The 60,948-nt window shown below is 38.9% G+C and overlaps 2 protein-coding genes across 2 annotated transcripts; both read right to left on the bottom strand.

Annotated features, from left to right (window-relative positions):
* Positions 1-217: 217 nt before the first annotated feature.
* On the bottom strand, positions 218-7,035 carry LOC104121032 (fumarylacetoacetase). The gene is made up of 14 exons (XM_009632928.4): positions 6,730-7,035; positions 5,012-5,090; positions 4,587-4,645; positions 4,378-4,502; positions 4,084-4,158; positions 3,477-3,552; positions 3,222-3,321; positions 3,078-3,137; positions 2,836-2,906; positions 2,693-2,755; positions 2,292-2,356; positions 1,752-1,848; positions 1,477-1,602; positions 218-508 (listed from the first exon to the last, which is right to left on the bottom strand). Exons 1-14 carry the CDS (start codon positions 6,931-6,933, stop codon positions 446-448), a joined length of 1,263 nt encoding a protein of 420 aa, XP_009631223.1. The 5' UTR covers positions 6,934-7,035; the 3' UTR covers positions 218-445.
* A 14,277-nt stretch (positions 7,036-21,312) lies between these two features.
* Positions 21,313-22,194, bottom strand: LOC138893218 (uncharacterized). Its single transcript, XM_070176995.1, has one exon. The coding sequence runs from the start codon at positions 22,192-22,194 to the stop codon at positions 21,313-21,315; it is 882 nt and encodes a 293-aa protein (XP_070033096.1).
* Between the last annotated feature and the right edge of the window lie 38,754 nt (positions 22,195-60,948).

Here is a 60,948-nt window from a genome sequence, read left to right as displayed (position 1 = left end):
CAGATTAGGCGCCGATGCAAAAATTTACTATTGGATCAAACCATTGGCATATTGCTGCATCATATAATGATTAATGAAAACACTGCTTTAGCTCTAATATATTTGTCAAAATTTGGCATTTCCTTATGGCTTACCTTAGTATAAAATACGGTAACTGATAGAGATACGATTTTAAATGAACAACTAAAGCAACTACGAAAGAAAAAGATGATAGATCTGCGACACGATTATGCTACATTAAAGCACACTGGCTATGAATTGGTATTTGTTTGCAGTAAAATAATGTAGAATACATAATGATCTCACACTCGTCCCAGCCAAGAGTTTGCCATAATTTCTTTCGATTCTACTCCTAATTTTGATCAGAAACCAAGCCTGGAATTATTGTATACAAAAGGCAACATTTCCCAATTGCTCATGGGCAGGGCAATGTAGTAATTCATCCTCATTGTGGAGCCGGGACAATCTTCCCCGAGCATCTTCCAAAACCAACTTTGTAACCATTGCCCTGATAATAAATTGCAAATCGACTAGTATCAGACTAACAATCTCTGCATAATGTGAGATCACAGATACGGATAACAAAATAACGCCACTTCGGCATGGAAGGAGGAATTCAACACAAGGTCCAAGGACTCTTATCAAGAATCAGTTAAGCCACAATAGCATCTCTAAGAAATTTCAATAGGGTACATTTGCCATATTCACTAGATTTTGGAAGCGTCTTTCAGATAACAACAACATACCCACAACATACCCAGTGAAATCCTACAAGTGCGGTTTGGCGACGCTAGTGTGTACGCATCCTTAGCCCTACGTTTGTGAAGGTAGAGAGAGGCTATTTCCAACGTCTTTCAAATAGCATTTATATATAAAACACAAGTACAGAGGATAGGTAACATGGAAAGAGACCACGGACAACTGAATCTCCCAAAAGCAACAAATGATAACACTGCCATAAAATTCACTCTTCAAGTATAAATTGGAAAAAAATAATAATAATAAAATAAAATAAAATTGAGAGGTTCTCTCAGAAATGAGAATGAGAAAACAGCAGGGTGGTCAATAACAGTTGACGACATCAACCTAGAGATAAGGGAAATTTTGAAAAACCATAATATAATGCAAGTGCTCATCCCATAACGGGAAACCAACATTGCACTAAGCAGATTTTCAAATTTCTACTCTAAATCAGAATTAGTATGGAGCATAGATCCTAAAAGAAGATTGATAAATACACAAATAAAGAACCACCACTTAATGTGGCAGTTTCCTGCTCTACTCTTTTTATTTTTTCCTTCTCTACTCTGTTTAGGTGAAAAACTAACATCCAATGTTTTTTTTAGACCCTGGAAAAGAATCTCTAACATCTTATCTTTCCAAAGCGCTTGTAATTGAGTGTATACATCATCAGCTACGGCCAACAAGGTACAAGCACGAAAATGGGCAAAAGAAAAGGAGCATCCAGAAGCAAACCTGACAATAACCAAAGAAAGTTACTTCATCTCCATCTTCTAAGAATGTACGGGTAGTTCCACCTAAAGACAGAGGTTTTTGTCCATTCCATGTCAATTCAAGCAAGCATCCATAGGATTCTGGTTCCTGGAGACGAATGGACAAATAATAACATCAGTAAATAGTAAATACGAGCAAAATTATTCAGTAAAATAGCAAGATGATAAGTCAATAAAACAAGGAAAGTTGGAGCGAGGAGTTGTAGAGGCATCATGCTGCTGAGTAGTAAATCTTACTGGTCCACTGATAGTCCCAGTTCCAAACAGGTCCCCAGGCCTTAGGTTGCAACCATTGATAGTATGGTGTGCTAGTTGTTGAGTAATTGTCCAATATCTGTATCACAGGAAAATCATTCAGCATTACCATGGAGAAAAAAGAAATTCATGAAGTAAAATTTCCTTTAGACTTGATGTGCGTGTGTTTGTTACATCTCCTTCTACACTTGATTACCCTTGAACTATTTAGCATTTGAAGAACCAGAATCCTCAAAAACTAGATGCTAAACGTTCTTGGACAAATTTGCTTCTTTTTTTGGGGGGTGGGGGTGGGGGTCAGCTTGGTCGAGGGACAGGGCGGAGTATTAGGTACAGGTGATTAATTTAGCTGTTACATGAATCATTATCTTCACCATCAACCTAATTGAAGCCACTATCCTGCTGAAAGCTTTAACAGCAATAGACATCATGATTCTGGTGAAAAACGAAATAGATTCCAAATGTTTTGGCTTGATAACTGAAGAACCATGAAATTGTAAGTGCAAGCTGCAAAATACTTACAAGTGGTTGAAGTTGCTTCTTGTCACAACACATGAATCAGCTTGTCCAGAAGGTTTAATGAGAACCTTGCACAAAAAATCCACACTCATTATCCAGATGATCCATGAAATTTGACTAAGCACAACAACAAACTATTATCTCCTGTTCTTTTTTGCCTTTGTTTGATAAATCAACACTAGGTAGGAGGATTCCTTCTACTCCACCAACCTTTTCAATTCAAAAAAAAAAGGGCAGCTCGATGCACTAAGCTCCCGCTATGCACGGGATCCAGGAAGGGCCGGACCACATTGGGTCAGGTGTACGCAGCCTTAGCTAGTTACCTTAGTATTGAAAATAAATCATTGTCAACTAAGTACTAGACATATCAAATCCTATCATGGGAAGCATAGAACAGAAGATACCTCCAAAGAAATGTCATAGTTTCTTGATGTCTTCTCCACAAGATATGTTAATGGAGAAGGGTTCTGCAACAGAAAAAGTTCTGATCAATATGAATTTCACTGGTGAGGAACACGGGGTTTTAAGAGTTGAGAAGTAAGACTACCTGCTTTGGGGCCTCACATGCAAAGGGTTCTAAGGCATCTAATGTCACAATCCAAGGAGATATGGTTGTGCCTGCAAGACCAAGTTGGAAAAGGATATTATCCTTAAGGTTATATTTCTAGAATATTTGCAGAGAAGGACATGACAAATTTTAAGATAGCAAGCAGTTATTTTTTTTTATTTTGTTTGATAAGAAGATAGAAGCAGTTATATGCATGCAATAAAGTCAATTGGATTTCTTACCAAAGCTCTTTCCAAGAAAGGGACCAAGAGGCACGTACTCCCATGCCTGGATATCTCTTGCTGTTTAAAATAGTCGCTTATCAGTTATCAGCACAGAATCATGCCACAAGAACTTCAAAAAGTCAAGTATTTTATTAAGCATACCACTCCAATCATTCATCAAGACAAGTCCAAATATATGATCTGCAGCCTCATTGACATCCACTGTTGTTCCTAGTTCATTACCAGGGCCAACTATAGCAGCCTTAAAGCAAAAAGAAGTACAGTGTAAAAAATGGAATTAACAAACAACTCAGCAAGGAAAAGGAAGATAAATCAAAGTTGGACCAACAATAGAAAGGACACTGGCATTTTATATAAGATTATGTATTTTCCAAGCTATGAGCCATAAACTCTTACCATTTCTAACTCAAAATCCAATTTTCTAGAAGGTCCAAAATACGGCGCAGAATTGCCAGTTGGATGACCTTGTCCTCTGGAGGACACATTCAAATCATAATTAGGAAAAAAATGCCAACATTTATTTGTTATGAATGGAATAGTTGGAGAAATCAGGTCACACATAATCTATTCACATCAAACACCAAATCATGAATTGGTATGAACATAATATGCACTATTAGTGCAAAACTTGGAATTTAATTTTATAAAGTACCAAACTTTATATTCATTTAATAAAAAAGAAGCATCATGTGCCATGTCTCACGCTGCAGTGGAAATGCTTCACTACCAAGAATCAAATTAGAAGATTCCAATAAATTAAATGCCACAGAGCGGGCCGGTTAAAGATCATTGATGTAGCTATTCACTTAGGTTCTGCGACATTGAGACCCTGCCAAAGGAGTGATTAAAGCACAAATATCCGTCACGACCTAAATGATTAATGCAAACAATTTCCCATCAAATATGTCTTAAGCACTCCACAATTATCTTCCTAATTTCTCTCCACATAAATAAACTGATACAGATTGCTAGAAAGGACTGGAAAAACTACTTTTCTGTTCACCTGGGTCTCATAATATCAGTTCCAGAAATGACAATTGACGATGCTCTCCCATGGTAAGCAATAGGAAGATGAAACCTGAAAATGGGAATCAGATTCCATGAGCAAGCATATAGATACAAAAGTACAAGGACATGGAAGTCCCCTCCCTCCCTCCCCCCCCCCCCTCTCTCTCTCTCTCTCTCTCTCTCTCTCTCTCTCTCTCTCTCTCTCTCTCTCATAAAAGAAAATGGCTGGCAAATATCGTCCAAGGTAATTTATACGATATTTGTACAGGTGGCTGTGTTGTCGGCATACCAATTAAGGTTGATAGGATTTTCGGGGCCACGAAAGATAGTCCCACAATTCTTGGCATGGTGCATTGATGAGAAGAAGTCCGTGTAGTCTCCAATGGCGACAGGTAGAAGCATTTGAACTTTGTCCTGAAGTATTGATCAACACAACACAAGAATTAAGACAACACCAGTCCGCTAACAGACATGAAAAATCCAATTACCATGTCGTACCATAGGCAGAAGAGCTATCTGCCTTAAAGCAGCATTGTCACGCAGAGTTGGTTCCGTGGCTGCACAAGGACAAAACAGAATAACCCAACTTCAACATTTATGAAACCCCCTCTATTCTCAAACTCAATGGGCCTCAGGATATCCAATATCAGATATTGCTATGTAAGGTTGGACGGAGAACTTTAAATTTACAAGAGGTCTAAAATTTAACAAATTTATAATCTTTAAGAGTTTAATAAGTAACATTTTTCGAGTTTCATTTGAATCCAAAATGAGACTAAAAAGATTGTGGTTTAAGTTTATATTCCAATCAAAATTTTCTTATGTATATCCAAACAAATGCGAAGGATTTAAGCTTATGACTTTGTCATACATACTATACACCTCCATCCAAACAGGCCCTTACATGAAAGTGAAGCGCATACCTGATAACAGCTTTTGCAATGTCGCCCGAGCTTCCTTCCATGCAGGTCGTCCCAATCCCACAAATTTGTTCAAGTTAGGCTACAAATGCAAAGAAGTTAGCTTATGACTTCACAGTCCCTCAACCTTGCCATTAACACAGAATATCTACAGTACCAAGTGTCTCAATTACACAAGGCTTAGTGGCTCGCCAAAAATTATGAGTTTAAGTTCTATGCAAGGGAATTATAAAAAATGTTTATACGATTAGGCCAGTTAAAAGGTAATTGCAGATAACTTCATTTAACACTAGCATTGATTGATAACCTAAAATAAATGGTAAGTAACCGGCTTTAACATGTTAAATTACATAGATGTTGTAAAAAATTCATTCAATTGTCAGTATATATAACTTAATCCTACAATTATGTTGTTAGGAAATTTCCTATTGCATTGGCAATAGTAGCTAACATATAATTTGATCAAATCCAACTAGTGGAATGCTATCACTATGTACCCAGATTTTTTGTCTTCTTCTTCATTCATTCTTCCTTTTTTAGGACATAACTCCAGAAAAGAGCAAGGGAAACTTTACACATTGCACGGTATAACACTCCAAGAAAATTAAACAAAATATATCACTTTAGTAAAACTAAGACAGGACTTAACAGTTGAAAATAACAAAAAAGGAGCTCATAAATCAATGAAAACTATCTAAAACTGAACTTAGTAGTCAAAAAGGAGTTCAAGTTATATGCACTAAAGGTGTAAATAATAAATCATTTAAAAGGTAACTATAGTTGTTTACCCGAAAAATGGATATAGTTGAATTTATACGCAGTTCCGAAGATATGTGGTACAACTTAACACAGAATGCTAGGATAAATAAAAGGATGAATATGGGCCAGAGAAAACATAATCCAGGCGAATCAATTATGAACAGTGAATTTAGGATTTAACAAAATAGAATCAATCTAAGAAACTAGAAAGATCACTTTTCCTTATATAGGAAATAATACAGTTTTTGATAGTCTAAATTTCCAAAAAGATGTCTCCTCAGAATGATAAACAAGCCCTTTTATGGTGAAGGGGTTTGGCTCCAAGTATAATAAAATAAACATTCAGTGGGAGACCCATGATAAATCAACTTTTCCATAATTTCTGCCAAGATTCTCTCTAGTGGGATTACAACGGCTTTTGTGTGCGAGCTCGATCTTGCTTAGAATCCTCGATTTTGGTTCGAGCTTGACTTCGGCTCGAACTCGTGATCTTGGCTTCAAACCCGCGCCATGGTTCGATTCTTGTTCGAGTTTGATTATGATATCGATCTCAACACGGACCGGCCTCCCCGGGCCCTAGGTTAGTTCGTTCCCCCTTCGGGATCTTACTTCGATACACCACCCTTCGAACCGTACCGGACATGCCAAGGCTGAGATTCATTTCGACCGTATACAATAGCTAACTTTATTTAATAGCATTGATCGATAAGTAAACTATTATAATTAAACTATACTGATCGTGTGAATATTCAGTACACTATCAATGGATACAACTGAAATCCGTCAGGAAATTATACAATTCCGTCCGAACAATAGGAGAAAACAGAGCACAAAAATCGAAGAAGATTACCAAAAAACTGAACTTAACGGTAGGAAATTTCTAAACATGCAATCAAACAGAGGACAAATAGAACCCCTACTAATAATCTTCAGAAATCAATGAAAATGAAAATAAAACCGACCTGATTGAAACAGTCGGAGTTTTTGAGTAAAGGACCGTCAAATAATCCGGCGGAACTAAGAGCCGATAAATCCAAGACGTAATCTCCTATAGCTACGCCCGGTCGAGGTACTGAACCCGGTTCAGGCTTGAATACACCGTAAGGTAAGTTCTCGAGGGGGAAGTGAGATTCCGGTTCAACTTCAACAAACGACTTCAGCACCATGATTGATGAGGAGAAGGAAGATGAAAACGACGACGTTTGGAACTGGAGTTCAGAGCTCTCAGTGATTGACGTGAGATACTGAAAATGAAGTGATGACGAAAGCTTAAGAAGAATAAGAAGAAACTTTATAGTTAACTACGTATATTAAATCGAACGGTGGAGATTGCGAGTTGAGAAGCGGGTAGACGAGATCAGCGGTTGTTTGTCACCTATCATTCAAAGGAGCAGTCCTCCTTTTTCGTCGCTCTACACAATTCCACGTGGGTAAAAGGCTTATGCATAAAATTAGGGGACAATGAATATTTAAAAATCGATTAAATCGATCGTACCGTATTGTATCGAATCGATTTTTAGGTTTCTTTTTAAGAAATCGAAGATTTTTATGTAAATCTATAACTACACCGATACTTAGGGTAGGTTTTTTAATTTATAAAAATAAATCGAAAAAATACTGAACCGTACCGAATAATTTTTACATGAGAAAAATATATTTATCCAGTAAGTTTAAAAATAATAATGAATTAAATTTTTCTTTGGGCCTTGGAATTATGAAAACTATTACAAGCCAACAAGTAATTAAACTCAAAATACTAATTCCTAAAACATAGTATGCTACATCTACTTAAACTAAGTTATTTCAAGTATCTTTATTAGCAAGACACAAAGTATTCTAGCGATAATGAGCAGCAAATTACAATGTATTGAATATGTTTCCTTTCATATAATTTAGATTTATCTTTTTGAATATTTAATCTTCTATAGATTTCATTCATGAGTCCCAGTTTGGTTAATATCTTTCCACTCGTGTGATTTATATTTTCTCTGCCTTTGCTTGATTTCTTTTACATTGTTCTAGAATAGTTGATGGATCTATACTCAAGCCATCTTTCATTTTTTTTAATTCATCACCCTTTAAACAGTTAAAATGTCTAGAGAGTTTTGCTAAGTCTTATAAAAGAACGTATGTTATTGCATTCTACTTTTACTAGTGAATTTTACATGATATTTAAAAAATACCGAAAATTAACCGAACCGTACCGATACCAAAGAGAAACCGACATGATTGGGACGGTTTCGAAAAGTCAAATTTTGGTTATACATAATAGAATATCCGAAAAATTGGTATGGTACAAATTTTATAAAATAACCGACTGAACCGAACCATTGACACCCCTACGTAAAATGTACGGGATTTATAGGTCGCACTTAGCAATTGTTATTTATATATAAGTCGCATTCTGTAAATGACGCATTCAATTATTGTGATATATAAGCCGGAGTTCGTTCAGACTTTTACTATGTCTTTTAATGTAAAATTACAATCTTGTGTTTATTACGAATCAAATAATTTTATATTAGTAATTAAAAATTGAGGTGATACGTATATCATTTAATCTTGATTAAGTAATAAATATGTGTAAATATCTTGTATTTGTTGATTAAGTGATGAATGTTGTAAAACTAAAAGTGACCTAGTTATTTCATCACCCAAGAAGTCTCGAATTTAATCTATAAAAATAAAAATAAAAATACTAATAGGAAATATTTAAGCATATCATATATGAGTTAAACGAGTTAGTGAGTATTAAATAGCAAGTGAATAAATAAACAAAACATAAACGTATTAAAAGTATGAATTGGTGTTTAGGGACATAAAAGCTAATGAAATTGGAGCCATATAAACTATTAATTAAGTAAAATATTCTTTTATTGTTAGAGATTAAAGATTCACTTTGTAGGATCATTTTAATTATGAAAAACATAAATTATTCTAGATTTTTTCATAAAAGTTTATACCTCGCATATGTAAGTGACGTTTGTCATTTTACTCCTTTGAAATAATTTTCAGTAAATTGACAAATACGATATGATAAAATTGCCAGCCTGAATAAAAATATATAAAGATTTACTATAACAGGATGAAATTAGATATTAAATAAATTCCAGAAATCACTTTAAACACTATTATACAAATGCATTATCGTAGTTCTAAAGCAAATTACTTAATATCCTTCTAAGATGGGAAAACATAAACAAACATTATTATAGTTCATGAAAAAAAATGAATTAAGACAAAGGGTGTGATTGGTATGTGAGAAAATATATTTCGGAAAATATTATTCAATTTTTCATGTTTCGTTGACTCAAATTTTAATGTTATTTTTGAGTGAAAAAATAAAGCAGTACATTAGTCCTTTTTGAATTTGTGTAATTTTTAAAAGAATAATTAAATTCTTGAAGAAAATAGAGTTTTGAAAACGTTGGGTATTTAGAGTTTTGGGGGAGGGAGGGAGGGAGGGGAGAGGGGAGCAGAGAAAACATGAGGATTTGGAGGAAGGGGTAAGGAAAGTAGTATAAAAATTAATTTTTTAAAGAATATTTTCTACTCTCTAAACAAACACTAAAAGATATTTTCCAAATATTTTTTTTACTCACTAATCAAACATGAAAAAATAAGTGATAAAACAATTCATTTTCCATGAAAATATTTTTTCGGAAAACATTTTCCTTTTTACCAAACCCACCTAGAGGAGTTTTGCATTAGCTCAACTCTAGAGGAAAAGGACCGATTTTCTCTATTCATTGGAATGATCTCATTCTGTCTTAAATCTTAATGGCTTCATGAGTCTCCACTTCTTTTAGTTTTTTTTATAATCGTGATGCCGGACGAGTTTGTGAACACTTTAATTATTCCACCAAAGAGGAACCGGATAATTATGTCCGCTAAGATTTAAACAAATAAAAAAAATTACCTAATATTCTTACCTCACATGTAATTTAAACTTCAAACTTTATGATTTTCAACCTGTTTATGTCACGTCCAACTCAGTTAACGAAATTAATTGTAACATCATCCAAAACCGGATGCATGCCTCTTATCTCTCCTCAACACAAGTACAAGAGGTACATTATTTGATTTGATTGATCTTTTAATTATCGTGGCTTACAGACCAATTTGTGCACACTTTAACTGTTCTATCAAAGAGGTGCCGGATAATTCTGTCCATCAAAATCTAATCTAGACAAATAAGAAAAAATTACCGGATATTTGTTTACCTTCGTTGGAATTTGAACTATCACCTTATGGTTTTCAATCCATATATATTTCACACTGCCCAGTTAACAAAATTAATGAGCACTTCATCCAAAACCGGATGCATCATGCATGTCTCTTAATCTCTCCTCAACATCTCTTATTTACAATAGACTTAATATACATTGCAAGAGTGTTCATGGTTCTATTTGGGTCGGTTTTTCCCTAAAAAGAAATCAAATCAAGTAAGTCAGTTTTTCAAATATTGGAACCAAACCAAACCAATTAAGTTGGTTTTTTATCGATTCGGTTTTTGTCGGTTTTTGTTGATTTTTTGGGTTTTTCAGTTTTTATCGGGGTTTTTCTTAAATATGAGATATACTACCAAACGCATATTCTGGCGACTACATTTTCAACGTAACACTATCAAATCAATTGCTCTTTGAGAAATCTATTATTTATCAAGATATATTGACGATAATTGAATCAAATAGTGATGAATAATTTAAGTACTCAATTAAAAATCAATTATTTTTAACATAAAATAAATTATTGTACTTAACAAAAGAAAACTACCAATCAAACTAGAATGTAAAGGCAAAGAATTAGATTAATATAATAGCAAAGAACTAGACTAAAAATACACATGACTAATATGTACAATAAAAGTTTAGAAACATTATATAAAAATACACACACACACACATACACACACACACACACACACACACACACACACACACACATATATATATATATATATATATATATATATATATATATATATATATATATATATAGGGGTAATAATAAATTTAAATAGCTAATTTTATAGTCGGTTTGGTTCGGTTCTTTTTAGTTAAAACCAAAACCAAACCAAATTTGATCGGTTTTTAAAATTCAAAACCAAAACCAAACCAAACCTAAAAAGTATCGGTTTTTTGGTCGGTTTGGTTCGATTTTCGGTTTGGTTCAGTTTTTCGGATTTTTATGAACACCCCTAGTTGCAGGTATAAGAGATAAATTCTTTGATGCGATTGATCTTTTATTCTAGTTCAATTCGCACAATTGAATTTATACGTGGTTTTTAGACAAGTGAACTAATTCGATCCTGAAATAATAGAATTGAATATATATGTAATACTTAACCTTGAAATGAAAATGAAATAGCAGAAACAGTAGTTCCGGGAGTAGGGCTTCCGGATACAACAACAATGAGATCAAAAGCAAGAAGATAAAATTATATAAAACTTTGAATAGATTATAGTAGTTTGCCATAAAGTCCGTCTTCCCACAATGATAGTAGAGCTTACTATTTATAGCTGCATTTAGGGAACAAGGTCCTAGGATCATGCCATTCTTTAATGTCAATTATGAGGGTCATTGAAGAAGGTGTAACGACGGGCATAAATGACAATTATTTTATAACGGGCAGTGTACTGATTGCTGTAGAATATTCTCCATTAAATTCTATCGAGTGGTGGGCATTTATTTTATCTTGAGCATCATTCTTTCCGGTAACAGATGGAATATTTTTCTTTGATTTTAGCTATCCTTTGTCTTCGGTTCCACGTGTCACTTTCTTATGTGATCATTTAATACACCATATTTTACCCTATACATACAGTTGATTAGATAGTCTCTTTGCTCTCCGGTGGCATAACTTTGTGTCACCGAAAAGTTGGTAGAAATATTCTTTTTGGCGGAAATTTTACTGACCTCCTCTGAAAAGCTTCTATCGGTTGATTAGACGCACATGTCTCAGCATTTAATGCCCCGACACGTGTCACCCCACGATTTAGCATAACTTTCGCCAACTATCGAGGTAATCATGGCCACGAGTTTAGCCGCATAAACCTTTACTTACTTGTATCGGTCTCCTTTGTTCATACCTCATAATTCTCCAAACTCTCATCATTTAACTCGTACCCTGTTCTTTAATCTTCCTTTAATTTTCTTCATTAGAGAAAAACTTTTCCTTCTTCTCTAACATAGAATAATTTCTTCTTCTAAAAACCTTAGTTCCTCAAAGAGCAAAAGCAAAGACGATGAAGCTACTCCCCCTTCAGTGAGCACCATCATCCCCATAAGTCTTGTCACAACTAAATACTTTGAAGAGAAATTTTCTTCTGCTAACCCTCGTACGTGGGCCGTTGGCAGATATCCTTCTTCTATCCGTCCTTCCAATATTAGGTAAGATTGTCATTGCTAGGATTTGAACATTATCGCTCCTGATCTGGCGTAGCAGGTAACCTTACCCAATAAGGGTTTTATGTACTTCTATACGTATCCCTTCACTTTGGGGACGTTCTCTCTGAGCGGAGATCTTGACTCTATCATTGTGGAGTTCTGCCTCTAATACCAGGTATGTTTGGCACAAGTGAGTCCCTCTGTGTGGAGGACGATTGCTTGCCTGCGCTTGTGCCAAGAAACAGGGGAAGAATTATCCCTAGCTCATGTGATGAACCTTTATTCCCCCAAGATCTTCTGTGGGGGGGAGGAGGTGATTAATTTCAGCAAGCGGGGTCACTATGCATTGTTATCCAGCATGAAAGATGATAATGACCGTGGGTGGATGAAACGGTTCATTTCAGTTGCTACGAGTGACATCATCCCGGCCTCGGCTCCGTCTTTCCCGGAATTGTGGAACCGCACTCGTAAGTATATCATTTGCTTCTTCTTCTGTTAGAGACCAATTTTCATCATTACTGACTTTTCTTCCTTTTCCTGTCTTAGTGGCTCGGTGGGTTCCCCCTAGGGTTGAGGGCTTGGACTAGTGGGTTTAGAAAATTTTGTACGCTACTACACCCGAAACCCGCACGTGAAAACAATTGTCCCTGAAATACGGGTGGAAGGCCAAAAATCATGGTAAGCTGAACTCATCTTGTCCTTATCCTTTCTTATGAGAAAGTTGTCTGATTCTTATCTCCTGCTGAATATAGGTCTACCCCTGGGTTCAGTTGTCATCCCCGAGGAGGACGTTTTGGCTGATCCTGCTGATGCAGTGAGGCTACGACATAAAGCTTTTTCATAGACAGGCATCTACGAACCTGCTTCTAGTGCAAGTGCTTCTTCCCAGAGTCTCCATCCAGAGAACAAGCAACCAAAAAGAAGGCGTTCATCCGTGACCATGGGAAAGAATAAGAGGGTGAAGAATGCTGCCCCTGAGTCGTCTCCGAGAGTCGACGAGACCTCTGTCCGGGCCGGCCATAGATACCGTGATGATTGACGATGATGAAGAAGCTAGCGAGGAAGGAGCTTCTCTACATAGAAGACGTCGACCATCCTCAACTCAACACACCGCTCAATCTGTTGAGTTAGTTACACCAATCGAGGACGATGCCTCGGCGCTCTGGGGGGAGTTTGAAATAGTGGAAAATGCCAAATCTTATTTTCGGAGACCAGTCGCTGCGCCCGGTACTACGGGGTTGAGTACCGGGTCCCTGCCATCTTCGGTTGATGAGCAACCAACAACCAACACTGTGTTTGTCACAGCTGCTTCTCACCATTCAACACCATTAGCTTTATCTTCTTCTTCACCAGCTCTTCCACCAACAACTGCTTATATCATCTCCACTGGCCACATCTGTCCGAGAAGAATATGTTCCTCTCCCCTTAGTCCCTAGTTCATGGGAATTTGGGACAAAATTATGCTGCCCCCTCAGAAGATCCGCAAAGGAGGATGAGCGTTTTCCTTTTGTTCCTTCAATGCTTGAAGTATTTCCCATGTTAAGTCGTTTTCGTGCTCACCTTTAAAAGAACCTACAAAAGATTCCAAACAACTAAAGAAAGAAAAGTAAGTAAGGTTAGAGTTAGAGTAAGATACACTCTCACTCACACTCACTCTCTTGTTTTTCTCCCATCTCTTCTTGTGATGTGATTCGTGTTTTCGATGTTGTTTGATATGATTTGAGGGTTCAACTAAGTTTGTGTCGTGTTATTCACTTCAACTCCTGAATAATTAGTTTCACCCTCTATAGCTTCAGTTTCAATGGTAGTACATATTTCTTCAGCATCACTATTAGTAGTATTAGGCACAACATTCCTTTGTTGCTTAATAGAGTCGTTCCCGTTGTCATCTAATTTATCAACAGTTCCAAGTTGATTAGAAACACCTTCCACTGACTGAATATTTGTAGGCTAACATTCTTCGCTAACATCTACTCCAGGTTGTTTAGAAATAACTTTCACTAACTCATTAGTTTTAGCTAAGCATTTCCAATTGAGACAATTTCATCTTCCACCAAATGCTGTTGAATCTCTATTTTTTGAGTCTTTTTCTTGCTAATGATTCTCTCTCCATCATTTTTTTTCTTTTTCCTGTCAACTCTCTCTCGAACAGAACGATCATTTTGTTTAGGAGATTCCTTATTCTTATTCATAATGTTCTTTCCTTGTTCTGTGCGTACACTATTTTGCTTGCTAGACTCAACTTGATCAGATGGGATGTAGTTGTGATTTTTTTGTTCTCATCATATTTTTGTGAATCTGTAGACATATTCTTTTGAGTTTCTTGAGGTTTCTCTTTAGCGACATTTTCATGACTCTAAATCCCAACCGTGGGGTTGTGATGACACTTAACATCTGCTTGCTAGGCAAGCCAACATTAGCAAATTATTTATCCATATTTAGCAATTTTAAAACAGAACTTTAATAATACAAAACTGAAATAAACTGAATTAGATGTGATAAATACAACGTAGCGTAGTCTATACATATCCCATAAACCTGGAGTAACGAATACATGAGCATACTAGAGTTCTACAAATAAAGTCTGAATAAAATATAATTGTTTGAAATAAGGTAAACAGTAATGACAGAATAGAAGGGGACTTCAGGGACTGTGAATGCCATCAGTTCTACCTCAAGTCTCCCGCTGTAAGTCGATCCGGGCAAGACCTCATTTACTAGCCACTGGTACGAATACCGGTATCTGCACAAGAAGTGCAAAAGTATAACATGAGTACAACCGACCCCATGTACTCTGCAAGTGCCGAACCTAATCTTGACGAAATAGTGACGAGGCTATGACATAACACTCACAATAAACATGTACGAATAATAATAACGAAATACATAAATATAGATAAAACAAAAAACACATATAAACGGCCCCGAAGGTCCACTACCAGAGGGCCGCATAATAACATAATCTCAAATCTCATATCACAATACCGAGAATAAACTCTATAGTCACAAACAACTACAATACCTCAAATCTGTTGCGGCGTGGCGTGAAACATGATCCCAATAGCATATCATATCATCATGTTACGATGTGAAACCCGATACCTCATTATCAATTCATTTCAATACCGTTGCGGCGCGCAACCCGTTCCCCACATTAATTCATTAATATAAACAACTCAATACCACTCCGCGAAATATCAACACAAAAAGGGAAATGAAACGTGTGAAACAATAAGGAACTACCAACACAAACAGAGAATAACCAATACTTCTTAATCCCAAACCTTGGAAAAACATTAATATCGAAATAGCAATTTGGCTCAGATAAACGGAATGACATAAGAAAGTGCTTCAAGTAATATAAGGACAATAAAAGCAAGTAAAACATAAGACATCGAAAATATACAATTAGTTCAATTAAAAGCATGTAACATGTAAGCAGATATTGGGTAAGAAATGTACAAATTGAAACAAGTAATAATTAAATAACAAATAACAAATAAATCATGGATAACAAGTAAGAACATATAGCAACTAAAACATGTAACTAGATATAACATGGAATAAATGAAGACATGAAAGTAAATATCCCAATCCTGCATGTTTTAACCCCATGACGACGCATATACACCCGCCACCTCACATATACGTCGTTTCCCACATAATTTACCTAACAAATAGACCAATAAGTCATGTTTCTCTCAAGTCAAAGTTAGGCATGACACTTACCTCACTCTCCAACCAAATCAATCAACCAACCATGGCCTTGCCTTTCTAACAAGCCTCCAAACCAACCGAATCTAGCCAATTATCGATCAAACAATTCAAAATAAGCTTTATAAATTATCCACGAATAAAAAAGGTTCAATCTTTAATGAAATTAAAAAAGTCAACAAAAGCCAACCCTGGGCCCGCTTGGTCAAAATTCAAGACTAAGGACCAAAATCCGATTAACCATTCACCCTCGAGCCCATTTTATATCTTTTGTTTCGAAATCCGACCTCAATTTGAGGTCTAAATCTCAATTTTGTAAAATCCCTAAATTCTATCTAAACTTTAATTTCTACCATGAAAATCCTAGATTTGATGTTAAAAGTAAAACCTCATGAAAAGTAATGGAAAAATGAAAAAAGTGGATTAGAGTTGCTTACCAATGAATTTGGAAAGAAAAGATTCTTCAAAAATCGCCTCTAGAGTATTTAGGGTTGAGAAATGGTGTAAAATGAGTTAAGTCCCGTTTTCTCCTCTTTTATCCAATTACACCATTTCTCAACCCTAAATATTCTAGATGCGATTTTTTAAGAACATTCTCTTCCCAAATTCATTGGTAAGCAACTCTAATCCACTTTGTTTCAATTCCCCATTACTTTTGATGAGTTTTTAACATCAAATCTAGGATTTTCATGGTAGAAATTAGAGATTTGGGTAGAATTTAGGGATTTTACAAAATTGAGATTTAGACCTCAAATTGAGGTCGAATTTCATAATAAAATATATAAATGGGCTCGGGGGTGAATGGGTAATCGAATTTTAGTCCTTCATCTCGAATTTTGACCAAGCGAGCCCGGGGTTGACCATTTCAATTTCATTAAATTTTGAACATTTTCATTTTCATTTTCATTCACTTGGTTTGGAGGCTTGTTCGTAAGGCAATGCCATGGTTGGTTGATTGATTTGGTTTTGGAGTGAGGTAAGTATCGTGCCTAATTTTGCCTTGAGAGAAACACGACTTATTGGTCTATTTGTTAGGTGAATTATATGGGAAATGACGTATATACGAGGTGTCGAGTGTATATGCGCCGTCATGGGGTTAAAGCATGCGGGATTGGGATATTTACTTCCATGTCTTCATTTATTCCATGTTATCTCTAGTTACATCCTTTAGTTGCTATATGTTCTTACTTCTTATCCATGATTTACTTGTTATTTATTATTTAATTATTACTTATTTCAATTTGTACATTTCTCACCCAATATTTGCTTACCTGTTACATGCTTTTAATTGCACTAATTGTACATTTCCGGTGTATCATGTTTTACTTGCTTTTATTGTCCTTATATTGCTCGAAGCACTTTCTTATGTCATTATGTTTATGTGATCTATTTAACTAATTCAATATAAATGTTTTGTGAGACCTCACATTTGCGAGATCTGTACCAGACACCATCAACAAGAGATGCACCAGCAATCTTCAAACCATCCAAACTCATCTGTAAAGCATCCGAAACTCACCCGAGCCCCTGAAGCTCCAAACCAAACATCCTCACAAGTGGTATAACATCATATAAACTTGCTCTCTACCTCAAATTATAAAAATAACACCAACTAGCAAGAATCAATCATCAAAACTCACGATTTTCAACTTGAAAACTCATTTTTACAATTTTTTCACATAACGTATCGATATGCGCTTGGGTCAACCCGGTGATAAGTGGGAATTTTGACTACTTATTAGCGCCTTTTATTTTTTGTTTTAGTCCAAAAGTATTTAATTGTGTTCCCGAAAATTGATGAAATGTACTTAATTGCAGGAATATTGGAAGATGAACTCCCGAGATGAAATCCAACTCAAGAAGGAGTAATCTGAACTCAAGGACATAAAAGGCACAATAGCTTAGAAGTGCGGACTGCAGAATATCATCTTCGCCCGGAGGTTATGAAGGAAAATCCATCAGAGTCTGGTGCAAAGTGCGGCCGCATAAGCTGGGTCAGGAGCAAAGTTCAGAGAATGTTCATTCCAAATCCATCAAAAGTGCGGACCGCACAAGAATTGTGCGGCCGCATAAGAAGAGCTATGCGGGCACAATAACAATTGTGCGGACTGCAAAAGAGCAAGATGCAAATGCAGTTACAATTGTGCGGACCACAGAAAGAGTGCATTGTGGCCGCAGATCAGAATTATGCCGCCGCAGATCTTCCAATCTTGACAAGTTGAAGAAAAGTGCGGACCGCACATGGAATTGTGTAGACCGCACATGGAATTGTGCGGCCGCAGAACCTCCCGAAGGGCATTTTTTGTTTGAAATTTATAGCCATGTATAAATAGATGAGTTCCACATTTTTAGGTCAATGTTTGACATCAACTGCTACAGTAGACATTTCCTTTTACTCTTTTTAGCATTTTTTTCATATTTTGAGCTATTTGAACATAAATTTTATCATTTTAATTAGCAATATGAGTTTAATTATCATTTCTTCTTCCATTTCAAGCATGAGTAGCTAGATTTTTACCAGGGTTGTGACCCAACCCTAGTGTGTAAACTTAATGAGTGTTTAATTTAATGCTTGTTTATGGTTGGGTGTTTATTATTTTGCCTTGTTCTTGCTTTTATTTGTGGAATTAATGGTTGCAAATATTAGTTCATGCCTATTTGACTTGGTCTCTACTTGAGAAAGAGAGACTTAGTCTAGAAAAACTTGGTTAACTAGAAATTGGGTCAATCGAGAGATTGATAAGCCCAATTAAAGTGTTGAACCTAGAGATAGTAATAACCCGACTTGAGCTTTTATCAACCGGTTTGTTCGATCCCGATTTGGACTTGAGAAAGCCAAATTAGACAAAAATCATTCTCTGACCGATAGGTATTGAGTGTGTAATTGAGTGTTGATAGCTATAATACACCCCAACCAGTAAAACAAGCTTTAAAGTTTATATCCCATTAGGCAAACACCTAGGTGAAGGTTATAGCCCTAGACGTTTTACAACATTTGAAAAACAACAAAAACAATTTCCTAGTTCTATTTCTTATATTGCAATCGTAGTTTAAATTAGACTTTAAAACAATCCAATTTTGAGGAAGTGCAAATTTAGATATACAAACTCACATGCTACGATATATGCTACTAATTCCCACTCATATAGCTCCCTGCGAAATTCGACCCTGACTCTTGTTGGGTATTATTATTGCATCGACCGTTTTCATAACCTCGAATTGAGGAGTGAAATTGGACGAGATCACCAGGACCCCAACCAAAAGTACGTACAAGTCCAAAAACATCATACGAACCCACTAGAATCGTCAAAATACCGATCAGAGGTCGTTTACCAAGAATATTGACCGTGGTCAACGCAAGTCTCATTTTAAGCCTAAAATTACTTTTTCTTCAAATTTTTACGTAAACCTTTTCTGAAAAATGATATGTACCACGAACGCAAATCGAAAAACATCAAATAAAGTTAATAGAGGTCTCGAAATACGAAAATAAAGGTTAGTACACAAAATGACCTATTAGGTCATCACATTCTCCGCCTCTAAAAGAAAATTTATCCTCGAACGAACATAGAAAAGTACCTGAACTAGTAAAAAGGTGGGGGTAACTACTCCGCATATTGGACTCAAACTCCCACATATCCATCTCATTCGGATGGCCCTTCTATTGCACTTTCACAGAAGGAAAAATCTTGGATCTTAAATTACGAACCTACTGGGCTAGAATGGCTACAGACTCTTCCTCATAGGTCAGATTTTCATCAAGATGCACTGTTCTGAAGTTCAAAACATGTGAGTTGTCCTCATGGTACTTCCGAAGCATGAAAATATAAAATACCAAATTTACCCCTGCTAGGCTAGAGGGTAATCCAAGCCTATAAGCAACTCCCCAACTCTCTCCAAGATCTCAAATTGACCAATAAACCCCGGGCTCAACTTTCCCTTCTTCCCAAACCGCATCACGCCCTTCGTAGGCGACACTTAGAGAAGAACCTTCTCACCCACCATATAAGCTACATCTCGAACCTTCCGGTCCACATAACTCTTCTACTTGGACTAAGCTGTACAAAGTCATTCCTGAATCACCTTGACCTTTTCCATAACATCACAGACCAAATCGGTGCCCAACAACCTAGCCTCCCTGGGCTCAAACCAACCAATCGGCGAACGACATTGTTTCCCATATAATGCCTCGTATAACACCATCTGAATACTCAATTGGTAAATGTTGTTGTAGGAGAACTTTGCAAGAGGTAAGAACTGGTCCCATGAACCTCTGAAATTCATAACATAGGCGCGTAACAAGTCCTCCAAAAGTTAAATAGTGCGTTCGGACTGTCCGTCTGTATGAGGATGAAATGTTGTACTTAGCTCGACCTGCGTGCCCAATTCACGCTGCACGACTCTCTAAAAATGCGATGTGAACTGCGTGCCTCGATCAGAAATGATGAACATGGGCATGCCATACATGTGGATAATATCCTTGATGTAAATCTAAGCCAATCACTCTAAAGAATAGGAAGTCCCCACCGGTATGAAGTGTGTAGACTTAGTCAACCGGTCCATAATAACCGAGACTGCGTCATACTTCCTCAAGTTCCGTGTTAAGCCTACCACAAAATCCATACTGATGTGCTCCCACTTCCACTCCGATATCTCCAATCTCTGAGTCAATCCACCCGGTTTCTGATGTTAATACTTCACATGTTAACAATTCAAACACCGAGATACATAAAGAACATTGTATTTCTTCATCCTTCGCTACCAATAGTGTTGTTTCAAGTAACGGTACATCTTTGTGACACCTGAGTGAAAGGAATAACATGAACTGTGAGCCTCTTCAAGGATCAACTCTCTCAACCCATCAACATTTGGAACAAAAATTCGGCCCTGAAGCCGCATAACACCATCATTACCAATCACAACCTCCTTAGCACCTCCCCGTTGTACCGTATCCTTCAACACCAACAAGTGAGGGTCATCAAACTGGCGAGCCTTGATATGCTCCAACAACGAAGACTATTCCACAAAACACATGCAAGAACCTGGCTAGGCTCCGAAACATCCAATCTCACAAACCGATTGGCCACAGCCTGAACATCCACGACTAGTGGCCTCTCTGCTACCGATAAATATACCAAACTAATCATTCTCTTCGCCTTCCTACTCAATCCATCGACCACTACATTGGCCTTCCCCAGATTATATAATATGGTGACATCATGGTCTTTCAACAACTCTAAATATCTTCGCTGCCACAAATTAAGGTCTTTCTACTTGAACAAGTACTGGAGACTCTGATGGTTGGTATAGACCTCACATGGAATGCCGTATAGATAGTGCCTCCAAATATTTAGTGCGTGAACAATGACTTCCAACTCTAAGTCATGCACTGGGTAATTTTTCTCATGAACCTTTAACTGCCGTAGGCAATCGCCCTACCATCATACATCAACACCGTGCCAAGGTGATACACTCAATCTAATAAATCCCTTATCAAAATAATCTTGCAACTGCTCCTTCAATTTCTTCAACTCAACTGGGGCCATACGATATGGTGCAGTAGAATTGGTCTGAGTGCCCGAAACGAAGTCAATATCTCTATCGAGTGGCATCCCCGACAAATCTGAAGGAAACACGTTTGGGAACTTGTACACAACTAGTACTAAATCCATGTAAGGAACCTCCGCACCAGGATCGCGGATATAAGCCAAATATACTAAACACTCCTTCTCGACCACACTAGGGGAATGATCATGAGTCCCTCTCCACTCTAATAGAGGCAACCCCGACATGGCTAATGTTACAATTTTGGCGTGACTGTCCAAAATAGTGTGATAAGGTGACAACCAATCCATGCTTAAGATCACGTCAAAATCTACCATATCAAGAAGTAGAAGGTCTACCCTAGTCTCATTGCTCCTGATAGTGACTAAACAAGCATGATATACCCGGTCTACCACAATAAAATCCCAGACAGGTGTAGACACATAAATAGTAGCACTCAAAGAATCACGAGACATATTCAAATATAAAGCAAAATAGGATGACACATATGAATAAGTGGAACCCGGTTCAAATAGAACTGATGCATATCTATGGTAAACCAAAATAATACATGTGATGACCGCATTTGACGACTCTACCTCAGGTCTAGCCGGGAATGCATAAAAAAGGGGTTGAGCCTCACCACTCTGACCCCCGTCTCTTGGACGGCCTCTAATTGGCTGATCTCCACCTCTAATGGCTTTATCACCACCTCTAGCTGCCTGACCCCCACCTCTAGATGGTTGTGCGGGCGGTGGAGCAACCCGTGCCGAAATCATGGCATGAGTACCCTGTTATGGTATGCTGCTCCTTAATCTAGGACAGTACCTCCTGATATGACATGCGTCGCTGCACTCAAAGCAACCTCACAGTTGGCCTAACTGCTGAGACTAAGATGATCCCTGATGACCCGAATGAGCACTGTCGTAACTCAATAGCGGTAGTGCACCGATAGGAGCTAAAGGTGTACTAAATACTGGTTGCTCCGAACGAGACCCATAAGAACCACGACTGCTCGAAGCACGTGTGCTACCTGAAGCGCTGACCGAATCGGCCTGTGAGGATGACCTCTACCAAATAGACCCCTGCCTCAAGATGAGGCACTGCTGAAATTACCAAAATGATGAGACCTCTTCTCATATACCGCCTCTCTACCCTGACCACGAATCCTCCCGATCCGTCTAACAATCACTACAACCGGCTGGAAAAAAATATCATCCCAAGTGTCCTTGGCTATCTGTAGCCTGATACCAAAAGTAAGGCCATCTATGAATCTCATCACGCTCTCCATCTTAATAGGGATCAAGATAGCTACATGGAAAGATAGGTCCATAAATTAGGTCTCGTACTGGGTAACAGTTATGCCACCGTGTTGTAGACACACAAAATGGTTGCGATACACCTTTCTCTGGGAAAAAATGAACTTCTCCAAAAATAGTTGTGAGAACTGATCCTAGTGAGTGGAGGTGAACTTGTTGGTTGCCTCCAACATAGTCCTGCCACCATCTTTTGGCAGATCCGGTCATCTGAAACACTGCTAAGTCAACTCCATTAGACTCCACAATACCCATGTTGTGCAACACCTCATGGTAATGGTCCAAATAGTACTGTGGGTCCTCAAAAGGTGTACCACCAAAATGAATAGAAAAGAGCTTGGTGAACTTATCCGATACCTTCAATCCCTCAGAAGACATCGCGGGCCTTTCCCTTGGCTGTGTGGCAATAAAGAGATGAACCACTCCAACTGTTGGAACTGCCGGAGTCTGATATATGGGAGCCATATGCTCTGAAGTGTGAGTAGTGGGAGTTTGGGCTCCTCCCCCAGCCTGAAAGACAGCTGGTGCTATAGGAAATGCTCTGGCCTGGGCCACACTGTCCATAAGGTCCACTAAGTAGACTAGTACGTCCTGAAGTACACGAGTAACAATGAATCCCTCCGAGACCTGAGCGGGTCCGACTGGTATGGTCTGAACAAGGATCTCCTCCTCATGCTCGATTTGAGGCTCTGCAACGAGTGTTGTTGCACGTGCTCTAGGCTAAGCTCTACCTTTGCCTCGGCCCTTACCCTTGGTAGTGGCTGCAACATGGGGCTCTCACTCTTGCACGGCTGTGGATGATGTGCGTGTCCTCACCATATGCGATAGAACAAGAATAGAATAGTTCAAACTTCAGTGATAGAATAAAGTCGCACGATAGAGAAAGAAAGAAGTGAATTTTTCCTAAAGCCTATAGCCTCTAGAAGATAAGTACAGACGTCTCCGTACTAATCCTCTAGACTTTACTAAGCTTGCTCATGACTCGTAAGACTTAGGCAACCTAGTTCTCTAATACCAACTTGTTACAGACCCGAAATCCAAAATGTGGGGCCGTGATGATGCCTAACATCCGCTTGCTAGAAAAGCCAACATTAGCAAATTATTTATCCATTTTTAGCAATTCAAGTTTGTCACACCCCAAACATGGGGAGGTGAGACCGGCACCACATGCCATACTCGGCCCGAGTGTACCAATCTGTAACTATGAACTCTGGAGAGATAACCCTCGACTTAGGCCGACAAGGCCTACCTGCAAACTAACAATACCAATCAAGACTGATGAGGTCATACTCTTATGTTGTCCATTATATTATCGCTGGAATGCGATCTCTGAAATTGTCACGATGCCGACTATTATCAAATCCTTCGGTCTCTAATCCTTCACTTGACTTTAGGTAACCTTTTTGTACCAAGAATAACTTTTAAAAATCATTCAGGATGACGCTTCCCTAAAGGAAGAACTGTGAGCAGAGTTAAGCTCAAGAGACTAAGTGAGCCAATTACACTAGGTGTCTAAAGCATACCCTTAATAAAACGAAATTGAAATAAACTGAATTAGATGTGATAAATACAATATAGCACAGTCTATACATATCCTAGAAATCGGGAATCATGAATACATGAGCATACTAGAATTCTACAAATAAAGTCTGAACGAAATACAACTGTTTGAAACAAGGTAAACATTAAGGACATAATAGAAGGAGACTTCAGGGACTGCGAACGTCAGCAACTCTACCTCAAGTCTCCTGCTGTAAGTCGATTCGGGCAAGAACTTCTCTACACGTCGTTGGGACCAACATCGGTATCTGCATAAAAAGTGCAGAAGTGTAGCATAAGTACCGACCCCATGTACTCCATAAGGGCAGAGCCTAACCTCGACGAAGTAGTGACGAGGCTATAAAAAGATACTCACAATAAACCTATATGAATAATAATAATGGAATACATAAATATAGATAAAACGAAAAAATCATATAAAACGGACACGAAAGTCAATTACGATAGGGACCCAGAATAACATAATCTCAAATCTCATATCACAATACCGATAATAAACTCTATAGTCACAAACAACTACAACATCTCAAATCCGTTGCGGCATGCAACCCGATCCCAACATCATATCATTTCATTTCCTGTTGAGGTGTGCAACCCGATCTCCCAATGTCAATTCATTTCAATATCGCTTCCACGTGCAACCCGTTCCTCATATCAATTCATTAACATAAACAACTCAACACCACTATCCACGAAATATCAACATAAAAACGGAAATGAAACGTGCGAAACAATAAGAAATTACCAACACAAACATAGAAGAGCCAATACTTCATAATCTCAAACCTTGGCAAAATATTAATATTGAAATAGCTAAATGGCTCACATAAACGAAATGACGTAATAAAGTTTTTCAAGTAATATAAGGACAATAAAAGCAAGTAAAACATAAGACATCAAAAATATACAATTAGTGCAATTAAAAGCATGTAGCAGGTAAGCATATATTGGGTGATAAATGTACAAATCGAAATAAGTAAAAATTTGTCACGACCCCAAATTAACCCTCCGTAAGGTGTCGTGATAGCACCTAGTTTTTACGACTAGGTAAGCCTACTATTGCGAAAAATATAAAGGAAACACAACATTTTTAAGGATAAACATCATATTATAAATAGCCAAGAGTAGTACCACTCGGCATATACAAAATAATTTTCTAAGACCCGGAATATCACTAAGTCACAAGCTGCTATAATCTATGTAGCTCTATACAAAAGTCTGAAAATATTAAGGAAAATCTCTAGACGAGGGAGTAGAAGGGGACTCCGAAGATCTGCGGACGCAAGCAGAGGTATCTTGAAGTCTCCTAGAATCAGCAGCACGTACTAACCCCGAGGCTGATAACTCGCACCTGGAATTGCACACGAAAACATGTGCAGGGAAGGGCATGAGTAAACCACAATGGTACCCAGTAAGTTCCAAGCCTAACCTCGGTCGAGTAGTGTAGAGGTCAGGTCAAGGCCCTACCGGAGTAAATATAATAAATTAAACAGTAAAAGATATAAGTAGAATTTACGGTAACACAGTTAAAGAAATTTTCGAAAATTTAACAGTTAAGGGAGCCCTCGGCTCAAAACAAGGTATAAACACAGTAGAAAATCTCTCGGGATACCGTCCCGTAGTTTCAAATGAATATGCAGTACAGGGGGATCTCCCGGAATACGTCCGTAGTCCCAAAGTAAATATGCAGTGCTGGGGGATCTCCCGGAATACGTCTGTAGTCCCAAAGTAAATATGCAGTACAGGGGGATCTCTCGGAATATGTCCGTAGTCCCAATTTAAATATGCAACGCAAGATGAAATGACAGGTATGACATCGAGTTATACAGTTTATACTGGACACAGATAAGGCAAATAAGGACTTAACTGAACATGATGCACATAATATCAATTAGGCAGTTAAAACACGTAAGCATGCTTTTCTAGTCTAAACTACACAATTAAACATTTTAGTACAATTAATAAGAGAAGCAATTTATGATTTAAAAAGGTTAAACATGATTTTTGCATAATAGCCCATGTACGTACTCGTCACCTCACATACACGGTGCCCACACACCGAATAATATCAAGATATCCTAATGGAAAAGTCCCCAACACAAGGTTAGACAAGCCACTTACCTCGAACCGCTCAAATCAACCTGATATTACGTTCTTGCCATGAGTATCCGACTCCAAATGGACCGAATCTATTCAAAATAGTACAATACCATCAATACATGCTAATGGAATGAATTCCACAATAAAAGTTACAAAATTAGGCCAAAACCCGAAATTGGCTCAAACCCGGCCCCCGGGGCCCATGTCTTGAAACCCGACAAAATTCATGAAACTAGAAAGCTCATTCACTCACGAGTCTAACCATACAAAATTTACTAATATCCGACACCAAATGGTCCTCCAATCCGCAATTCAAACTCCCAAATCCCTAGTCTCCAACTTCCAATTTCCACCTTAAATACACATTAACTAGGTGGAAAAATACATGGCAAGGCAAGATTATTGAACAAAAATAAGCATAAGGAACTTACCTCAAGAAATTCTTCGAAAATGCTCTCAAATATTGCCCCAACCCGAGTTTGCAAAGCCAAAAATAATAAAAATCGCGAAACCCTTCAGTTTTAATCACTGCCTAGGTATTTCCGCACCTGCGGGTGCGCTTATGCGGAAAAACGTGCACATCTGTGCAACTCACTTACCCATTCTGCCTTCGCATCTACGACGAAAAGGCCTCATCTGCGCATTTGCGCCTGCGGAGTCCCTTCCGCTTCTGCGTATCTTGCGTATGTGCGAACATCCTTGCGCATTTGCGGGCATCGCAGATGCGGAAACTTCCTCGCACCTGCGACCCTAGGCCAACTCTCGATTTATCGTATCTATGCTTCCATCTCCGCATGTGCGGTTCGCGCACCTGCGGTCCTTTTTTCGTAGGTGCAAAAACACCAGAACTAGAAAAATTCAGAAATTCCTCTAAGTCCAAGTTTTCACCCGTTAAGCATCTGAAACACACCCGAGACCCCCAGGACCTCGATCAAACATACCAACCAAATCCTAAAATACCATACGAACTTAGTCGAGCTCTCAAATCCCATCAAGCAATGCTAAAATCACGAATCACCCTCCAATTCAAACTTAAAGAACTTGAAACTTCAAAATTCTACAACCGATGTCGAAACCTATCAAATCACGTCCGATTGACCTCAAATTTTGCGCACAAGTTGTAATCAACATTACGGACCTACTCCAACTTCCGGAATCGGAAAAAAACCTCGATATCAAAATTTCAACTATCGGCCCAAAACTCTAAAAATTCGACTTTCGCCATTTCAAGCCTAAATGAGCTACGAACCTCCAAAACACAATCCGGACACGCTCCTAAACCCAAAATCACCTAACGGAGCTAACGGAACTGCCAGAATTTCATTCCGGAGTCGTCTTCACATAGTTCCGACTACCGTCCAAATCCTAGGGCTTAAGCTCTCATTTAGGGACTAAGTGTCCCAAAATACTCCCAAACTCAAAACCAATCATCCCGGTAAGTCACAATAGCAGAAAAAGATTTGGGGAAAGCAGTTAATAAGGGATCAGGGCTATTACTATCAACATGACCGGCCGGTTCGTTACATCCTCCCCCCTTAAAACAATCGTTCATCCTCGAATGAGTATAAAGACATACACAAAACTGTGAAAAGATGAGGGTACTGGCTGCGCATATCCTGCTCGGTCTCCCAAGTCGCCTCCTCGACCGGCTGACCCCTCCACTGGACCTTTACTAAAGCAATATTCTTTGGCCTGAGCTTTCTGATCTGCCTGTCCAAAATGGCTAACTAGCTCCTCAACATAAGATAGATCTTTGTCCAACTGGACTGAGGTGAAATCCAATATATGAGTCGGATCACCGTGATACTTCCAGAGCATGGACACATGGAATACCGGGTGAACTCCTGCTAGGCTGGGAGGCAAGGCAAGCTCATAAGCAACCTTCCCAACTCGCCGCAATATCTCAAAAGGACCAATGAACCTCGGGCTCAGCTTGCCCATTTTTCCGAACCTCATGGCACCCTTCATAGGCAATACCCGAAGCAAGACCCGCTCACCAACCATAAATGCCAAATCACGAACATTACGGTCTGCATAACTCTTCTGCCAGGACTGGGCTGTGCGAAGTCTCTCATGAATCACCTTCACCTTATCCAGGGCATCCTGGACCAACTCTGTACCCAACAATCGGGCCTCGCTCGGCTCAGACCATCCCACTGGGGACCGGCACCGCCTACCATACAAAGCCTCATACGGTGCCATCTGAATGCTGGACTGATAACTGTTGTTGTAAGCGAACTCTGCAAGTGGCAACTATTGGTCCCATGACCCTCCAAACTCCATCACACAGGCACAGAGCATATCCTCAAGAATCTGAATTGTGCGCTCGGACTGCCCGTCCGTCTGAGGGTGAAAGTCCGTGCTCAACTCCACCCTAGTACCAAACTCCTGCTGTACAGCTCTCCAAAATTATGATGTGAACTGTGTACCTCTGTCTGAAATGATGGATACTGGAATACCATGAAGGCGGACAATCTCTCTGATATAAATCTCAGCCAACCTCTCCGAAGAGTATGTAGTCAGCACCAGAATGAAATGGGCTAACTTGGTCAGCCGATCCACGATCACCCAAATAGCATCGAACTTCCTCAAAGTCCGAGGAAGTCCAACCACAAAGTCCATGGTGATCCGCTCCCACTTCCACTCTGGGATCTCCAACCTCTGAAGTAATGCACCCGGTCTCTGATGCTCATATTTAACCTGCTGACAGTTGAGACACTTGGCCACAAACCCAACTATGTCCTTTTTCATTCTTCTCCACCAATAGTGCTGCCTCAAGTCCTGGTACATCTTCGCGGCACCCGGATGAATGGAGTACCGCGAGCTATGGGCCTCCTCAAGAATCAACTCCCGAAGCCCATCTACATTGGGCACACAGATCCGGCCCTGCATCCTCATCACACCGTCATCACCAATAGTCACATCTCTGGCATAACCTCGCCGAACCCTGTCCTAAAGAACTAGAAGATGAGGATCATCATACTGGTGCTCCCTGATACGGTCATAAAGAGAAGACCGAGCAACCACACAAGCTAGTACCCGGCTAGGCTCTGAAATATCCAATCTCACGAACTGGTTGGCTAAGGCCTGAACATCCAAGGCTAAGGGCCCCTTAGCTGCCGGAAGATATGCCAAACTCCCCAAACTCTCTGCCCGGCGACTCAAAGCGTTGGCCACTACATTGGCCTTCCCCGGGTGGTATAATATAGTGATATCATAGTCTTTAAGTTGCTCCAACCACCTCTACTGACACAAATTAAGGTCCTTCTTCCTTGATAAGTACTGCAAACTCCGGTGATCAGTGTAAATCTCACAGGGAACACCGTACAAATAATGACGCCATGTCTTCAGGGCGTGAGCAATTGCTGCTAACTCGAGATCATGAAATGGATAGTTCTTCTCATGCACCTTCAACTGTCTAGACACGTAGGCAATCACCCTACCATCCTACATCAATACCGCTCCAAGGCCAATCCTCGAGGCATCACATTAGACAGTGTATGACCTTGAACCTGTAGGCAATACTAATACTGGGGTTGTAGTCAAAGCTGTCTTGAGCTTCTGAAAGCTCTGCTCACACTCCTCGATCCACCTGAACGGAGCACCCTTCTGGGTCAGCCTAGTCATAGGTGCTGCAATGGATGAAAATCTCTCCATAAAGCGACGATAATACCCCGCCAAACCAAGGAAACTGCGGATCTCCGTAGTTGATGACGGTCTAGGCCAACTCTGCACTGCCTCCACCTTCTTCAGATCTACCTTGATCCCATCACAAGACACTATGTGGCCCAAGAATGCCACTAAATCAAGCCAGAATTCACACTTAGAAAATTTTGCATACAATCTCTTCTCACTCAAAGTCTGAAGCACGATCCTCAGATGCTGCTCATGATCCTCCCGAGACCGGGAATATACCAGGATGTCGTCAATAAACACAATGATGAAGGAATCAAGATAAGGCTGGAATACACTGTGCATCAAATGCATAAAGGTTGCTGGGGCATTGGTCAGCCCAAATGACATGACAAGAAACTCATAGTGACCATATCTGGTCTTAAAAGCAGTCTTCGGGATATCCGGCTCCCGAATCTTCAACTGATGATAGCCAGAACGCAAGTCAATCTTGGAAAACACCCTGGAACTCTGTAACCGATCAAATAAATCATCAATGCGAGGCAAAGGATACCTGTTCTTCACTGTAACCTTGTTCAACTGCCGATAGTCAATACACATACACATAGAATCATCCTTCTTCTTCACAAATAAGACCGGAGCACCCCCAAGGTGATACATTGGGCATGATGAAGCCCTTATCAAGCAACTCTTGCAACTGCTCCTTCAACTCCTTTAATTTTGGAGGAGTCATACGATATGGAGGAATAGAGATGGGCTGAGTGCCCGGCAACAAATCAATGCCAAAATCAATATCTCTATCGGGCGGCATACCCGGAAGATCAGCTGGAAACACATCTGGGAAGTCCCTCACTATTGGAACTAACTCAACTATAGGAATATCAATACTGACATCTCTCACATATGCCAAATACGCATCACACCTCTTCTCAACCATTCGCTGAGCTTTAAGAAATGAAATGACCCTGCGGGGGGTATACTGTAAGGTACCTCTCCACTCTAATCTCGGCAAACCTGGCATAGCCAGCGTCACGGTCTTAGCGTGACAATCAAGAATAGCATAATAGGGCGACAACCAGTCCATGCCCAAGATAACATCAAAATCTACTATACTGAGAAATAACAAATCGACTCTGGTCTCAAAACCACTAAGGTCAATCAAGCACGACCGATATACGCGGTCCACAACGAGAGAATCTCCCATGGGAGTAGATATATAAATAGGGGAACTCAATGAATCCCGAGATATCCCTAAATGTGGGGCAAAATAAGAAAACACATATGAATACGTAGAGCCTGGGTCAAATAATACTGATGCATCCCTATGACAGATGGGGACGATACCTGTAATAACTGAATCTGAAGCAACAACCTCTGAACGGGCTGGAAGGGCATAGTACCTTGCCTGGCCTCCCCCTCTAGGGCGACCTCGACCTCCCCGACCTCCACCTCGAGCTGGCTGAGGAGGTGGGGTAGCAGCTGGTGCTGGAAGAATGGCCGGAGAACCCGGTGGAGCACGTAGAGGCTGATAAGTCTGTGGAGGTGCACCCCTCCTGGCTCTAGGAAAATCTCTAACCAGGTGACGAGTGTCACCATACTCAAAACAACCTCTCAGAGGACGCGGCAGCTGAGACTGACTCGGACCTGGCCTGCTGGACTAGCCGGTAATAGAACCTCGAGTAGGAGGCATACTGGATACTGGCGATGCATAATAGGGCTCCTGAGGCCTAGGAGGAGCTGGGACACCGCTGGCTGCTGGAAGAGCTGAATGAACAGGGCGACTCACAAAACCCCTACCTTAGCGTGCTGCTGGAGCACGAGCTCCTGAATAATGACCAGTCTCTCGAGACCTCTTGGCCTCTCTCTCCTCTCGGTCACAGGCGAACATGCCCTCCACTCTCCTGGCAATGCTCACTGCCTGCTGATGAGTGATGTCCATCTCCAACTACCTAGCCATACTGGTCCGAATACTTGGGTGGAGTCCCTCAATGAAGCGACGAACCCTCTCTCTGACTATAGCAACAAGAGCAGGTGCATGGCGAGCTAACCCACTGAAACGGACTGCATACTCCGACACAGTCATAGAACCCTGACGCAATTGCTCGAACTCTGCGCGCCAAGCATCCATGAGGCTCTGAGGAATATACTCACGCAAGAACATCTCTGAAAAGTGAGTCCAAGTGAGTGAGGCTGCCTCGTTCGGACTACTCAGCTCATAGGCACGCCACTACTGATATATTGCTCCCCTCAGCTGGAAAGCGGTGAAAGAAACCCCACTCGTCTCCACAATACCCATAGTGCGGAGAATACGATGACACTCCTCAAGAAAACCCAGAGCATCATCTGAAGCTAGTCCGCTGAAAGTAGGTGGGTGGTACTTCTGGTACATCTCAAGTCTGAGCTGCTCTGCCTCAGAAGCAGCTACCCTGGTCTCGTGCTGAACCGGAGCCACTGGGGGCATAGGAATATACTCTAGGGCCTGATCAACCTGGACTCTCTGCTCAGGGGTGCGGGCTGCGGGAGTCTGTGCCCCTCCCCTGACTTGAGATGTAGCGGGAGCTATCGGAAATAGTCCAGCCTGAGCCAGAGTGCTAAACATGCTCAAGAACTGAGCTAAAGTCTCCTGGAGGGCTGGAGTAGCAATGGGGATCTCTGGCGCTGGCCCTCCAGCTGAAGCTGCCGGGGGCTGCTCTGACGCAGCTCTCGTAGGTGCTCGAGCTGCACCGCGTGGTCGTCCTCTACTCCGACCTCAGCCTCTGGTGGCTCTGGCAGGGGCTCGGGTGCCTGATCGTCGGTCCCCCCATTGCGGGTCCTCACCATCTGTGAGAAATAATAGAATAGAATCTTAGAATTTTTGGTGTCAATAACTCGCACGACAAGGAAATCAAAGAAATATGATTGCTCTTAACAGTTAAATAGACTCCTGAATATAAGTACAGACATCTCCGCACTGATCCGCGAGACTCTAATAAATCGGCTTGTGACTCGTGACTCCTACGAACCTAGTGCTCTGATACCAACTTGTCACGACCCCAAATTAACCCTCCGTAAGGTGTCGTGATGGCACCTAGTCTTTACGACTAGGTAAGCCTACTATTGCAAAAAATATAAAGGAAACACAACATTTTTAAGGATAAACAGCATATTATAAATAGCCAAGAGTAGTTCCACTCGACATATACAAAATAATTTCCCAAGACCCGGAATATCACTAAGTTACAAGCTGCTATAATCTATGTAGCTCTATACAAAAGTGTGAAGATATTAAGGAAAAATCTCTAGACGAGGGAGTAGAAGGGGACTCCGAAGATATGCAGACGCAAGCAGAGGTACCTTGAAGTCTCCTAAAATCAACAGCACGTACTAACCCCGAGGCTAATAGCTCGCACCTAGATCTGCACACGAACACATGTGCAGCGAAGGGCATGAGTACACCACAATGGTACCCAGTAAGTGCCAAGCCTAACCTCGGTCGAGTAGTGACGAGGTCAGGTCAAGCCCCTACCGGAGTAAATATAATAAATTAAACAGTAAAAGATATAAGTAGAATTAACGGTAACACAGTTAACAAAATTTTCAAAAATTTAACAGTTAAGGAAGCCCTAGGCTCAAAACAAGGTAAACACAATGGGAAATCTCTCGGGATACCATCCCGTAGTTTCAAATGAATATGCAGTACAGGGGGATCTTCCGGAATACGTTCGTAGTCCCAAAGTAAATATGCAGTGCTGGGGGATCTCCCGGAATACGTCCGTAGTCCCAAAGTAAATATGCAGTACAGGGGGATCTCTCGGAATACGTCCGTAATTCCAAAGTAAATATGCAGTACATGGGATCTCCCGGAATACGTCTGTAGTCCCAATTTAAATATGCAATGCAAGATGAAATGACAGGTATGACATCGAGTTATACAGTTTATACTGGACATAGATAAGGCAAATAAGGACTTAACTGAACATGACACACAGAATGTCAATTAGGCAGTTAAAACACGTAAGCATGCTTTTCTAGTCTAAACTACACAATTAAACATATTAGTACAATTAATAAGAGAAGCAATTTATGATTTAAAAAGGTTAAACATGATTTTTGCAATAATATCCCGTGTACGTACTCGTCACCTCACGTACACGGCGCCCACACACCAAATAATATCAAGATATCCTAAGGGGAAAGTCCCCAACACAAGGTTAGACAACCCACTTACCTCGAACCGCTCAAATCAACCTGATATCATGTTCTTGCCATGAGTATCCGACTCCAAATGGCTAGAATCTATTCAAAACAGTACAATACCATCAATACACGCTAATGGAATGAATTCTACAAGAAAAACTACAAAATTAGGCCAAAACCCAAAATTGGCTCAAACCCGGCCCCTGAATCCCACGTCTAGAAACCCGATAAAATTCACGAAACTAGAAAGCTCATTCACTCACGAGTCTATCCATACAAAATTTACTAAAATCCGACACCAAATGGTCCTACAATCAGCAATTCAAACTCCCAAATCTCTAGTCTCCAACTTCCAATTTTCACCTTAAATACACATTAACTAGGTGGAAAAATACATGGCAAGGCAAGATTATTGACCAAAAATAAGCACAAGGAACTTACCTCAAGAAATGCCTCGAAAATGCTCTCAAAAATTGCCCCAACCCGAGTTTGCAAAGCCAAAAATGATAAAAATCGCGAAGCCCTTCGATTTTAATCACTGCCCAGGTATTTCCGCACCTGCGGGTACGCTTATGCAGAAAAACGTGCGCATCTGCGCAACTCACTTACCCACTCTGCCTTCGCATCTGCGAGGAAAGGGCTGCATCTGCGTACTCGCGTCTGCGGAGTCCCTTCCGCTTCTGCGCATCTTGTGCATGTGCGAACATCCTTGCGCATTTGCGGGCATCGCAGATGCGGAAACTTCCTCGCACCTGCGACCCCAGGCCAACTCTTGATTTATCGCATCTGCGCTTCCATCTCCGCATGTGCGTCTCGCGCACCTGCGGTCTCTTTTCCGCAGGTGCGAAAACACCAGAACCAGAAAAATTCAGAAATTCCTCTAAGTCCAAGTTTTCACCCGTTAAGCATCCGAAACACACCCGAGGCCCCCGGCACCTCGACCAAACATACCAACCAATCCTAAAATACCATACGAACTTAATCGAGCTCTCAAATCCCATCAAGCAATGCTAAATTCACGAATCACCCTCCAATTCAAACTTAAAGAACTTGAAACTTTAAATTTCTACAACCGATGTCGAAACCTATCAAATCACGTCCGATTGACCTCAAATTTTGTGCACAAGTTATAATCAACATTACGGACCTACTCCAACTTCCGAATTCGAAAAACGACCCTGATATCAAAATTTCCACTACCGGCCCAAAACTTCAAAAATTCGACTTTCGCCATTTCAAGCCTAAATGAGCTACGAACCTCCAAAACATAATCCAGACACGCTCCTAAACCCAAAATCACCTAACGGAGCTAACAGAACCGTCAAAATTCCATTCCGGAGTCGTCTTCACATAGTTCCGACTACGGTCCAAATCCTAGGGCTTAAGCTCTCATTTAGGGACTAAGTGTCCCAAAACACTCCGTAACGCAAAACCAATTATCCCGGCAAGTCACAATAGCAGAAAAAGATTTGGGAAAAATAGTTAATAGGGGATCAGGGCTATTACTCTCAAAACGACCAGGCCGGATCGTTACATAATTAAATAACAACTAACAAGTAAAGCATGGATAACATGTAAAAACATGTAGCAACTAATGCATGTAACTAGATATAACATGGAAGTGAACAACCTAATCCCGCATGCTTTAACCCCATGGCACAGTAAATGCACTCTTTACCTCGCATACACCGTTTTCACACCTAATTCAGATAACAAATAGACCAATAAGTCCTATTTTCCTCAAGTCAAAGTTAGGCACGATACTTACCTCACTCTGCAATCATATCAATCAACCAACTACGACCTTGCCTTTCGAACAAGCCTCCAAACAAACCGAATCTAGCCAATTATCGATCAAACAATTCAAAATAAGTTTTAGAAAATACTCATGAATGAAAATGTTCAATCTTTAATGAAATTAAAAGAGTCAACAAAAGTCAACCCGGGCGTGCTTGGTCAAAATTCGAGATTCGGACCAAAAATTGATTACCAATTCACCCTCGAGCCCGTTGATGTATTTTGTTTCGAAATCCGACCTCAATTTGAGGTCTAAATCTCAATTTTGCAAAATCTCTAAATTCTACCTAAATTCCTTATTTCTACCATGGAAACCCTAGATTTGAAGTTAAAAACTCATGAAAAGTAATGGGGAATTGAAAGAAAGTGGAATAGAGTTGCTTATCAATGAATTTGGGAAGACAATGTTCTTCAAAAATCACCTCTAAAGTGTTTAGGGTTGAGAAGTAATGTAAAATGAGTTAAGTCCCGTTTTCCCCTCTTTTACCCAGCTACATGTGTCGCATTTACGAACTCTTAATCGCAAATGCGACACACTGATCGCAAATGCGATAAGTGCATCAGGCCCATCTAAGTCGCAAATACGAACTGCCCCCATCGCAAATGCGAAACTCACCCCAATACATTGTGTCATAAATGTGACTTTGAGATCGCAAATACGGTCTCAGCTTAGTTCGGAAATGCGAACTTTTCTTCGCAAAAGCGAAGTTCCAGCACACCAGCCCAGCATCGCAAATGCGAACTCTTGTTCGCAAAAGTGAGGCTCGCAAATCTGAACCAGACCTCGCATTTGTGAGATTTGCAACAAACACCAAAAACATGAGATGCATCAGAAGTCTTCAAACCATCCAAACTCATCTGTAACGCATATGAAACTCACATGAGCCCCTCGGCCCCCAAACCAAACATGTGCATAAGTATAATAACATCATATAAACTTACTCGCTACCTCAAATCATCAATATAAAATCAAATAACAAGAATCGATTATCAGTACTCATGATTTTCAACTTGAAAACTCATTTTCATAATTATTCACATAATGTGCCGAAATGCGCTCGGGTCACCCTGCACCCCAACCAAAAGTGCGTACAAATTCAAAGTATCATACGAACCCACCGAAATCTTCAAAACACCAATCCGAAATAGTTTACCAAGAATACTGACCGTGATCAACTCAAGTCCTATTTTAAGCCTAAAATCACTTTTTCTTCAAAATTTATGTAAAAACTTTCGAGAAAATGACATAGACCATGCACGCAAATCAAAAAAATATCAAATGAAGCTAATTAGTCTCGGAACACGAAAACAAAGGTTAGTACACAAAACGACCTATCAGGTTGTCACTGACATTCCGACATTGAACTAAAGAGTGTCCAAGTCTTCTGCAATGCTTACAATACTTAGGAATACTTTCATATTCCATTTTCTGAGTAAATCTCGTTAGCGTGCTATCCTCAAAATCTTGTCCTGCCCAGACACTAGTTAGCAACAGTTTAGTGAGGTCTATCTCCACCCTAACCTTGGCCATACTTAGTCGAGTTCCGCAAGAGGTAGCAACATCCATAACAGAGGAGTACGCACAGGACCCAAAAATTTCTCACATAGTACCATGTGTGACAATGAAAGGTAACTCAGGCAGCAACACCCAAACAAGAACCATAGGGGAATCATGTTCAGGTTTAAAATCAGGGGACCACATTTATAGCCACATTTGAGCCCCGTGCATATCAATTGATCTTCTATAGTAGACACTCTTACAATCTTCCTCATTACTAAAGTTGATAAAAACAGTATAATTATCATAGGCACCAATTTTAAGTAACCCTTTGATTGCTACTCATTCCATGAAAGCAACTCTAATGACCTCAATCTTAGGGCGATGTTTCAAAAATTTACCTACAATGGTGAGCTTGCATTCTTCAGCCAAGACTCCGTAGTAATCTTTAGCCTTAAAAATGATTGTTGGCATTCCATTGTGAGTGGTGGTACGAGCTTGGACTATTGGGCATCCATAGCCTTTAGGAATAGATGTAGGACTAGCTATCGTGGTCGTATGTGCGCATAGCTTGGTTTCCTTGAGTCACCTCCATTCATGAGGTTTGCCTCATTTTGGGCTTTTGATGGAGTAGGAATACGCGCCGGTGGAGGCTCCTCCGGCGTGTCCATGGGGAGGCGCGTTGGCCTCAAGTGTAAGTTTTTATGTTTTTTTAACTTAATTCTTTTGGTGTTCGAGAGCTAAAGCAAATTCTAGGTTATTTTATCACAATAAAATTATTATTTTAATTCTACAATAATCTATTACAACCATATACCAATACGCCATGCACATCATGACATCAATATTTCAAATCTAAACTAAATTCAAACCATGTAAAAACAGCCAATAAATTAAAGAAGAAAAAAAACGAAAAGGAAACCTTCCATTATAAAAACAGGAAACTAAAATAATACATAAAAAAGATACCTTCCCGGGCACACAGAAAAGCTCGTTTGCGTAATCAAGTGCGTACTCTAGGAAACGATATCGGCGAAATATAACTACACGATAACTCCTAGGCGTGTAGATGAGTTAAATTAGTTCGATTTATATTAAACCAAACCAAACCAACAGTTGACGCTTGAATTGGTTCGATTTTTTCAGATTTTTCGAGTTGATTTGTTATATGAATGTTATTTCAATTTTACTTTGATATAAAAGTTATAGATAAAGTTTTGATAAGTAAAAATTAAAAATAACTAACAAATATATGATCTAATAAAATATTATTATGGGAGAATTAATTTTATTAACACATGAGAGTTATTTTATTAATCGTTTAACAATAATTTTTCATTGATGTACGCTTTCAAGGTTAATCGAATTTAATAATTAAACACAAAAATTAATGTGAAACTTAAATAGTGATATGTTTTATTTAACTTTAAAATTACCAATAAAACACTATTTTTAATTTTAAAAAACTATAAGAGTTTAATAGATCTTGACATACGAATATGGAAGAACAAAGAGATTGACGTATTTCAGTAACACTTAATAAGAAAGTGGTAATATAAATCATTATTTAAAGTAAATAAAAATGGATGCATTAATAATTCTCTTCAATATTACATGAGGGGATCACAAATATTTTGACATTTTTAAAAAAAGAATTCTATATAAACTAAAAGTATATATAAATATATATATTTATACGTCGGTTGTTTGTTCGAGTTCTTTTGTTAAATACCAAACTTAATCGGATTTTTAATTGATTTTGTTTGATTTCTCGATTTGACGCTATTTTCTTGTTCGGTTTGATCTTCCCTAAATTAACTCCATTAAATGTAATTAATATATTCACTACCAGAGGCGGATGTAGCTTACTAGCTACGGGTTCAACTGAACTCATAATTTTCGACGCAGAGTAAAAATTTGTATGTAAAAATTCATTAAAATTACAAAAATAGTAGATATGAACCCATAACTTTAAAAATATAATGGGTTCAATGTTAAAAATCTTAAAATTGAACTCATAGGATTTAAATCCTGGATCCGCCTCTGTTCACTACCAACCACAAAGTTCCAGTAGAACAACATTTTCTTTGTTGCAACATATTGATAAGAATAAATGTCATTTTAGTTAGCTACTGTGTGGAGAAACGTAAAAAGGCAAGGCGCGTATTTACAAATGTAAAGGAAAAACAGAAAGTTACAATAATAAATACCATCTAAAGTTTCAGTAGGACATCATTATCTTTGTTTAAAATATTGATAAGAATATGTCATTTTACCTACTGTATTCAAAAGTAAAAGGCCATGCTTTCCAGCTTTCCAATCTTTCATTGGAGACAAAAGCATTAACAGAGGCAAAATGAAGTTTGTTGTGATGATTGACAAAGAAACTCAAGTATGAACTAGGTCAATACACAATGTACACAGATACAGACAGATTCGAGCATAGGGGATACAATTATATCTAATATCTCCTGATCAAAAAGGTTGAATAAATGATAAGGAGAAGGACTCCTTACTCGAAGAGTACTTTATCCAAGATAAAAGAGGAGTTAGAAGTTGAAGATAACTAGAACTTTTCCACCATGGAAGAGTACAACATTAGAACTCTAGTTATTTCCTATTCTACTAACTCTATAAATTGTAAGATGTTCTCATTTTACGGGGACGCACAAACGCTGAAGTTAAACTTGAGTAAGATATTTTGCAAGCAATTCTTGTGTGATTCAAGTGTGCGAACCTGAAGCTACATGAACATGATAGAAGAACCAATTCCAAGTATCTGTCTTTTATTCTAGTTTCGTTGTAGTAGGTATTTTTAAATTGTATCTTTCAGCTTTATCTAGAGGCAATTGTATTAGGTACTATGAGTATTCAAGTTAGAGTTAACTTGAAGTTGTCGCAACAGTTAGAGGCTGGTTGCTACAACGGGATTAGAGGTGATCCTTAGGCTTACAAAGAATTTTGTAAATGCTGTTTTAGCTCAGTGGTTTAGTAAAGTGTTGGGAAAAATCCTATTGAGTAATAGGTCGTAATTTTTTCACCTTTTGAGCCGGGTGTTTTTTCACGTAAAATACTTGTATTCTTTACTTTTCGTATTTACTATTTCTGCAACAGTAGTATAAAGAACACATAGAAGAACCATGTCCTTCTATAATTAGTGCACGCAAAAATTGGATATCACACAAATCACCCCCTATTGTGTGGCATTGAAGTATAAAACAATAATTGGTATCAGAGCAGGTTCTCCTTGAAGAGGCTTACACCTTAGAAGAAGATCAACATGAGTGCACCACCTGGAAACTAGGAAGGGAAATCCACTGCTAGGCCATCACTCTTTAATGGCTAGTACTACTCTTGGTGGAAAAACATAATGAGAGATCATATTATAGGAGAAGACTACGAGCTATGGGACATTGTCACCGATGGTCTACTGGCTACCTTGAAGAAAAATACTGAAGTAGTAGATGTGCCAAAGATAATAGCGTATTGCACTACTGAGGACTCGAAGAAATGGGAGAAGAATGCTAAAGCCAAGAAATGACTTGTTTGTGGACTTGGTCTAGATGAGTACACCAATCTCCAAAGTTGTACCACTACTAAGAAAATATGGGACACATTGCACGTGGCTCATGAAGGAACACCTTGGGTGAAGAGATCTAGAGGAACTCTATTGTATTCTCAATATGAGATATTTTCTATGAAGGAAGGAGAAACCATTCAAGATATGTACACAAGGTCCACTATACTGACATATGAGCTAAAGTCTCTTGGAAAGATTATTCCTGAAGAAGATAAAGTCGAGAATATACTGACTAGGATTTTTGTAACGACCCGTCCGGTCGTTTCGAGAGTTATAGCCCCGTTTTTCCCATTTCTACTTCTTTTTGTGTTATTCAACTATATTATGTTATATCGAGTTAGTTGGTTCGGGACAGGAGTGGTTTCAGAGTGAATTGAGACACTTAGTCTCTTAAGTAGAAACTTAAGTTGAAAAAGTCAACCGAATGTTGACCTATGTGTAAACGATATCGGATTTGAATTCTGATGGTTCCGTTAGGGGATTTTGGACTTAGGAGTGCGTCCGGAACGTGATTTGGAGGTCCGTGGTAGAATTAGGCTTGAATTGCCGAAATTGGAAATTTGGCGATTTCGGTCGGCAGTGAAAAATTTGATATCAGGGTCGGAATGGAATTCCGGAAGTTGGATTAGGTTCGTAGTGTTATTTGTGATGTGTTTGCAAAATTTGAGGTTATTCAGACGTGGTTTGGTTAGTTTCGGCATCGGTTGCCGAATTTAAAAATTTAGAAGTTCTTAGGCTTGAATCCGAGGGTAATTTGATGATTTGATGTTGTTTTGAGTGATTCGAAGGTTCGACTAAGTTGGTATATTGATATATGACTTATTGGTATTTTTGGTTGAGGTCCCGTGGGCCTCGGGGTGATTAAGGGTGGTTAACGGATTTGTCAAAGTTGAAAAATGCAGCTGAAGCTACTGCTTCTGCTATTTCCGCACCTGCGGAAGGAGGAGTCGCAGGTGCGAGGCCGCTGGTGCACGTGGGGAGTTCACAGGTGCGGGCAATGCTGGGCTAGGCAGGATGCGCAGGTGCGAAACCTGGGGCACAGATGCGGAAGGAAGGAAGAAGACTGGCTTCGCAGATGTGGCGCACCACGCGCAGGTGCGACGGGTTTGCCGCAGATGCAGAGTCTGGGCGGATAAGTGAGTTGCGAATGTGCGGCTCCTTGGACCGCCGGTGTGGTCGCGCGGGTGCGAGTAAAAGGCCGCAGGTGCGAGAAGCCTGGGCAGATGGTACATATTGCACACTTCGCAAATTTTGGTGCATTCTTCACCATTTCTATTCGGTTTTGGAGCTTTTAGGAGAGATTTGAAGAGGGAATCAAGGGGGTTTCATTGAGGTAAGTTACTTGAGCCCTAATACTTATATATATGGTGATTTTCCGTTGTTTAATCATAGTAATTAGTGAAAATGTGGGGTTAGGGCTTGGGATATTTGGAGAAGTAATTTAAGGATTTGAAGGACCAAACGATGTCGGATTTTGATGAATTTGGTATGGTTAGACTCGTGAGTGAATGGGATTTCTAGTTTTGTAAATTTTGTCAGATTTCGAGACGTGGAACCGGGGGCCGGGTTTGAGCCAATTTCGGGTTTTGGTCTAATTTGATAGTTTCTATTGTGGAATTCATTCCATTAGCGTATATTGATGGTATTGTACTGATTGTAAATAGATTTGGAGCATTTGGAGGTCGAGCCCAGAGGCAAGAGCATTGCGGTGTAGAGATTTGACCGGTTTGAGGTAAGTAACGATTGTAAATATAGTCCTGAGGGTATGAAACCCTGAATTTCGTATCATTCTACTATTTTGAAGTGACGCACATGCTGGGTGACAGGCGTGTGGGCATGCACTGTTAGGGATTGTGACTTGGTCCGTCCCGTAGCAACTGTAAAGTTGCATATCTTGTGGAAATTATATGATACTTATGTGTTTTTAGAAAGAGTTTCTATTAATTGGGCTGAATGCCATGTTTGGGCCTTGTGGCAGTGCTGTTTGGACCCTTAGGGGTTTTATTTTATTTTTATTATCCTCTCACTGTTTTCGATTGAAAATCTATACTCAGTCATGGTTATACCTGTTTACTGCATAACATGAGCACCCTGTTTTTACTGAAATGCCCGAGTGGCTTGAGAGGTTTATGACTGAGTGAGGCCGAGGGCCTAATTTGTGAGGATATTTATGGGATCGGGCTTCACGCCACAGCATGTTGCATATTTATAGTATCGGGCTGCACGCTGCAACATGTTTGATATAGGCCGAGGGCCTAAGTGATTATACCATGATTTGGCTTGATATAGCGCTTGGGCTGAAGGAGCCCCTCCGGAGTCTGTACACACACCCTGTGAGCGCAGGTACCTACTGAGTGCGAGTGCCGAGTGCTGAGTGATTGGGATGCATGAGCGATTGTGAGGTATGCCCGAGTGGCAAGAGTGATTGTGAGGTATGCCCGAGTTGTACGAGTGACTGTGAGGTTTGGCCCGAGGGGCTGTTTATGATTTTATCATTTTTGCTCACCTTTGCATTGAGCCTTGTTTGAAAAACTGTTGAAAAATATCTTTAAATGAATTTTACTGGAACCGAGTTTAAACGAGAGGATTTGATTAAAATACTGATTTTTAACGCATGTTGTACTTTACTGAATTTTTGTGATATGAACTTGATATGCTTTATTGCTCGTCACTACTGCTCAGTCTTTATTTATTGTTGTTACTTACTGATTTGGCATACTCACGTTACTCCCTGCACCTTGTGTGCAGATCCAGGTGTAGCTGGATACGGTAGCGGTTGTTGATTATTCTGGTTGAAGATTTCTATTTCTCGGGGATAGCAAGGTAGCTGCTTGGCGACCGTAGCCCCTGCTCTGCTCCCTCTAGTTGTATTTAGCTATTCTCTAGGCTGAGTTAGCCTTGATATTGTTAGACAGATTGTAGTAGATTCTCATGACTAGTGACTTCCCGATGTCAATCATTTCCTTCCGCACTTTTATTTTGATTGGAACTCATTTACGGAGGTTTTTTTTAATGTTAAATAACATTAAAATTATCTTTGAAATGAAAAATATCGGTTTGTCGGAAATGAGTCGGCTTGCCTAGTTCCACGATAGGCGCCATCACGACAGGGTATAGTTTGGGTCGTGATTGTTTTGCCTATCACCCGGGAGAGAAAAATCACTACCATTCAGGAATCAAAGTATATTGCCACTCTCCCACTAGATGAATTAATTGGAAATTTCATTGTCTATGAACTTAGAAGACAAACCATGAAAATGGATGTATCTAAGAAAGAAAAGAGTCTGCCACTCAGAATCACTGAAGGTTCTGATCTAGAAGATGATGAAATGGCTATGATCACCAAGGACTTCAAGAAGTACCTGAGGAGAGGAAAAAGTTCTAAAAGAAGTGGAAGCTATAGCAAGTCAAATGCTCCTCAGAAGTAATCCAATGATGGTTGCTATAAGTGTGGAAAGATTGATCACCACATCAAGAACTGTCCTTTATAGGAAATTGAATGGAAGAAAGAAAGAGCTGAACGAAGGAACTTGAAGAAGGAACAAGTTCAACCCAAAAAAAGCAACAACAAAGGATCAACCATGACTATTGTCACGACCCGAAATTTCTACCTTTGGGACCGTGATGGCGCCTAACATTTCACTTGCTAGGTAAGTAGAATAATATTAGCTATTTTTAAACAATTTTAAATTAATTAATAACAAGGGAACAAATGCGGAAACAAAGTCTGAAATAAAGTGAATAATACATAATAATAGTGATGTCTAAAAACTATCCTAGTACTGGAGTGACAAGTGCACGGGCTTCTAGAATAATACAAATAAAGGTCTGAATAAAATTCAAGATGTTTGAAAGATAATACACATCTAAGATAAGATAGAAGGGGACTTCAGAACTGCGAATGATGTGCAGTTATACCTCAAGTCTCCACTGGTATCTGAATCCGAGCAAATCTACAGTATGCTACTGGGACCAACTCCGAAATATGCACAAGAAGTGCATAGTGTAGTATGAGTACAACCGACCATACGTACTCTGTAAGTGCCGTGCCTAACGTCGACAAAGTAGTGATGAGGTTAAGGCAGGTCGCTTACATTAACCTGTACGCAATCACAGTAATAACAAAAATAATAGAAATAAAACATGTAACTCATTTCAACAGTTGAAACCAACTCGACAGTCATAACCAATTATTATTTCAATCAATTTCCGTTGCGGCGTGCAACCCGCTCCAACAATATAATTCTTCAATAAATTTTCGTTGTGGCGTGCAACCCATTCCAACGATACAAAACTTAAAATATAATTTGTTGTGGCGTGCAACCCGATCCCCCAATATATTCCTTTTCATTTTCATTGCGGCGTGCAACCTGAAACCTGCTTCAACAATATAATTTAACAACTCATAAATACAATAAAATACTCCCATAAATACCACATTCCGTAGAAATTATTAGTCAACGAGGCACACCATATTTATAAATTATTTAGGAAACAAGTAATGACAAATTGTAATAAATTATGAAAATCAGGGTGAAAATAAGCAATTTCATATTTAGTATGCTAAATGTCAAGTAGCAATTAAGGCACATAAATCAAATAAGCATGTAACAATTATTGCATGAATTCAAGAATTAATATTTGACAAGGAGTATGAGAGAAATAATTATTATAACGATTAACTCGTGTCTTAAAACAATTTATGATTCTTAAATAATTATGCAAACAATTAATTTGACGAAGTATAGTCACTCGTCACCTTGCGTATACATCGTTACACATGAAATTCACGTAGCAAATAATTCAAGGGTTCTATTCCCTCAAGTCAAAGTTAACCACAACACTTACCTCGCTTCTGTCACGACCCAAACCGATGGGCCACGACGGGCACCTGGTGCCTTACTCAACCGAGTACTAACATAACGTATCTTTCTTATTACATCATCATATACACGTGACATACGGACCTAATAGGCCAACATGATCATTAATAAACTCAAAACATAGGCCGACAAGGCCGTACAATCTTTCATATACATGACATATGTCTACAAGCCTCTAAGAATATATAATTGTCATAAAGGTTGGGACAGAGACCCGCCATACCAAACAATACTCATCTAAATCATACTGACCAAACAAGCAACTCCGGAGCAAATGGAGTGCACCGACATCTTTCACTGAGCTGATCGCCTACTTGGAGGACTCTCGACCTGTCTATCGAGACCTGCGGGCAAGAAACGCAGCGTCCCCAGGCAAAAGGGACGTCATTACAAATAATGTACCGAGTATGTAAGGAATGAAAATTAGTAAATAATAGACATGAGAGAAACATGGAGTAAAAGACTGGACATGTACTTATGCATAGCTTTGTGAATTATTTTATTTTTATAATGTCATGCATATACGTATAAATGTCATACCATGTATGGGTATATGTATTCATAACATCATCAAGTTTCTGAGGGCATCCCATCATATCATTTCAGCCACTGTGGGCAACATCATCAACGTATACCAGCTGATCAGGTGGTGGTGCGTATATAACGCCTTAACCTTTTCCCATATCTCATATACATATAATATACGCGTATATAATGCCTTCTGGTCATTGGTCAATGTACATGTATAAATATATAAAATGCATAAGAAATACGTTAATAAGATTTCTCGAATATCATAAAATCAATATGCCTTTCGAACAAACTTTATCAAATACATATTTTTCTGAGACCCATGAACAGAAGATATAATAATAATTCACGTGGGAAATCAAGAATATAGACACCCCTAATATTTCTATGAATATAGTCATTTATGGAAGTTGTGCATTTGCTCATTTCGTTCGTGTCGTATAGATCATGCCAAAAAGAAAGAAGGGATAGCCTTAACATACCTGAGTCGATTCTCTTGAGAAAGATTACACCGTATTCCTTTAATATTGCAAAATCTCACATTAATTAAGGTGCTCTGAAATCTCTGGTTTTTGAAGTGTTGAAGACGCTATGGAATATCATACTTTGACTTCCTGAAGAGCGTTGAAATCTCACGTTTTGAAGGAAATATTGAAGCAACCCACGTTGCTAAGATGATAAGGAATTATTTCGGATGAATTCTTGGAGTTTCATCCGTAAGCTTTAGCATCCAAAAATGAAGCTTAACACTTTAAAATAAATTCTTCAAAAAAGTTAGTTGGTAGGCCCCACTAATTTTGATGACTTAGCCCCCCTTAGTCTTCCAAATGTGCCTTCTTAATTAAAAAGGAGTTAGTCTCGCCTTCTTTTCCAAAAGTGTCAAGAAACGTGGGATTTGTAACTCTTTCTTGAAAGTGGATGTGTGACTCACGTTTTAGACTTTGCCACATAATAGTATGACTTTAAGAGTCATCTAAATATTAAGGGAGGGGCTGCCACGTATTGCCCTCTTAAAGTTATCCAAATTATTGATAATTTATTAATATCCCACTAACCAATAATTACCTAATTATCCACATAATTTCTTAATTAATTAGGTAATATCCCATTACCCAATAATTAAGAATTATCTCAACTTACTTAAAATACTACTCATTTTTAACATACCTTGTACACCTTACTATCATGGTCATGTGGTACCTTGTATGATACTAGTCCAAAATACCGGGTATTATAGCTCGGGCCGTATTTTATCCCAAAATGTCAAACTTTGATGAAATTTCTTTTCTTCGATCTGCTTACCCTTCTCCTTCACGAATTTACTCATCACGTGTTTGAAATAGCACAGTGCTTATAATTTCAAAATAACCTCATTCCCGAATTCACGTCGATTAACTTACGACGAAATATTTTAACGTACAAAAATGTGGGATGTAACATCTCATTTCCGCATTTTCATCAATATATTTATGGTGGACTTTCACGTACGAAAATATGGGGTGTAACATTATTCCTCCCTTTAGAACATTCGTCCTCGAATGTTGACTGATGCACTTATCATTTCATAACTTATGTCTTCCGAATACTTTAATATTCTCCTTGTCATTTAGGCAACTGTTCTTTGAATAAATCCAAAGGCCAGGGCATTCCCCCCTTTAGGCCTCTTGCTCACACCACGACTTATGGTCGAAATTCTTCCATTCTCATAATTGTTGCTACCTTCTGTCATGCAGCTTGTACGACTTTGCCCTTGTATGTATGCCTATACGACTCTTCTCTCCTTTTTGCTTTTAGCCAAACTCTGGGCCTCACTTTGTTAGCATATACAGAGCTTGATAAGATGTCTCTCTGGCATCTATAGGTATACTGAAGTTCATTGCTCGATACTTTGTTGAACTTACAAATATTGCTATATCTTATTTCATAGATCCGGTTATCCATTCGTATGACTAAACTGCATCTAGGTAGGTCATACTATACCATAACCCTTATTTCGATTTATCGTTACTGAGGTCTTCTACCGAACTCCAGGTTACTTTCGTTGCTTCTTATCATAGATGTATAAATCCATGTGCTTCTATGCTTCCTTATTATTGTTCATCTAAATGATGGAATCCTTATCTCCTCTCATACATTGGAACTTTATCCATCTATTATTGATTCACCTTAACATTGATCCATAATCTACCACTGATAACTTGACCTTTTATGTAACACTGTCGCTAGGGCTCATGTCTCGTCGGGGAATATTTGAAGTGATTTTCCTGATCCACTTAGCGGCGATACTGTACTTCAATAACCGTACTTTATAGCATCCCAATGTGACTCACTTATGTGGGTATTTTAATCCTGTACAATTCATGAAATCCTTTCAAATCATCACTCAATCAAAGGTCCAAACGTCATCCTTCATTTATCACAAATATACCCCCATTTTACTACCAGAGCAACATTTCATCTCTTTTAAATGCTATTAGTCTTAGACTCCTTTGAGTTCATTCAGGCTATACTGAGCTTTCTATAACTGAGAGAAACCATTATCTCTCTTGTTTTCATGGGCTTAATCCTTAGGACTTATACATTTCTTGTCACCTCTTCACTCGCCTTTTCTTATCCTTACTCTTGTCATAAGACCTTGTCGCTTTACTATACTTTAGCTTGTGACTTATATATATCTATTTATACTACTCGCAATCTTCCTTCAACTTACTTGCGCCATATATTTCCTTATGTTATTCTGGAATATCAAGCAAGACATCACATCATCTCTAACTCTTCTTTACTCTCTTAACCAGGCTTCTCGATACCTAGAAACCATAGGCTGGAACACATGCCACTGACGATGTTGTTATCATTCTTGGATATTGAATCCCCATTCTTCTAGCCTTCTATCCAAAGTATGGACTATTCACAACCCTCTGTATTTGAGTATCTTGTACATTGTTCACCTTTTCCTTACTTACCTTAAAATATCGCATCACGTCTTCTATCTCTTCTATAACTTCCCTTCTGCATAGGTATGATTCACATCCACAACTTGAAGCTCTATTGTAATAATTGCACCTCTGGTGCATACACAATTCTGTGGGAGCTTCATACTGATCCCGTTATAGAATTTGGTTGTTGTACTATCTCTCTTGTACCTTTGATATTAAGGGTGATCCTGCAATGTTTTCAATCACGATTTCTATAATTTTTTGGATCTAATAATCAGACTCCTGATTTACTTGGTTGATGTAACTCTTTAGTTTCTTCTTTCTTCTGATCAGCCTTTATGTAGGGTTAAGCTATCTTCTGATCTGTAGCTCACAGTATTAGTTATTACTTTAGACTTTCATGGGCACTATGGAATATCCACGATACAATCTTCTACGGCTGTATGAACGTCAACATATATGGTGCATGGATATCACTCTGAGGTCTTAAGTGTATAATCCCTTTTGTTCCCTCTAAGCTTCCTTTAAACGTAAGCTATTACTTTTCCTGGTCATTCTGTCACTTGTTGCATGTATACTTGGCTTATCTTAGTTCCCAAGCATGCCAAAATGTTTGTGCAACTCATATGATCTCGAATATTACTTCTGATTTTACTTCTCGTTCATTAGCCACAGTATGTGTCATTTTCTTATGGAGTGCATAGAATGTTGTTGTGAGACTGTTGTTATAACACCATTTCCTCCTTAGGTCACCCAGCTTAGGTTAAAGCTTCCTTCCTTACTTTCTCAGCTAGTCTTTTATTGTAGTATTTAGGGAGGATTCTCTGACTCTTGTAAAGCTATGAGTTTATTACCTTGTATAATTGACAGACCTTTTGATGTCCTTCCTTGCCTATAATTATCCGTGGTTACTTACTTCCACCCCTTGTGCTTGTAGGATTGCTTCTGAACTTGATATTTTGACTGACTTCCCAGTGACACTCTCTTTTATCTCCGTAACACTCATATGGTACCTTTAACTACCCCAACTCCTATCTGAAGATTTCTCAAGGATCACGATGTCATATCTGCGAGACTGGATTCACCATTTTGGGTTACATTATGCTTATCTCGCATGATCTACTACTTCTTCTGTAACCCCTGTTTAGTCATAACTAGGCTCTTCCTGAATCAATTACTGACTACTCGTTGGCCCATTGTCATATCAATATTCCGCGTAATCTTTCTTGGGTTATTTCCTTTGTCTTAACTTATGTCTCACATTGACTCCTTGTCTATCAATAACATCTTGGGCAGGGACCCTTACTTTCTTTCCTTGATGTCATGTTTGCATAATGTTCTGGAATCGTAGCATATCTGTAGGCTTTGAATAAGTGCAATATCGTCCCTTTTTCATTTTATCGCGTTCTTCCTCTACCATTCCATAATTATTAGAACCACTTAATTCTGACTTAATGCCACCTCACTCCATATTCCCCTCTTTGGGGAAGTACTAATATTTAGCGCTATGATGATCTACCTATAGATGTTTTACCTCTTATTCTTTTACATCATTTCACAACATCAATGACCCTTACTTGCCTTACGACAATCCTTCTGTACCAAGGATAACAAATTCCCTTACTCGCAATGGTGACACTTAGTGAAACTGGCACATACAATCCCTTAAGCTTAAATTTTCTCATATTGCTTGCTTTAGGGAAGCGTCTTCCTGAATTACCATTTTCCGAATTTCTCATGAATCATCTTTTGTTGTCCACTCTATTATCGCTGGAACGTAAATCTGAAATTCTCATGATGCCGACCATTATCAAATCACCCAGTCCTTAATTCATGTTTAGTTTATCTTGTTCACCAGTCCATATTGATTTCTATTACTTAGAGGTCTAATTTTTTTTTCTTCTAGTAATCACGTTTGCATCACAAATGTATTTTTCGAAATGAGGATACGACTTTATGGCCTATACTCTTTTGTCGTCTCAATGACTGTCATCTCTCGTCCTTTCCTTCACTTGACTATAGACTCTGTAATACTGTCATCTTTTGACCTACCGTTGTCATCCATGTATCACATCTTACTCATAATACTTCATTTACTCTCTTCTTATTTTCCGCAAATATTTATGTGTATCACTTTATTCTGAAAACTCGAATAAGACATTCTTTTGCTTTTAGCTCCCCTTGCTCCATCTACTGGCTCTTTGGGTTGCCTAACATTCTTTCTCCACTAGAGACGAGAGCTATACTAAGGTAATATTTATCCCTTCAAGGCTTCCAGTGCCTATCTTTGTAGTATTCATATCTAGCTATACTATTTTAGAGTGCACCCTCTGGGTGTGTCACAAGGAGATCTATTAGCACATTTGCAATATCCTTCGGAAATGTCAAATAACGCTAATAATCCATCCACCATTTTGGGGTGCCCTAACCCCAGCTAGATCCTGACATCCTGCCTTCTCTTATACTAATTCTGTTAGCTCCTATAGGGCATAACTGAGATCGGTGTGGCCGATTGTACTTACATCTGTCACTGTTGAAGGTAACTCAAAATGCTTATATCTCCCTTCTTGAATAATGATAATCTTTATTAACTGGGTACCTCGTACCCTTCTTCATCTTGCTTCTTTTACTCCTTGAAACTTGTAATTATCTTCTAAATCTCTCATTGTCTTTCACCATAAAGGTGGATAAATATTCCTGCCTTAAGGCTCCTTATTTAAAAGGCTTACACGTCTTAGTACACACATGATCTACTGAAGACCTTTCATTTATCCATCATAAGCATAATGCAAAATCGAGTTCCTCTGAATCAACTCTTCCACAGCTATATCTCTTACCAACCATCTTTCTGGATATAGGCATGTATTATGAATAAGATAGAGTTTAGGAAATTGAGTTCTTACAACTGAGATCTACCACACGATCTAGAGTAAAAAGAAAGAGTGACAGTCCTAAATGCCCTGTAGCCTCCTTCTTATAAGTGTGGTGCACAACACACCCATAAACAAGACTCTACTAGACACGAATTGTAGATTCCCTAGGATAAAACTTCTCTGATACCTCTTTTGTCACGACCCAAACCGATGGGCCGCGACGGGCACCCGGTGCCTTACTCAACCGAGTACTAACATAATATATCTTTCTTATTACATCATCATATACACGTGACATACGGGCCTAATAGTCCAACATGATCATTAATAAACTCAAAACATAGGCCGACAAGGCCGTACAATCTTTCATATACATGACATCTGTCTACAAGCCTCTAAGAATATATAATCGTCATAAAGGTCGGGACAGAGACCCACCATACCAAACAATACACATCTAAATAATACTGACCAAACAAGCAACTCCGGAGCAAATGGAGTGCACCGACATCTTCCACTGAGTTGATCGCCTACTTGGAGGACTCTCGACCTGTCTATCGAGACCTGCAGGCATGAAACTGTAACGACCCGGCCGGTCGTTTCAAGAATTATAACCCCGTTTTACTTATTTCTACTTCTTTTTGTGTTATTCAGCTATATTATGTTATATCGGGTTAGTGGGTTCGAGTCCAGAAGGAACTCGGAGTGAAACGAGACACTTATTCTCATAATTGAAAAATTGAGTTAGAAAAGTGGACCGGATATGGACCTATGTGTAAACGACCTCGGATTTGAATTTTCATGATTCCAATAGCTCTGTATGGTGAATTTGGGCTTAGGAGCGTGTCCGGAATATTATTTGGAAGTCCGTAGAGGAATTAGGCTTGAAATGCCGAAAGTTTTATTTTTGAGAAGTTTGACCGGGGGGTTGACTTTTTGATATCGGGGTCGGAATCTGATTCTGAAAATTGGAATACCTCTGTTATGCCATTTAGGACTTGTGTGCAAAATTTGAAGTCAATCGGACGTGATTTGATAGGTTCCGGAGTTGTTTGTAGAAATTAGAAATTTCAAAGTTCATTAGGCTTGAATTGGGGTGTAATTCATGATTTTAGCATTGTTTGAGGTGAATTGAGGATTCGACTACAGTCGTATGATATTTTAGGACTTGTTGGTATATTTGGTTGAGGTCCTGAGGGCCTCGGGTGAGTTTCGGATGGTTAATAGATCAAAAATTGAACTAGAACAGCTGCTGCAATTTTCTTTTGTTGGAAATTGCTTCTGCCCAGATGTAAGCCCAGATCGAGCTCAGGGTCGAGGGCCACGACCGAAGCCATGACCGAGCCCAGAGTCGAGGGCCATGATCGAAGGCATGATCGAGCCCAGAGTCGATGGCCACGATCGAAGGCATGATCGAGCCCAGGGTCGAGGGTCAAGGTCGAAGGCCGGGTCGAAGACATAATTGAGGACCAGGACCAAGAACCAGGATCGAGAACCTCGATCGAAGGCCAAGATTGAAGGCCAAGATCGAGGCAGAACCGAGGATGTCTGGGCAGAATTATAAAAATGGGGACTTCGTCCCATTTGCTATTTTCGACAAATTGGAGCTTGAGGAGAGGCGATTTTTGATATATTTTCAAGAAAAACTTGAGGTAAGTCCCTTGTGATCATTTCTACTCCATAATATTGAATTATCATCGAATAATCCGACTAGATTACATGATTTTGAGGTGTAAATCGAAGATTGGAACTTAGAAATTTGGAAATAAGATTTGTCGATTTGAGGGTCGAGTTGAGGTCGGATTTTGGTAAAATTGGTATAGGTAGACTCGTGGTTGAATGGGATTTCAGATTTTGTAACTTTTGTAGGGTTCCGAGATGTGGGCCCCACAGGTAATGTTTGAGCCAATTTTGGGTTTTGGTCTAATTTTGAAGCTTTTCTTGTGGAATACATTCCATTAGCGTATATTGATGGTATTATACTGATTGTGAATAGATTTGGAGCATTTGGAGGCCGAGTCCAGAGGAAAGAGCATTGCGGGGTAGAGATTTGACCGGTTTGAGGTAAGTAACGATTGTAAATCTAGTCCTGAGGGTATGAAACTCCGGATTTTGTATCATTCTACTATTTTAGTAACGCACATGCTAGGTGACGGGCGTGCGGGCGTTCACTGTTGGGGATTTGTGACTTGGTCCGCCCCGTAGCAACTGTAAAGTTGCATAATTTGTTGAAACCATTGATACTTATATGTTTTAGAAAGATTTTCTGTAAATTGGGCTGAATGCCATGTTTGGGCCTTGCGCCAATGCTGTTTGGACCCTTAGGGGGTGTTTCTTACCATCCTCTCATTGTTTTCGATTGAAAATCTATACTCAGTCATGTTTATACTTGTTTACCGCATAACTCAGTTTTATGACTCTATTTTGATGCATATAAATGTTTTGGGCCGAATGCCCTGTTTTACTGAAATGCCCGAGAGGCTTGAGTTACTTATGACTGAGTGAGGCCAAGGGCCTGATTGGTGAGGATGAGTGTGGATCGAGGCTGCCTGCCTGCAGCATACTTTATTATTATCTCACATGAGTTATCCGTGCAGATTATAGTGCTTGGGCTGAAGGAGCCCCTCTGGAGTCTGCACACACCCCCAGTGAGCGCAGGTACCTACTGAGTGCGAGTGCCGAGTGCTGAGTGACTCGGAGGTAAGAGTGATTGTGAGGTATGCCCGAGTGGCAAGAGTGATTGTGAGGTATGCTCGAGTGGCACGAGTGACTGTGAGGTTTGCCCGAGGGGCTGTATATGAGTGATATTTTGCCCGAGGGGCTGTTTATGATTTCATCATTTTTGCTCACCTTTGCATTGAGCCTTTGTTTGAAAAACTGTTGGAAAAATATCTTTAAATGATTTTTTACTGGAACTGGGTTTAAACGAGATGTTTGATTCAAATCTTGATTTTAAAAGCATGTGGTATTTTACTGAGATTTCCTGATATGAACGTTATACGCTTTATTGCTCGTCACTACTGCTCAATCTTTATTTATTGTTGTTACTTACTGAGTTGACGTACGCACGTTACTCCCTGCACCTTGTGTGCAGATTCTGGTATAGCTGGACACGGTAGCGATTATTAAGTGTCCTGGTTGCAGATTTTCTTGGAGATAACAAGGTAGCTGTTTGGCGATCGCAGTCCCTGCTCTTCTCCCTCTTATCTTTCTCTAGTTGTATTTAGCTATTTTTCGGGCTGAGTTAGCCTTGATATTGTTAGACAGATTATAGTATATGCTCATGACTAGAGACACCCCGATGTCGGGCTTTTCTTTTCCGCACTTCTATTTTTCTTTGATTTGAACTCTTTAAATGGAGGTTTTATGTTAAATAACCTTGAAATTATCTTTGAAATGAAAATATCGGTTTGTTTTGGAAATGAGTCGGCTTGCCTAGTTCCACGATAGGCGCCATCACGACAGAGGTTAGTTTGGGTCGTGACAGAAATGCAGCGTCCCCAGGCAAAAGGGATGTCAGTACAAATAATGTACCGAGTATGTAAGGAATGAAAATCAATAAATAATTGACATGAGAGAAACATGGAGTAAAAGATTGGACATGTACTTCTGCATAGCTTTGTGAATCATTTTATTTTTATAATGTCATGCATATGCGTATAAATGTCATACCATGTATGGGTATATGCGTTCATAACATCATCAAGTCTCTGAGGGCATCCCATCATATCATTTCAGCCACTGTGGGCAACATCATCAACGTATACCAGCTGATCAGGTGGTGGTGCGTATATAACGCCTTAACCTTTTCCCATATCTCATATACATATAATATACGCGTATATAACGCCTTCTGGTCATTGGTCAATGTACATGTATAAATATATAAAATGCATAAGAAATACGTTAATAAGATTTCTCGAATATCATAAAATCAATATGCCTTTCGAACAAACTTTATCAAATACATATTTTTCTGAGACCCATGAACAGAAGATATAATAATAATTCACGTGGGAAATCAAGAATATAGACACCCCTAATATTTCTATGAATAGAGTCATTTATGGAAGTTGTGCATTTGCTCATTTCGTTCGTGTCGTATAGATCATGCCAAAAAGAATGAAGTGATAACCTTAACATACCTGAGTCGATTCTCTTGAGAAAGATTACACCGTATTTCCTTAATATTGCAAAATTTCACGTTAATTAAGGTGCTCTGAAATCTCAGGTTTTTGAAGTGTTGAAGACGCTATGGAATATAATACTTTGACTTCATGAAGAGCCTTGAAATCTCACATTTTGAAGGAATTATTGAAGCAACCCATGTTGCTAAGATGATAAGGAATTATTTTGGTTGAATTCTTGGAGTTTCATCCGTAAGCTTTAGCATCCAAAAATGAAGCTTAGCACTTTAAAATGAAATCTTCAAAAATGTTAGTTGGTAGGCCCCACTAATTTTGATGACTTAGCCCCCCTTAGTCTTCCAAATGTGCCTTCTTAATTAAAAAGGAGTTCTTCTAATATTATATTTGTAGCAGTTGTTGATGTGTGACTCACGTTTTAGACTTTGACACATAATAGTATGACTTTAAGAGTCATCTAAATATTAAGAGAGGGGATGCCACGTTTTGCCCTCTTAAAGTTATCCAAATTATTGATAATTTATTAATATCCCACTAACCAATAATTACCCAATTATCCACATAATTCCTTAATTAATTAGGTAATATCCCATTACCCAATAATTTTAGAATTATCTCAACTTACTTAAAATACTACTTATTTTTAACATACATTGTACACCTTACTATCATGGTCACGTGGTACCTTGTATGGTACTAGTCCAAAGATACCGGGTATTATAGCTCGGGCTGTATTTTATCCCAAAATGTCAAACTTTGACGAAATTCCTTTTCTTCGATCTGCTTACCCTTTCTCCTTCACGAATTTACCCATCACGTGCTTGAAATAGCATAATGCTTATAATTTTAAAATAACCTCATTCCCGAATTCGTGTCGATTAACTTACGACGAAATTTTTTAACGTACAAAAATGTGGGATGTAACATCTCATTTCCGAGTTTTTATCAATTTATTTATGGCGGACTTTCACGTACGAAAATATGGGGTGTAACAGCTTCGCCACCAATTTCAAGATTCCAATATACCTTTGCCTCGCGAATTCATGTCCGAAATCTTCAAATCTAGAAACAAACAATTCAATATACTCAACACGAATCGTAGGAATTAATTCCATATGAATTAACTATTTTTTCAGATTAAAATTCGAAATTCGTCTAAAACATATCAGTGGGGCCCATATCTCGAATCTTGAAAAAACATACGAAATCCGAACCCCCGTTTCGAGACGAGTCCAACCATACAAAATTATCAAATTCCGATGTGAAATGGACCTTCAAATCTTAAATTTTTATTTTTGAAAAGTTTTACAAAAATTTTAATTTCTTCCATCTAAATCCAAAATAAATGATGAATATAGACGTGGATTTATGAAATATAATCACTTTTGGTTATAGAATACTTACCCAATTCAAAATCGTGAAAATCCCTTTGGAATCGCCTAAATCCGAGGCTCAAAACTCAAAAATAAGTAAAAATAGCTAACTCTTGATTTTTATGGGTTCTGCCTAGGCTTTTCGCATCTGCGGGCACAAGTGCCGCATCTGCGAGTAAAATCACGCATTTGCGAAGTGAGGCTGCCAGACGAAATTCCGCACATGCGGACTTCACGCATCTGGGAGAAAGCTCAGATGATGATGATGATGATGATGAGGAGGATGAACAAGCACTTATGGCCATTGAAGAATCTGATAAAGAAACTGAGGTAAGTGTAATTCATCTCAAAGAGAAGATTAAATTATTTACATTGGATAAAATAGTAATTTAGTTATTTTCCTAATATGTAGGAATATTCATTTAATTATTTTTCTAATATGTAGGAATACTCATTTAATTATTTTTCTAATATTTAGGACTACAAAATCAACTAAATTTTATATATTACATTCTTCCTTATTTGGATTACGTAGAAAATTTTAATATTAGAACTTCAAAAATATTAACATTTTATTTAATATAAAATTTTACATTTAAATTATATATAAATGACAAGAAAAAGAAAGAATTAAAAATACTAACCAAATAGGACGTAACCACTTGGTATTTAGAAGTTTGTCTTTGGATAAATACCAAGAATTCAATCAAAAGTGAAAGAGACGTACACGTTCTTGGAAGATGACAGAGTAACTCTTTTAATGTTTTGATTTAGGTGAAACTCTTTTATATACTAAAGTATTTTAAAATATACAAAACTATTTCCCACTCATTTGATTTTTTTACAATTTTTATTCGATAAAATATAATGTAATTAATATATTCACTACCAACCACAAAGTTCCAGTAGAACAACATTTTCTTTGTTGCAACATATTGATAAGAATAAATGTCATTTTAGTTACCTACTGTGTAGAAACGTAAAAAGGCAAGGCGCCTATTTACAAATGTAAAGGAAAAACAGAAAGTTACAATAATAAATACCATCTAAAGTTTCAGTAGGACATCATTATCTTTGTTTAAAATATTGATAAGAATATGTCATTTTACCTACTGTATTCAAAAGTAAAAGGCCATGCTTTCCAGCTTTCCAATCTTTCATTGGAGACAAAAGCATTAACAGAGGCAAAATCTAATCTTTTCATTACGAGGAACCCAACAAAACCACATACCAGGTAAGTTTTTGCCTAACTTTCCAGCTTTTCATCAAACGAACTAAAGAGATAAGCTTAAGTTGTTATATCTGATATCTTCTGATCAAAAAGGTTAAATAAATGACAAGGAGAAGAACTCATTACTCGAAAAAGAACTTTATCCAAGATAAGAGAGTAGTTAGAAGTTGAAGATAATTAGAACTTTTCCACCATAGAAGAATATAACATTAGAACTCTGGTTATTTCCTATTCTACTAACTCTATAAATTGTAAGATGTTTTCATTTTACAGGGACGCACAAACGCTGAAGTTCAACTTGAGTGAGACATTTTGCAAGCAATTCTTGTGTGATTCAAGTGTGCGAATTTGAAGCTATATGAACATGATAGAAGAACCAGTTCCAAGTGTATGTCTTTTATTCTAGTTTCATTGTAGTAGGTGTTTTCAAATGGTACCTTTCAGTTTAATCTAGAGGCAATTGTATTAGGTACTATGAGTATTCAAGTTAGAGTTAACTTGAAGTTGTCGCAACAGTTATAGGTTGGTTGCCACAACGGGATTAGAGGTAATCCTTAGGTTTACAAAGAGTTTTGTAATTGCTGTTTTAGCTTAGTGATATAGTAAAGTGTTGGGAAAAATCCTTCTGAGTAGTAGGTCGTGATTTTTTTTACCTTTTGAGTCGGGTGTTTTCCACGTAAAATACTTGTGTTCTTTACTTTTCGCATTTACTATTTCCGCAATAGTAGTATAAGGAATATATAGAAGAACCATTTTCTTCTATAATCAGTGCACGCGAAAATCGGACATCACACAAATCACCCCCTCTTGTGTGGCATTGAAGTATAAAACAACAATTAGTATCAGAACGGGTTCTCCTTGAAGAGGCTTAAACTTTAGGTGAAGATCAACATGAGTGCACCACATGGAAACTAGGAAGGCCAATCCACTGCTAGGCCACCACTCTTTAATGGCCAGTACTACTCTTGGTGGAAAAACAGGATGAGACATCACATTATAGGAGAGGACTATGAGCTATGGGACATTGTCACCGATGGTCCACTAGCTACCTTGAAGAAAAATACTGAAGGAGTATATGTGCCAAAGACAAGAGCGGATTGCACCACTGAGGACTTGAAGAAATGGGAGAAGAATGCTAAAGCCAAGAAATGGCTTGTTTGTGGACTTGGTCCAGATGAGTACACCAGAATCTAAAGTTGTATCACTGCTAAGAAAATTTGGGCCACATTGCAAGTGGCTCATGAAGGAACACCTTGGATGAAGAGATCTAGAGGAACTCTACTGTATTCGCAATATGAAAACTTTACTATGAAGGAAGGAGAAACCATTTAAGATATGTACACAAGGTTCATTATACTGACATATGAGCTAAAGTCTCTTGGAAAGATTATTCCTGAAGAAGATAGAGTCGAGAAGATACTGACTAGGGTTTTGCCTATCACCCAGGAGAGCAAAATCACTGTCATTCAGGAATCAAAGAATATTTCCACTATCCCACTGGATGAATTAATTGAAAATCTCACTGCCTATGAAATTAGGAGACAAACCATGAAAATGGATGTATCTAAGAAGGAAAAGAGCCTGACACTCAAAATCACTGAAAGTTCTGATCTACAAGATGATGAAATGGCTATTATCACCAAGGACGTCAAGAAGTACCCGAGGAGAAGAAAAGGTTCTTCAAGAAGTGGAAGTTATAGCAAGTCAAAATCTCCTGATAAGCAAACCAATGATGGCTGCTATAGGTGTGGAAAGACTGATCACCACATCAAGAAATGTCCTTTATGGGAAATTGAATGGAAGAAGGAAAGAGCTGAAAGAAGGAACTTGAAGAAGGAACACGTTCAACCCAAAAAAAGCAACAACAAAGGATCAACCATGGCTATTGTCACGTCCCGAAA

Source organism: Nicotiana tomentosiformis, chromosome 5, assembly GCF_000390325.3.
Source record: "Nicotiana tomentosiformis chromosome 5, ASM39032v3, whole genome shotgun sequence".
Classification (NCBI taxonomy): Eukaryota; Viridiplantae; Streptophyta; class Magnoliopsida; order Solanales; family Solanaceae; genus Nicotiana; species Nicotiana tomentosiformis.
The sequence above is the reverse complement of the archived record's forward strand: the minus strand, read 5'-3'. Positions and strand labels throughout refer to the sequence as shown.

What these genes read in the sequence shown, in the direction of transcription:
- LOC104121032 (XM_009632928.4), bottom strand. Translation starts at nt 6,933, where the DNA reads ATGGTGCTGAAGTCGTTTGTTGAAGTTGAACCGGAATCTCACTTCCCC. An exon ending in TGGATTTTGAGTTAGAAATG is followed by an intron (nt 3,322 to 3,476) that starts GTAAGAGTTTAT and finishes TTTTGCTTTAAG; the next exon opens with GCTGCTATAGTTGGCCCTGG. An exon ending in ACTATGACATTTCTTTGGAG is followed by an intron (nt 2,357 to 2,692) that starts GTATCTTCTGTT and finishes TTTTTGTGCAAG; the next exon opens with GTTCTCATTAAACCTTCTGG.
- LOC138893218 (XM_070176995.1), bottom strand. Translation starts at nt 22,194, where the DNA reads ATGATTTCGGCACGGGTTGCTCCACCGCCCGCACAACCATCTAGAGGT.